General features: G+C 45.5%; 1 protein-coding gene and 1 pseudogene across 1 annotated transcript; one reads left to right on the top strand and one right to left on the bottom strand.

Annotated features, from left to right (window-relative positions):
- The window catches only part of LOC123125378 (BTB/POZ and MATH domain-containing protein 2-like), a 22238-nt pseudogene extending 20291 nt beyond the window's left edge, over positions 1 to 1947 (bottom strand).
- Positions 1948 to 46972: 45025 nt separating this feature from the next.
- Positions 46973 to 52525, top strand: LOC123122526 (serine/arginine repetitive matrix protein 1). The gene is made up of 10 exons (XM_044542727.1): positions 46973 to 47626; positions 48211 to 48247; positions 48477 to 48552; positions 48647 to 48692; positions 48782 to 48880; positions 50529 to 50597; positions 50704 to 51061; positions 51186 to 51340; positions 51472 to 51955; positions 52066 to 52525. Exons 1-10 carry the CDS (start codon positions 46988 to 46990, stop codon positions 52131 to 52133), a joined length of 2031 nt encoding a protein of 676 aa, XP_044398662.1. The 5' UTR covers positions 46973 to 46987; the 3' UTR covers positions 52134 to 52525.
- Positions 52526 to 72089: the final 19564 nt, after the last annotated feature.

Raw genomic sequence — 72089 nt, 5'->3', positions numbered from 1 at the left:
GCTGGCCGGAACCACCAGGCTGGAAGGGGGTAGGTGGGGCTGCACCTGCCGTCGGAGGGTGGCACCGCCTCCGGACCCACGAGCATTGCATCTAGCAAAAGGAGGACGCTTTGAGGCGTACAGGGTATGGTCGACGACGAGGCAGAGACCACCGCGAGGGGAGACGACGGCGACAGGCGACGACGGCATGCTGGGACTGGAGGGACGCAGATCCAAACTTCCGTGGCCGTAGCCGTCAGGACATCGACGAGCCAAGCAAGGTGGAAGGGACGCAGACGCTGGTCGCCGAGGCCGAGGCCGCCCGGCATATAACGCCGGCAAGCCTAGGACACCGGAAAACGCAGGTACAAGGCCGCCAGGGCCGGAGCAGCGCCGGCAAGGACCCGTCACGGGGTGCCCCACGCCTGCCAATACCACTGAAGCCTCGCCACCGCCGCACGAAAGCTATCACCTTGGCTCGAGGGGGAGGAAGTGTCGTCGGGGAGGGGGCCTGCGCGAGGCAGGCCGTACGCATCCCGCAACCCGACACAAGTCCCACGCCCAGCCGCAGCCAACAGCAGCACCAATGGCAGGCCAGGGCGCACCGCCGGTGGGAGGGGGGAGCTGCAGGGATGGCCAGGGTGCGGCGCATCCACCGCCAGACCGGCAGGGGTGGGGGCAGCAACTGGAGGGGGTGGGCGTGGGGGCGCCCGCGACTACCATGGATGGAACCTGGTGACGGGGGGGGAGGCACGGCAAGCTTGAGCCGCACAGGGGTAGGCCGGCGAGTGGAGGCCGGATCCGGCCGCGCAGCACAGCCAGGGCGTACACGCAGCCCCGCCGGACCAGCAGACAGCCGTCGTGGGAGGTCGAGGCACGGAGAGGTGATGGAGGGCGCGGGGTGATGATGGAGTGCGCGGGGAAGCCAGATCCGCCCCGCGGCCACCTTCATGGGGACCGGCACGGCTTTGCCGGCCGGCCCTCCGGCGCGGCGGCGCGAGGAAGGGGGGTGGAGTGCCCGCGAGTGGCGGCGGCTAGGGTTCCCCCCGTGTCGCCAGAGGAGGGCGACGCGGGGGGGCGGGCGACCTCTGGCCCTTTCTTTAGCCTCCTTAACCAAAGGTTGCTATGCCTTGGAGGCTCATCTACCACTTGTTAGATTTAATCTTGATATTTTGTATCTGCATTTTAGTTCGGTTTCATTTATGCATGTAGTATAGATGGTCCAGGACATTGTTGGCAGATGAAACTTCACTCGAGCGTACAAGAGGTGTGATGCCAAGCTGGTCGTGCGACGCGGCCGGAGTGCAAGGCGTGAAGCCATGCAACAGCGACAGTACAGGAGGTGGAGGATAACCTGTGTGAACCAGTCCTGGAGCCGGTTGTTAAGTTAAGTAGCCAAGTAGATCAGGATTAGTAGTTGCTGCATGCACGTTGTGTTGGCCTGGTCATGAGGCCGTTGAGAGGAGGTTGCGCAAGGGCCAAGTATTGTCGTACATGCAGTTAGTGGGTGCATGGGTTAGTGGCCTTAGTTGCCGAGTATGGTGTCCAGGCTGTGTGTGTGCATGTCCTATTTAACTTGTAATCATGTTTGCTTTGCATCAAGAGAAATAGAGAGAAGAAAAGGTTGGGCTGTGACAGTCCGACGCCAAAACACATGTGTCTCCATCGTCTTGTGTGTGTGTTGTGAGAAGCAACCAAAAGAGAAGGTGAGGGGCTGAGAGAGTCAGCTCCAACACTCCTATGATGAAATGACGCGAGTTGATGCTCTGGCCGGTGGGTGTCGCTCTCTTGGTGGCGGTGTAGTCTTGGACCACGAGCAGGTGGTACCCATAGTCCGCGTTGGTGTCGGCCAACAACTCGGCGCAAGGGCACAGCTCGCCGGTGCCGGAGACGACAGACACACCGGTGAAGGACGCCGACATGGCGAGTCTGCGAGTTGAATCCGGCGAGACGCACAAGTAGACCCAACAAAGCGAAACAGGCCGCTGGATGGCCTCGCTGGCAAGCAAACTCACGTTCAATCTGGGCGGGGCTACATGTATATTTATAGATGAGAAACGGTGATTAATTCTAATTATAGTCCTAGCCGGACACTGTTTGAACCTCCCTCGGTAACGGAGAGAAAGAGGCAGAACCAAATTCAAATAGAAAGGGAAAAGACCGACCGTTTCTGTCTTGGACACGGGCACAGATGCACAATAAAAGCATACGTACCGCGTGGCCTGGACGTAGATTCAGCTGGAGATCAACCACATATAAATAGAGCAAGTAGCAATGTCAGACCAGCGGCGCACGCGCGCGAAGACCATGCCGGCGGCGTCCGTGTCCTGGTCGTCGCTGCCCCCCGACCTCGTCAGCTGCGTTGGGGAAATCCTCCTCTCTGCCGGTGACATCGACTCCTACATGACCTTCCGTGCCGCGTGTCGCAGCTGGCGTGCCGCCACGGATGATCCATGCGGCCTAAGCCGCCGCTTCCGTCCCCATAGATGGGTTATGCTCGACGATCTCTCCCGCCACGTCGACTCCCGCCTCTTTCTTAACCTCGACACCGGGCGCTTCCTACGGAAGAACGTGCCCCTCCTCAACGACGGTGCCTACACCTATGTCGGCGCGGCCGACGGTCTTATCCTCCTGAAAGTGGACACTGGGTATGGCTGCGACATATGCATCCTCAACCCCTTCACGGGTTCGACGCTCCGCTTCCCTTCAGGCCTTGCGTCTCGTCGCCAATGCTCCCGCGTCGCTGTGACCGCCGACGCGACGGCGCCACTCGTCTTTCTCTTTCTTGACTGTTTAGGCGGAGTGTGCTATGATCCGAGTAACCCTCTCCCCCGGTGGTTTAGTGCCGAACGCAGTCCGGTCAACATGCTCATTAACGTGTTGTCCTTCCAAGGCCGCGCATATATCGCCGATGCTGGTGGGTCAGTTAAGGTCGTGGGTTGCCCGAAGGGGCCGCATACCAACCTTGAGATCACTACCATCATCAAACACAATAGTGTAACAGAGCGAAGCTTCCTCGTGGATAACGTCGGGGAGCTATTGCTTGTAGGCAAGCTACCATCGATGCCAGGCCACCCACGGTACTCGCCGTTTGTAAGGCGCATGCACGTCTTCAGGCTTGACCTCGAGAGGAAAGCCTTGGAGCCGATCAAGAGCATCGGAAACCGTGCTATATTCCTTGGTCCCGGCCACTGTCTCTCCATCGACACTAACCATCTTCCTGCCATCGAAGCTAACTGCATCTACTACTACAATGTCAAGGAAAAAGACATTCAGATGTATTTGTACCACCTTGAGGACGGCAGCCGGGAGTTGCTCACATCTCCCCCTCTACACGGTCCCTCGAGTCTTGCGCAGATTATCCTAGAATACTGCAGGGGGAGATCATAAATTATGAGTGGCCTTGTCTTAAAAGACACAAAATGGTGACTTAGGTGACTATAAAAGATTAAGTGAGATTATATTTTGCTAGCGGACATGTGCAATGTTTGGACTACCCATCTCATGTCAATGTTCGATTCAGATTTAGTGTTTTACTACCGCTTGGAATAGTGGATAGCTATGTCAAAAGCAATCAACAACTAAAAAAAGATTTAGTGTTTTACCTTCAATTCCTATACAACTTTTTGTTGGCTTCAAACCTAATAGGGCTGAGCATGTACAATGTTTTTTTAAACTGCACCATGTACAATGTTATTATGTATTTTAACTATTGTTATCGGCTGTTATATGCATGGTGCTCTTTTTCTTGCTAGTTGACAAAGATTTTGTCATGCCGAGACTTGTTTCTTTTTTGCGGGAAACTTTTCATCTATTCATCTTTAATCATGAATCATGACAGTACAACGAATACCAAAAATAATAAAAATTACATGCAGATTTGTACACCACCTAGTGATGACTACAAGCACCGAAGCGAGCCGAAAGCGCACCACCACCATCGCCCTTCCCTCGCCGGAGCCGGAATCTTAGATTGAAAGGATCCAACCCTGAAGGCACAGGAACAAATAGGAACAAATACCACATTCGAGAAGATCCATCAAAGACAACCACCAACCGAAACTCGCGAGATCCGCCGAGGACGCACATCCACATGCCCTCCGGCGATTCTAGACGCTTCACCGGGACGGGGCTAGGTGGGAAGAACCTTATTCCATCTTTAAAAAACTGATGTCGTCTCGTCTTTCTGAGCAGGACAGAAACCCTACCAAACCTCGAAGAAGCACCTAAAAACCGAGCCCTCCCACTGACAAAGGCCGGTATCCACCATGCACCCATGGTCCTACGGCCACAGAAGAAGACGTAGTAGATCGTGGCGGCAAAATCCCTAGCCGTCTTTCCTCGGGAGGAGAGACAAAGGAAGGAGAGACGCACGGGGGCTATCAAACACATTCAGCTACGCACAATGAGCGCTCCCTCGGCATGTCCACGTAGGATAGGAAACAACGCATGGTGTACTGTTGCAGGGATTGTACTAGTGAGCTATGAGGCCGTTTGCTTCATGTGATGTACTACTAGCGTTGTACTAGTTGGTGTACTACTGCGCTCTGAAGAGAGAAACACCTGTCCTTCCCTTTCCTCGTCTCCACTTTCAGTCCGCAAGCGCATGCAACGCTTCTCCCTTACTCCTCGTTCTCAGCCATCCCAAATCCAACGGAGACCTCTGCCGAGACTTGTTTCAACGTTAGCAAGTAATTGCACATATATTATGTAGAAATTTCCCTCATCTTTTCGATATGTAACATTGCATAGAACAATACCCATGCTTTGCAACAGATATAAATATTCTACTACGTTAGCTTGTGATCTACCAGTCCATAGTACTGCGATTGTCTAAATAAATGTTCATCAAATTCTGCTCGTGAATTAAAGCGGAATTGCTTCAGAAGGTAAGTAAATTCAGTTGATTGATTATCATACAGAAAAGGTTGGATGAAGGGATGGTGGGAAGAGAGGTGAAATGGGAACCTTATGTTCTTTTTTTTGGTAAATTACCTTTTATGTACCATGACAAAAAAATTGGGAAAATGGAAAACTTCTTTTGTCCTGGACCATGATAAATTCACCTTATGGACCATGGCAAACTTTATTTTTTTTAAGGACCATGGCAAATTAACTTTATGGAAAATGGAAAACTTACATTTTCCAACAAAAATTGCAAAGCATGCTATGTGTCGAGGAAAAATTCCTACAATTTCACATTTTTAAAATTATAAAACTTCTTCACTTTTTTCAATGCACCCATTACAAATCACCAAAAGATGCCATGTTTGTTTTTGGATAACAAAATTACTAAATTATTAATATTTCAAATTTTTTGTAGGTACCTTGACATTTACATTTATTTACCACAATGGCAGTTTTATTAATTAGACCATGGTAGTTTTTTGTATGTATCATGGCACTTTCATTTCTTAGACTATGGAAATTGTATTTAATTACACCATGGGTAACCTAATTGCATATAGCTTGGCAAATTCTATTCATTTTTTATTGGAGATCATAGCAATTTTGTTGTTTGCTCCATGGCAAATTCATTTTATGGAATCGGGCAATTTTTGCTTCATGGACCATGGCAAATATAATTTTGTAGACCATGGCCAAAAAATTATTCAATTATGGAAAATTTATATTTTATACCATGGCAAATTTATTAATTGTACCATGACAAATTTATATTTCTCACTTTTTTAACCAGGGTTCAAAAAATTTGTACTATGGTAGTTATTGTTTGGAACATGGCAATTTTTGTTTGAACAAAACGATGGGAAATTTCCTTTTTTGTACACAATGCCAAATTTATTCTTGATCGTCCCATGGCAATCTATTTTCTTATGATTATTTCATAATTATTGTATTCAATATTTTTTTTCTTCGCCATCTTATTAAACATTGGGAACTTTTAGGTTCAAACATATTTGCTAAGTTATTATTGTTTTTGTTAAGATAAGGCAGATTTAGTTCTTATGCACGGGGTTTGTAAAATTTTATTCATGGCAACTTTATACACCCTCCATTCCTAAATATACGTCCTTTTAGAGATTCCAATACGGGCAAAATGAGTGAATCCACACTCTAAAATATGTATATATACATCCATATGTAGTCCATATTGAAATATCTGGAAAGACTTATATTTAGGAACGGTGGCAGTATTGAAACATACATCCAGCGAGTTGTTTGTTTGTGTTCTTTATTTATTACTAATTTCATTTTCAAGACGGTTTATTAAAAACTTTGAAATATATTTTTATCATAACGACGACATTTTTTTCATTACATGGCAATTTCATTGATTCTAGCATGGCTAATTTTTTAATCATGTGTGTAATTTATATGTTATGATAAAGTAAATATAAATCATGACATATTTATTATAAGATCATGGCAAAATGCCAGCATGTTTTTTAATTGAATATGCAACTTTTCCATGTACATTGAAGTTTAAATGTCTTGGCAAATTTAATTTTTGACCGCTATGGCAATTAATTTTTTGGACATTAGCAAATTTTACATTGAAGTGTAGATGTACAGCTGGGCATTTGCTTCCCTTTTGTAAGAGCATCTTCAATAGCAACCCTATTTTTGGGCACGAAAATATGGTGATGTAAAAAATTTAGGCCACCATTTTTTTTGCACGAACAAGTGTCATTTCCAACAGCAGCCCTATAAAAGGGGAAAACACCTTTTTGGGCATGAAATACGGCAAAAAGGCTCAAATAGCTGCCCTAAAATAGGGCAGGAGCGGCGGCGAGTATATGAGGGTCACCGCTAGGGTCGCAGGAGCAGGCCATGGCGCGCAACGGCCGGCGCGCGGGGGATCCGGGGATTTACGGCTGCGGGCGGGCATCCGGAAGCAGCCTCGCGTTTTTGGGAAGTTCGCTAGATATTCTTCTGGTTCTAAAAAAAGAATTGGATTAGCGTACAAGGCAATGAAATGCACGGGCCCCTCAACTAAAATGAAATGCACCGGCACCGGGCCTTTTTTTTTTTAAGTAGGCTTAATGCTAATTTGATACGGGAGTTTGGATACTAATTGAGTTAGCCGTATGGGAGTCGGCGGTGGGGTCGGAGGAGCAGGCCGTGGCACGCGGGTGGATCCGAGGATTTACGGCCTCAGGCGGCGTCCGAAAGCAGCCTCGCGTTTTTTGGCAGTTCGCTTAATATTTTGGTTCTAAAAAAAGAACTTCATGGGCCCCTCAAAAAAATTTGAAATGCACCGGCACGAGGCCTTTTTTTTTTAGAAGTAGGCCTAATCCTAATTTGATACGGGAGTTTGGATACCAATTGACTTAGCGTATCCGGGCTGATTTGGAGCGTTAACAGCTCTACTTGCCATATCTGTTGGAACAATACCGGTGATAGGGTTTCAGATTCCCCACGGCCGCCGCCTCCTCACCTGAGTTTCATATATACTCCGGCGTAGCAGCGGGCGCGAGATCGACCACCGCTCCAGGCAGCAGCCCAGGTCAAACCACCACGAGCGCACGCGCGCCCCCACCATGGCCGAGCCCAGGCTGGAGGCGGACTGGTCGGCGCTCCCCTCTGACCTCGTCGGCCGCATCGCCGATGTCTTCCTCGCCACCAGCGACATCGACTACTACATAAGCATCCGCGCGGTGTGCCGCAGCTGGCGCGCCGCCACCGACGACCCCCGCGGGAGTGAGAGTCGTTTCCGGCCCCGCGGATGGATCTTCCTAGGCGGGAACAGTGGATCTGGCCACTACCTCTTCCTCAACGTCGACACCGGTCGCTTCCTGTGGATGGACCTTCCCAAGCTGTGCAACTACATTCCCACGACGGATGGCCTCCTCGTCGTGCCGCTGGTGACGTCCAGGTCACGCTCCAATATATGCCTCTTCAACCCCTTCACCGGCCATCGCGTTCTCTATCCCTTGATAGGCATGTGCAGCTTCGACAGAGGCGTGACGGTGGCCGGCTCGTCGCCGGTGCTGCTCTACCTCTGGGGCGGCCGAAGCGCCGCATGCCTAGACCCGACCTGCGGTTTCGAGTGGGTGACGCTCTTTTCGGCCGAGCCCGCCTTCGAGTCCTTGGCCTCCATGGTGGCATACCAGGGCCGACCATACGCGGCCGACCAGAGGGGGTCGATCGCGGTCGTGGAGGACCACTCCGGCCGGGATCCCAGGCTCGCAACCGTGGTCGCCGCCAACTGGGTACAGAGCAGACCCACGTTCCTCGTCGTCTGCGCCGGGGAGCTTCTGCTAGTTCGTGCCCCTATGATCGAGGGTCGCGGCGAAGTACTAGAGGTGTGCTGGGTTGACGTCGAGGGTAAAGAACTTTGGACCCTCAAAGGCATCAGAAACTACGCGATCTTCCTCGGCGATCGATGCATTTCTGTCGACGCCGACAAGTTCCCTGGCGTTGAAGGCAATTGCATCTACTACATTGGTGGTGGCCAACGGCCGCAGGAGCGAGGGATTTGCATGCACCGCCTCGAGGACGGCAGAGACGAGAAACTCTTTGACGATGAAGTTGATCAGCTCGAGGTTCAAGCCCGCCCTTGGACACTTTCACAACTTCTCATGAACTACGCCCACTATCAGGTGCGGTAACACGGGGCGTGGATGTGGCTTGGTACCAGCGATAGGTTTTTTTTTTTTTGGTTTCTCTAATATATTCCCTCCGACCGGAAATAAGTGTCGTGGTTTTAGTTCAAATTTACTTCGGAGCAGAGGGAGTATACATCCATTGTATCCAGCCAACTATCCATCCAGGAGGAACAAGCAGCATGCAATCGCCTTGATTTATTTTTAAAGCATGAGGAGTATCAATGCTTAGCCCTACTCTGTCTGTTTTGTTTTACGAAATCAAAAAGTGCCGAACGTGTTGTGTTTCTGCTCCTTGTCCCGAACGCTTCTTCGGCCATTGATTACAAGTACGCATCTTAAGCACGCCCGGTTGGATTTTTTTCGTTCGGGGAAAGGACCCATCGCCGCGAACGTCTCCCGACGAGCGATGTATATAATTATTAAATAAATCCCTAACTAACAATGGTTGATTTCACATTATCACCATGTTGGAACCGCAATCAGGTTGCACATAATTGAAGCTATGAATCAATTAGCCTCAATTTTGGTTTTGGAGTTTTAATCCTTCTAGGACTTGTAGTCTACCTGAGATTGTTCCTAGTATGATCATGATAAAATCATAGATATATGGTTAATAAGAGGAACATAATACATATTTTTTTCTAGAGAAAACAAACAGAGATACTTTTTATTCCAATTGTTCAAACAATGTTCGGACCAACTGAGAGAACATAGGTGATACAAAATATAATACTCCCGCCGTCCAAAAAAGTATGTTGGGTTGTAGTTCAATTATTTTTGGCAAAACCCCCTCATACATATAATTCTCATACTAATCAGTCTGTCTCCACCTTCCTCCTTCCCTGTCGCCACCACCGAAAGCTTCCCCAAGCGCATCGGCCGTCAGGCCTCAACCTTGCTTGCACGCTACCAGGCCCCAACATGCCGAACCGGCACCACCGCTGAAGAAAATATGCCCTAGAGGCAATAATAAAGTTATTATTTATTTCCTTATATCATGATAAATGTTTATTATTCATGCTAAATTGTATTAACCGGAAACATAATACTTGTGTGAATACATAGACAAACAGAGTGTCACTAGTATGCCTCTACTTGACTAGCTCGTTGATCAAAGATGGCTATGTTTCCTAGCCATAGAAATGAGTTGTCATTTGATTAACGGGATCACATCATTAGGAGAATGATGTGATTGACATGACCCATTCCGTTAGCTTAGCACGTGATCGTTTAGTATTCTGCTATTGCTTTATTCATGACTTATACATGTTCCTATGACTATGAGATTATGCAACTCCCGTTTACCGGAGGAACACTTTGTGTGCTACCAAACGTCACAACGTAACTGGGTGATTATAAAGGTGCTCTACAGGTGTCTCCAAAGGTACTTGTTGGGTTAGCGTATTTCGAGATTAGGATTTGTCACTCCGATTGTCGGAGAGGTATCTCTGGGCCCACTCGGTAATGCACATCACTATAAGCCTTGCAAGCATTGTAACTAATGCGTTAGTTGCGGGATGATGCGTTACAGAACGAGTAAAGAGACTTGCCAGTAATGAGATTGAACTAGGTATTGAGATACCGACGGTCGAATCTCGGGCAAGTAACATACTGATGACAAAGGGAACAACGTATGTTGTTATGCGGTTTGACCGATAAAGATCTTCATAGAATATGTGGGAGCCAATATGAGCATCCAGGTTCCGCTATTGGTTATTGACCGGAGACGTGTCTCGGTCATGTCTACATAGTTCTCGAACCCGTAGGGTCCGCACGCTTAAAGTTCGATGACGATTGTATTACGAGTTTTTGTGTTTTGATGTACCGAAGGTAGTTCGGAGTCCCGGATATGATCACGGACATGACGAGGAGTCTCAAAATGGTCGAGACGTAAAGATCGATATATTGGATGACTATGTTCGGACACCGGAATGGTTTCGGGGAGTTTCGGACATATACCGGAGTACCGGGGGGTTACCGGAACCCCCCGGGGAGTTTAATGGGCCAAGATGGGCCTTAGTGGAGAAGAGGAGGGGCGGCAAGGGCTGGCCGCGCGCCCCCTCCCCCTCTAGTCCAAATTGGACAAGGAGGGGGGGCGGCGCCCCCTTTCCTTCCTCCTCTCTCCTTCCCTTCCTTTCCCCCTCCTACTCCAACTAGGAAAAGAGGGAGTCCTACTCCCGGTGGGAGTAGGACTCCTCCCTGGCGCGCCCTCCTCCTGGCCGGCGGCCTCCTCCCCCTGATCCTTTATATACGGGGGCAGGGGGCACCTCTAGACACACAAGTTGATCTGTTGATCTATTCCAGCCGTGTGCGGTGCCCCCTCCACCATATTCCACCTCGGTCATATCGTAGTGGTTCTTAGGCGAAGCCCTGCGTCGGTAGCAGCATCATCACCTTCACCACGCCGTCGTGCTGACGGAACTCTCCCCTGAAGCTCTGCTGGACCGGAGTTCGCGGGACGTCATCGAGCTGAACGTGTGCTGAACTCGGAGGTGCCGTACGTTCGGTACTTGGATCGGTCGGATCGTGAAGACGTACGACTACATCAACCGCGTTGCGTTAACGCTTCCGCTTTCGGTCTACGAGGGTATGTGGACATACTCTCCCCTCTCGTTGCTATGCATCACCATGATCCTACGTGTGCGTAGGAATTTTTTTGAAATTACTACGTTCCCCAACAGTGGCATCCGAGCCAGGTTTTATGCGTAGATGTTATATGCACGAGTAGAACACAAGTGAGTTGTGGGCGATACAAGTCATACTGCTTACCAGCATGTCATACTTTGGTTCAGCGGTATTTTTGGATGAAGCGGCCCGGACCGACATTACGCGTACGCTTACGCGAGACTGGTTCTACCGACGTGCTTTGCACATAGGTGGCTGGCGGGAGTCAGTTTCTCCAACTTTAGTTGAACCGAGTGTGGCTACGCCCGGTCCTTGAGAAGGTTAAAACAACACTAACTTGACGAACTATCGTTGTGGTTTTGATGAGTAGGTAAGAACGGTTCTTGCTCAGCCCGTAGCAGCCACGTAAAACTTGCAACAACAAAGTAGAAGACGTCTAACTTGTTTTTGCAGGGCATGTTGTGATGTGATATGGTCAAGGCATGATGCTATATTTTATTGTATGAGATGATCATGTTTTGTAACTGAGTTATCGGCACCTGGCAGGAGCCATATGGTTGTCGCTTTATTGTATGCAATGCAATAGCCCTGTAATTGCTTTACTTTATCACTAAGCGGTAGCGCTAGTCGTAGAAGCAATAGTTGGTGAGACGACAACGATGCTACGATGGAGATCACGGTGTCGCGCCGGTGACGATGGTGATCATGACAGTGCTTCGGAGATGGAGATCACAAGCACAAGATGATGATGGCCATATCATATCACTTATATTGATTGCATGTGATGTTTATCTTTTATGCATCTTATTTTGCTTTGTTTGACGGTAGCATTATAAGATGATCTCTCACTAAAATTTCAATATAAAAGTGTTCTCCCTGAGTATGCACCGTTGCCAAAGTTCGTCGTGCCGAGACACCACGTGATGATCGGGTGTGATAAGCTATACGTTGATCTACAATGAGTGCAAGCCAGTTTTTGCACACGCAGAATACTCGAGTTAAACTTGACAAGCCTAGCATATGCAGATATGGCCTCGGAACACTGAGACCGAAAGGTCGAGCTTGAATCATATAGTAGATATGATCAACATAGTGATCACTAGTAGAAAAGGGGGCTTTTGTCCCTGTTAGTAAGGGCCTTTAGTCCCGGTTTTTGAACCAGGACTAAAGGGTCGTTACTAATGCCTCCCCCCTTTAGTCCCGGTTCTTACACGAACCGGGACTAAAGGGCGTCCACGTGGACGCAGCCAAAGGAAATTTTATGATTTTTTTTTGAAAAAAAAATTTGCGAATTTTTTTTAAATTTTTTTTGATTTTCAAATTTCTGAATTATTTTAACCTCTAATCTCTAATCACCACCCCTCATCACTGCTCAATTTATCCTCTAATCTCTAATCACCCCTCATCATTCCAAATAATCTAACTTCCCGGATGGTCACCCATCCTCTCACTACTCGAGCCTGAGCACGCTTAACTTTCGGGTTCTATTCTCCCTCGTTTTCAAAGAATTCAAATTTGAAAACTAATGGCACTAACAGAAAGTTTATAATTTTTGTGACCTAAAAGCAAAAAAGAATTAAAAAATAAAATTTAATAAAATAAATAAAAATAGCAACATTAAGTATTTTGTTGTAAGTAGAAACAAAATAAAATAAATAAAGCAACAAAGAAAAAAAGTGCCATCTACTGGGCCACCACGGCCTGAATACGACTAGAAACCCAACCATGGGCCAGGATTCAGGCCCGCAGGTGGCCCAGTAGGCCCACAGGCACACAGTGTACGGTTAGGCCCGAAAGCCTGCAATTGAGAGGAGCTCGAGAGGGTGGACGCAGCAGCGCTTATAAACCACTCTCGAGCTCTCTCAACTAGCGAGGTGGGACTAAACTTTGGCCGCGACGCGGGCAGCACATGTCCTTTGGTCCCGGTTGGTGGCACCAACCGGGACTAAAGGACTAACCTTTAGTCCCGGTTGGTGCCACCAACCGGTACTAATGGGCATCGCACCCTTTAGTCCCGGTTCGTGGCACCAACCGGGACTAAAGGGCCCAGGTGAACCGGGACTAATGCCATAGCCGCACGAACCGGGACCAATGCTCACATTAGTCCCGGTTCGTGACTGAACCGGGACTAATGTGAATATTTCCCTGTGACGAAAGCCCTGTTTTGTACTAGTGGATGTTCACCATTGAAAACTACTCCATTTCACGTGATGATCGGTTATGGTTTAGTTGATTTGGATCACGTGATCACTTAGATGATTAGAGGGATGTCTATCTAAGTGGGAGTTCTTAAGTAATATGATTAATTGAACCTAAATTTATCATGAACTTAGTACCTGATAGTATCTTGCTTGTCTATGTTGTTGTAGATAGATGGCCCGTGTTGTTGTTCCGTTGAATTTTAATGCGTTCCTTGAGAAAGCAAAGTTGAAAGATGATGGTAGCAATTACACGGACTGGGTCCGTAACTTGAGGATTATCTTCATTGCTGCACAGAAGAATTACATCCTGGAAGCACCGCTAGGTGCCAGACCTGCTGCAGGAGCAACACCAGATGTTATGAACGTCTGGCAGAGCAAAGCTGATGACTACTCGATAGTTCAGTGTGCCATGCTTTACGGCTTAGAACCGGGACTTCAACAACGTTTTGAACGTCATGGAGCATATGAGATGTTCCAGGAGTTGAAGTTAATATTTCAAGCAAATGCCCGGATTGAGAGATATGAAGTCTCCAATAAGTTCTACAGCTGCAAGATGGAGGAGAATAGTTCTGTCAGTGAGCATATACTCAGAATGTCTGGGTATAACAATCACTTGATTCAACTGGGAGTTAATCTTCCGGATAATAGTGTTATTGACAGAATTCTTCAGTCACTGCCACCAAGCTACAAGAGCTTCGTGATGAACTATAATATGCAAGGGATGGATAAGACAATTCTTGAGCTCTTCGCAATGCTAAAGGCTGCGGAGGTAGAAATCAAGAAGGAGCATCAAGTGTTGATGGTCAACAAGACCACCAGTTTCAAGAAAAAGGGCAAAGGGAAAAAGAAGTGGAACTTCAAGAAGAACAGCAAACAAGTTGCTGCTCAAGAGAAGAAACCCAAGTCTGGACCTAAGCCTGAGACTGAGTGCTTCTACTGCAAGCAGACTGGTCACTGGAAGCGGAACTGCCCCAAGTATTTGGCGGATAAGAAGGATGGCAAGGTGAACAAAGGTATATGTGATATACATGTTATTGATGTGTACCTTACTAGAGCTCGCAGTAGCACCTGGGTATTTGATACTGGTTTTGTTGCTAATATTTGCAACTCAAAACAGGGACTACGGATTAAGCGAAGACTGGCTCAGGACGAGGTGACGATGCGCGTGGGAAATGGTTCCAAAGTCGATGTGATCGCCGTTGGCACGCTACCTCTACATCTACCTTCGGAATTAGTTTTAGACCTAAATAATTGTTATTTGGTGCCAGCGTTAAGCATGAACATTATATCTGGATCTTGTTTGATGCGAGACGGTTATTCATTTAAATCTGAGAATAATGGTTGTTCTATTTATATGAGTAATATCTTTTATGGTCATGCACCCTTGAAGAGTGGTCTATTTTTATTGAATCTCGATAGTAGTGATACACATATTCATAATGTTGAAGCCAAAAGATGCAGAGTTGATAATGATAGTGCAACATATTTGTGGCACTGCCGTTTGGGTCATATTGGTGTAAAGCGCATGAAGAAACTCCATACTGATGGACTTGTGGAATCACTTGATTTTGAATCGCTTGGTACTTGCGAACCATGCCTCATGGGCAAGATGACTAAAACGCCATTCTCCGGAACTATGGAGCGAGCAACTGATTTGTTGGAGATCATACATACTGATGTATGTGGTCCAATGAATGTTGAGGCTCGCGGCGGGTATCGTTATTTTCTCACCTTCACAGATGATTTAAGCAGATATGGGTATATCTACTTAATGAAACATAAGTCTGAAACATTTGAAAAGTTCAAAGAATTTCAGAGTGAAGTGGAAAATCATCGTAACAAGAAAATAAAGTTTCTACGATCTGATCGTGGAGGAGAATATTTGAGTTACGAGTTTGGCCTACATTTGAAAAGATGCGGGATAGTTTCACAACTCACGCCACCCGGAACACCACAGCGTAATGGTGTGTCCGAACGTCGTAATCGTACTTTACTAGATATGGTGCGATCTATGATGTCTCTTACAGTTTTAGCGCTATCATTTTGGGGTTATGCTTTAGAGACGACTGCATTCACATTAAATAGGGCACCATCGAAATCCGTTGAGACGACGCCTTATGAACTGTGGTTTGGCAAAAAACCAAAGTTGTCGTTTCTTAAAGTTTGGGGCTGTGATGCTTATGTGAAAAAGCTTCAACCTGATAAGCTCGAGCCCAAATCGGAGAAATGTGTCTTCATAGGATACCCAAAGGAAACTGTTGGGTACACCTTCTATCACAGATCCGAAGGCAAGACATTCGTTGCTAAGAATGGATCCTTTCTAGAGAAGGAGTTTCTCTCGAAAGAAGTGAGTGGGAGGAAAGTAGAACTTGATGAGGTAACTGTACCTTCTCCCTTATTGAAAAATAGTTCATCACAGAAACCGGCTCCTGTGACGCCTACACCAATTAGTGAGGAAGGTAATGATGATGATCATGGAACTTCAAATCAAGTTGTTACTGAACCTCGTAGGTCAACCAGAGTAAGATTCGCCCCAGAGTGGTACGGTAATCCTGTTCTGGAGGTTATGCTACTAGACCATGACGAACCTACGAACTATGAAGAAGCGATGGTGACCCCAGATTCCGCAAAATGGCTTGAGGCCGTGAAATCTGAGATGGGATCCATGTATGAGAACAAAGTGTGGACTTTGGTTGACTTGCCCGATGATCGGCAAGCCATTGAAAATAAATGGATCTTCAAGAAGAAGACTGACGCTGACGGTAATATTACTGTCTATAAAGCTCGACTTGTTGCAAAAGGTTTTTGACAAGTTCAAGGGATTGACTACGATGAGACTTTCTCACCCGTGGCGATGCTTAAGTCTGTCCGAATCATCTTAGCAATTGCTGCAGTTTATGATTATGAAATTTGGCAAATGGATGTCAAAACTGCATTCCTGAATGGATTTCTGGAAGAAGAGTTGTATAGGATGCAACCGGAAGGTTTTGTCGATCCAAAGGGAGCTAACAAAGTGTGCAAGCTCCAGGGATCCATTTATGGACTGGTGCAAGCCTCTCGGAGTTGGAATAAACGTTTTGATAGTGTGATCAAAGCATATGGATTTATACAGACTTTTGGAGAAGCCTGTATTTACAATAAAATGAGTGGGAGCTCAGTAGCATTTCTGATATTATATGTGGATGACATATTGTTGATTGGAAATGATATAAAAATTTTGGATAGCATAAAGGGATATTTGAACAAGAGTTTTTCAATGAAGGACCTCGATGAAGCTGCTTATATATTGGGCATCAAGATCTATAGAGATAGATCAAGACGCTTAACTGGACTTTCACAAAGTACATACCTTGACAAAGTTTTGAAGAAGTTCAAAATGGATCAAGCAAAGAAAGGGTTCTTGCCTGTGTTACAAGGTGTGAAGTTGAGTAAGACTCAATGCCCCACCACTGCAGAAGATATAGAGAAGATGAAAGATGTTCCCTATGAAGGAAATATGTCCTAGAGGCAATAATAAAGTTATTATTTATTTCCTTATATCAAGATAAATGTTTATTATTCATGCTAGAATTGTATTAACCGGAAACATAATACTTGTGTGAATACATAGACAAACAGAGTGTCACTAGTATACCTCTACTTGACTAGCTCGTTGATCAAAGATGGTTATGTTTCCTAGCCATTGACATGAGTTGTCATTTGATTACCGGGATCACATCATTAGGAGAATGATGTGATTGACTTGACCCATTCCGTTAGCTTAGCACTCGATCGTTTAGTATGTTGCTATTGCTTTCTTCATGACTTATACATGTTCCTATGACTATGAGATTATGCAACTCCCGTTTACCGGAGGAACGCTTTGTGTGCGACCAAACGTCACAACGTAACTGGGTGATTATAAAGGTGCTCTACTGGTGTCTCCGAAGGTACTTGTTGGGTTTGTAGGGGAACGTAGCAATAATTCAAAATTTTCTACGCATCACCAAGATCAATCTATGGAGTTTACTAGCAACGAGAGGGAAGGAGTGCATCTACATACCCTTGTAGATCGCGAGCGGAAGCATTCAAGAGAACAGGGTTGATGGAGTCGTACTCGTCGTGATCCAAATCACCGATGATCCTAGCGCCGAACGGACGGCACCTCCGCGTTCAACACACGTACGGAGCAGCGACGTCTCCTCCTCCTTGATCCAGCAAGGGGGGAGGAGAGGTTGATGGAGATCCAGCAGCACGACGGCGTGGTGGTGGAAGTAGTGGGATTCCAACAGGGCTTCGCCAAGCGCTGCGGGAGGAGGGAGATGTGTCACGGGAGGGAGAGGGAGGCGCCAGGGCTTGGGTCGGCTGGCCTCCCTTCCCCCCACTATATATAGGGCCAAGGGAGAGGGGGCGCAGCCTTGACCCTTCCTCCAAGGAAGGGTGCGGCCAGGGAGGAGTCCATCCTCCCCAAGGCACCTAGGAGGTGCCTTCCCCTTTTAGGACTCTCCCTTTACCTTATCTCTTGGCGCATGGGCCTCTTGGGGCTGGTTCCCTTGGCCCATATAGGCCAAGGCGCACACCCCACAGCCCATGTGGCCCCCCCGGGGCCGGTGGACCCCTTGGTGGACCCCCGGACCCCTTTCGGCACTCCCGGTACAATACCGATAATGCGCGAAACTTTTCCGGCGACCAAAACAAGACTTCCCATATATAAATCTTTACCTCCGGACCATTCCGGAACTCCTCGTGACGATCTCATCCGGGACTCCGAACAACTTTTGGGTTACCGCATACTAATATCTCTACAACCCTAGCGTCACCGAACCTTAAGTGTGTAGACCCTACGGGTTCGGGAACCATGCAGACATGACCGAGACGTTCTCCGGCCAATAACCAACAGCGGGATCTGGATACCCATGTTGGCTCCCACATGTTCCACGATGATCTCATCGGATGAACCACGATGTCGAGGATTCAATCAATCCCGTATACAATTCCCTTTGTCTATCGGTATGTTACTTGCCCGAGATTCGATCGTCGGTATCCCGATACCTTGTTCAATCTCGTTACCGGCAAGTCTCTTTACTCATTCCGTAACTCACATCATCCCGTGATCAACTCCTTGGTCACATTGTGCACATTATGATGATGTCCTACCGAGTGGGCCCAGAGATACCTCTCCGTTTACACGGAGTGACAAATCCCAGTCTCGATTCGTGCCAACCCAACAAACACTTTCGGAGATACCTGTAGTGCACCTTTATAGCCACCCAGTTACGTTGTGATTTTTGGTACACCCAAAGAATTCCTACGGTATCGGGGAGTTGCACAATCTCATGGTCTAAGGAAATGATACTTGACATTAGAAAAGCTTTAGCAGACGAACTACACGATCTTGTGCTAGGCTTAGGATTGGGTCTTGTCCATCACATCATTCTCCTAATGATGTGATCCCGTTATCAACGACATCCAATGTCCATGGTCAGGAAACCGTAACCATCTATTGATCAACGAGCTAGTCAACTAGAGGCTTACTAGGGACATGGTGTTGTCTATGTATCCACACATGTATCTGAGTTTCCTATCAATACAATTTTAGCATGGATAATAAACGATTATCATGAACAAGGAAATATAATAATAACCAATTTATTATTGCCTCTAGGGCATATTTCCAACAGTCTCCCACTTGCACTAGAGTCAATAATCTAGTTCACATCACCATGTGATTAACACTCACAGGTCACATCACCATGTGACCAACATCTAAACAGTTTACTAGAGTCAACAATCTAGTTCACATCACTATGTGATTAACACTCAATGAGTTCTGGTTTGATCATGTTATGCTTGTGAGAGAGGTTATTAGTCAACGGTTCTGAACCTTTCAGATCCGTGTGTGCTTTACGAATATATATGTCATCATGTGGATGCTACCACGCGCTACTTGGAGCCATTTCAAATAACTGCTCTACTATACGAATCCGGTTTACTACTCAGAGTCATCCGGATTAGTGTCAAAGTTCGCATCGACGTAACCCTTTACGACGAACTCCTTTTCACCTCCATAATCGAGAAAATTCCATAGTCCACTAGATACTAAGGATAAGTTCGACCGCTGTCATGTGATCCATTCCCGGATCACTATTGTACCCCTTGACCAACTCATGGCAAGGCACACTTCATGTGCGGTACACAGCATAGCATACTGTAGAGCCTACGTCTAAAGCATAGGGGACGACCTTCGTCCTTTCTCTCTCTTCTGCTGTGGTCTGGTCTTGAGTCTTACTCAATACTCACACCTTGTAACACAGCTAAGAACTCCTTCTTTGCTGATCTATTTTGAACTCTTTCAAAATCATGTCAAGGTGTGCGTTCTTTGAAAGTATCATCAGGCGTCTTGATCTATCTCTATAGATCTTGATGCCCAGTATGTAAGCAGCTTTATCCAGGTCTTCCTTTGAAAAACTCCTTTCAAACAACCCTTTATGCTTTCCAGAAATTCTACATCATTTCGGATCAACAATATGTCATTCACACATACTTATCAGAAATGTTGTAGCGCTCCCACTCACTTTATTGTAAATACAAGTTTCTAACAAACTTTGTATAAACCCAAAAACTTTGATCACTCCATCAAAGCGTATATTCTGACTTCGAGATGCTTGCTCTAGTCCATAGAAGGATCGCTGGAGCTAGCATACCTTTTAGCATCCTTAGGATCGACAAAACCTTTCTGATTGTATCACATACAACCTTTCCTTACGAAAACTGGTAAGGAAACTTTTTTTTTGACATCCATCTGGCAGATTTCATAAATGCAGCTAATGCTAACATGATTCCGACGGACTTAAGCATCGCTACGGATGAGAAAATCTCATCGTAGTCAACTCCTTGAACTTGTGAAAATTCTCTTTGCCACAAGTCGAGCTTCATAGACGGTAACATTACCGTCCATGTCCGTCTTCTTCTTAAAGATCCATTTATCTCAATGGCTTGCTGATCATCGGGCAAGTTCACCAAAGTCCATGCTTTGTTCTGATACATGGATCCTTTCTCGGATTTCATGGCTTCTAACCATTTGTCGGAATATGGGCCCACCATCGCTTCTCCATAGCTCGTAGGTTCATTGTTGTCTAGCAACATGACTTCCAAGACAGGATCACGCATTACTCTGAAGTAGTACGCATCCTCATCGTCCTACGAGGTTTGGTAGTGACTTGATCCGAAGTTTCATGATCACTATCATAAGCTTCCACTTCAATTGGTGTAGGTGCCACAGGAACAACTTCTTGTGCCCTGCTACACACTAGTTGAAGTGACGGTTCAATAACCTCATCAAGTCTCTACCATCCTCCCACTCAATTCTTTCGAGAGAAACTTTTCCTCGAGAAAAGACTCGTTTCTAGAAGCAATTACTTTTGCTTCCAGATCTGAAATAGGAGGTATACCCAACTGTTTTGGGTATTCTACGAAGATGCATTTATCCGCTTTGGGTTCGAGCTTATCAGCCTGAAACTTTTCACATAAGCATCGCAGCCCCAAACTTTTAAGAAACGACAACTTAGGTTTCTCTAAACGGTGTCGTCTCAACGGAATTGCGTGGTGCCCCTTTTAAAGTGAATGCGGTTGTCTCTAATGCCTAACCCATAAACGATAGTGGTAATTCGATAAGAGACATCATGGTATGCACCATATCCAATAGGGTGCAGTTATGATGTTCGGACACACCATCACACTGTGGTGTTCCAGGCGGTATTAATTGTGAAACTCTTTCCACAATGTCTTAATTGTGTGCCAAACTCGTAACTCAGATATCTCTATGATCATATCATAGACATTTTATCCTCTTGTCACGACGATCTTCAACTTCACTCTGAAATTACTTGAACCTTTCAATAATTCAGACTTGTGTTTCATCAAGTAAATGTTCTCAGCATCTACTCAAATCATCTGTGAAGTAAGAACATATCGATATCCACTGCGTGCCTCAGCACTCATTGGACTGCACACATCAAATGTATTACTTCCAACAAGTTGCTCTCTTGTTCCATCTTACTAAAAACGAGGCCTTTCAGTCATCTTGCCCATGTGGTATGATTTGCATGTCTCAAGTGATTCAAAATCAAGTGAGTCCAAACGATCCATCTGCATGGAGTTTCTTCATGCATATATACCAATAGACATGGTTCGCATGTCTCAATCTTTTCAAAAACGAGTGAGTCCAAAGATCCATCTACATGGAGCTTCTTCATGTGTTCTATACCAATATGACTCAAATGGCAGTGCCACAAGTATGTGGTACTATCATTACTATCTTATATCTTTTGGCATGAACATGTGTATCTCTACGATCGAGATTCATTTTAGGTGCAAGACCATTGAAGGTATTATTCAAATAAACAGAGTAACCATTATTCTCCTTAAATGAATAACCGTATTGCGATAAACATAATCCAATCTTGTTTATGCTCAACACCAAATAACAATTATTTAGGTTTAACACCAATCTCGATGGTAGAGGGAGCATGCGATGCTTGATCACATCAACCTTGGAAACACTTCCAACACATATCGTCATCTCACCTTTAGCTAGTCTCCGTTTATTCTGCAGCTTTTATTTCGAGTTACTAACACTTAGCAACCGAACCGGTATCTAATACCCTGGTGCTGCTAGGAGTACTAGTAAAGTACACATTCATATAATGTATATCCAATATACTTCTGTCAACCTTGCCTGCCTTCTCATCTACCAAGTATCTAGGGTAGTTATGCTTCAGTGACCGTTCCCCTCATTAAAAAAGCACTTAGTCTCGGGTTTGAGTTCAACCTTGGGATTCTTCACTAGAGCAGCAAATGATTTGCTGTTTCATGAAGTGTCCCTTTTGCCCTTGCCCTTCTAGAAACTAGTGGTTTTACTAACCATCAACAATGATGCTCCTTCTTGATTTCTACTTTCGCGGTGTCAAACATCGCGAGTTGCTCAAGGATCATCATGTCTATCCCTGATATGTTATAGTTCATCATGAAGCTCTAATAGCTTGGTGGCAGTGACTATGGAGAACCATCACTATCTCATCTGGAAGATTAACTCCCACTCGATTCTAGCGATTGTAGTACTCAGACAATCTGAGCACATGCTCAACGATTGAGCTTTTATCCCTTAGTTTGCAGGCTTAAGAAACTTGTCAGAGGTCTCATACCTCTTGACGTGGGCACTAGTCTGAAATCCCAATTTCAGTCTTCGGAACATCTCATATGTTCTGCGACGTTTCAAAACGTCTTTGGTGCCACAATTCTAAACCGTTAGCATTACGCACTGAACTATCACGTAGTCATCAAAACGTGTATGTCAGATGTTTCGCAACATCTACAGACGATGCTGAGGTTCAGCACACCGAGCGGTGCATTAAGGACATAAGCCTTCTGTGCAGCAATGAGGACAATCCTCAGTTTACGGACCCAGTCCGCATAATTGCTACTACCAACTTTCAACTAAATTTTCTCTAGGAACATATCTTAAACAGTAGAACTAAAGCGTAAGCTATGACATAATTTGCAAAGACCTTTTGACTATGTTCATGATAATTAAGTTCATCTGATTATTTAATGAACTCCCACTCAGATAGACATCCCTCTAGTCATCTAAGTGATACATGATCCGAGTCAAACTAGGCCGTGTCCGATCATCACGTGAGACGGACTAGTCATCATCGGTGAACATCTCCATGTTGATCGCATCTACTATATGACTCATGTTCGACCTTTCAATCTCTTGTGTTCTGAGGCCATGTCTGTACATGCTAGGCTCGTCAAGTCAACCTAAGTGTTTCGCATGTGTTCCGAGGCCATGTCTGTACATGCTAGGCTCGTCAACACCCGTTGTATTCGAACGTTAGAATCTATCACACCCGATCATCACGTGGTGCTTCGAAACAACGAACCTTCGCAACGGTGCATAGTTAGGGGGAACACGTCTATTGAAATTTTAGTGAGGGATCATCTTATTTATGCTACCGTCGTTCTAAGCAAATAAGATGTGAACATGATAAACATCACATGCAAATCATAAAGTGACGTGATATGGCCAATATCATCTTGCGCCTTTGATCTCCATCTTCGAGGCGCGGCATGATCACCTTCGTCACCGGCATGACACCATGATCTCCATCATCATGATCTCCATCATCATATCTTCATGAAGGTGTCTCGCCAACTATTACTTCTACTACTATGGCTAACGGTTAGCAATAAAGTAAAGTAATTACATGGGTTTTCATTGACACGCGGGTCATACAATAAATTAAGACAACTCCTATGGCTCCTACCGGTTGTCATACTCATCGACATGCATGTCGTGATTCCTATTACAAGAACATGATCAATCTCATACATCACATATATAATTCATCACATCCTTTTGGCCATATCACATCACATAGCATACCCTGCAAAAACAAGTTAGACGTCCTCTAATTGTTGTTGCATGTTTTACGTGGCTGCTATGGGTTTCTAGCAAGAACGTTTCTTACCTACGCAAAAACCACAACGTGATATGCCAATTTCTATTTACCCTTCATAAGGACCCTTTTCATCGAATCCGATCCGACTAAAGTGGGAGAGACAGACACCCGCTAGCCACCTTATGCAACTAGTGCATGTCAGTCGGTGGAACCTGTCTCACGTAAGCGTACGTGTAAGGTCGGTCCGGGCCGCTTCATCCCACGATGCCGCCGAATCAAGATAAGACTAGTAACGGCAAGTAAATTGACAAAATCGATGCCCACAACTACTTTGTGTTCTACTCGTGCATAGAAACTACGCATAGACCTAGCTCATGATGCCACTGTAGGGGAACGTAGCAATAATTCAAAATTTTCTACGCATCACCAAGATCAATCTATGGAGTTTACTAGCAACAAGAGGGAAGGAGTGCATCTACATACCCTTGTAGATCGCGAGCGGAAGCATTCAAGAGAACAGGGTTGATGGAGTCGTACTCGTCGTGATCCAAATCACCGATGATCCTAGCGCCGAACGGACGGCACCTGCGCGTTCAACACACGTACGGAGCAGCGATGTCTCCTCCTCCTTGATCCAGCAAGGGGGGAGGAGAGGTTGATGGAGATCCAGCAGCACGACGGCGTGGTGGTGGAAGTAGCGGGATTCCAACAGGGCTTCGCCAAGCGCTGCAGGAGGAGGGAGATGTGTCACGGGAGGGAGAGGGAGGCGCCAGGGCTTGGGTCGGCTGGCCTCCCTTCCCCCCACTATATATAGGTCCAAGGGAGAGGGGGGCACAGCCTTGACCCTTCCTCCAAGGAAGGGTGCGGCCAGGGAGGAGTCCATCCTCCCCAAGGCACCTAGGAGGTGCCTTCCCCTTTTAGGACTCTCCCTTTACCTTATCTCTTGGCGCATGGGCCTCTTGGGGCTGGTTCCCTTGGCCCATATAGGCCAAGGCGCACACCCCACAGCCCATGTGCCCCCCCGGGGCAGGTGGACCCCTTGGTGGACCCCCGGACCCCTTTCGGCACTCCCGGTACAATACCGATAATGCGCGAAACTTTTCCGGCGACCAAAACAAGACTTCCCATATATAAATCTTTACCTCCGGACCATTCCAGAACTCCTCGTGACGTCCGGGATCTCTTCCGGGACTCCGAACAACTTTCGGGTTACCGCATACTAATATCTCTACAACCCTAGCGTCACCGAACCTTAAGTGTGTAGACCCTACGGGTTCGGGAACCATGCAGACATGACCGAGACGTTCTCCGGCCAATAACCAACAGCGGGATCTGGATACCCATGTTGGCTCCCACATGTTCCACGATGATCTCATCGGATGAACCACGATGTCGAGGATTCAATCAATCCCGTATACAATTCCCTTTGTCTATCGGTATGTTACTTGCCCGAGATTCGATCGTCGGTATCTCGATACCTTGTTCAATCTCATTACCGGCAAGTCTCTTTACTCGTTCCGTAACTCACATCATCCCGTGATCAACTCCTTGGTCACATTGTGCACATTATGATGATGTCCTACCGAGTGGGCCCAGACATACCTCTCCGTTTACACGGAGTGACAAATCCCAGTCTCGATTCGTGCCAACCCAACAAACACTTTCGGAGATACCTGTAGTGCACCTTTATAGCCACCCAGTTACGTTGTGACGTTTGGTACACCCAAAGCATTCCTACGGTATCCGGGAGTTGCACAATCTCATGGTCTAAGGAAATGATACTTGACATTAGAAAAGCTTTAGCAGACGAACTACACGATCTTGTTCTAGGCTTAGGATTGGGTCTTGTCCATCACATCATTCTCCTAATGATGTGATCCCGTTATCAACGACATCCAATGTCCATGGTCAGGAAACCGTAACCATCTATTGACCAACGAGCTAGTCAACTAGAGGCTTACTAGGGACATGGTGTTGTCTATGTATCCACACATGTATCTGAGTTTCCTATCAATACAATTTTAGCATGGATAATAAACGATTATCATGAACAAGGAAATATAATAATAACCAATTTATTATTGCCTCTAGGTCATATTTCCAACGGGGTTGGCGTATTTCGAGATTAGGATTTGTCACTCCGATTGTCGGAGAGGTATCTCTGGGCCCTCTCGGTAATGCACATCACTTAAGCCTTGCAAGCATTGCAACTAATGAGTTTGTTGCGGGATGATGTATTACGGAAAGAGTAAAGGGACTTGCGGTAACGAGATTGAACTAGGTATTGAGATACCGACGATCGAATCTCGGGCAAGTAACATACCGATGACAAAGGGAACAACGTATGTTGTTATGCGGTCTGACCGATAAAGATCTTCGTAGAATATGTGGGAGCCAATATGAGCATCCAGGTTCCGCTATTGGTTATTGACTGGAGACGTGTCTCGGTCATGTCTACATAATTCTCGAACCCGTAGGGTTCGCACGCTTAAAGTTTCGATGACGGTTATATTATGAGTTTATATGTTTTGATGTACCGAAGGTTGTTCGGAGTCCCGGATGTGATCACAGACATGACGAGGAGTCTCGAGATGGTCGAGACATGAAGATTGATATATTGGAAGCCTATATTTGGATATCGGAAGTGTTCCGGGTGAAATCGGAATTTTACCGGAGTACTGGAAGGTTACCGGAACCCCCCGGGGGCTTAATGGGCCATAGTGGGCCTTAGTGGAAGAGAGGAGAGGCGGCGAGGGCAGGGCCGTGTGCCCCTCCCCCCTAGTCCGAATAGGACAAGGAGAGGGGGCAGCGCCCCCCTTTTCCTTCCTCTCTCCCTCCTCTTTCCCCCTCCACTCCTAATCCAACAAGGAAAAGGGAGGGAGTCCTACTCCCGGTGGGAGTAGGACTCCTCCTGGCGCGCCCCCTCCTGGCCGGCCACACCTCTCCCCTTGCTCCTTTATATACGGGGGCAGGGGGCACCCTAGAGACACAACAATTGATCGTTTGATCTTTTAGCCGTGTGCGGTGCCCCCCTCCACCATAGTCCACCTCGATAATAGTGTAGCGGTGCTTATGCGAAGCCCTGCGTCGGTAGAACATCATCATCGTCACCACGCCGTCGTGCTGACAAAACTCTCCCTCAACACTCGGCTGGATCGGAGGTCGAGGGACGTCATCGGGCTGAACGTGTGCTGAACTCGGAGGTGCCGTGCGTTCGGTACTTGATCAGTCGGATCGTGAAGACGTACGACTACATCAACCGCGTTGTGCTAACGCTTCCGCTTTCAGTCTATGAGGGTACGTGGACAACACTCTCCCCTCTCGTTGCTATGCATCACCATGATCTTGCGTGTGCGTAGGAAATTTTTGAAATTACTACGTTCCTCAACAGTGGCATCTGAGCCTGGTTTTATGCATAGATGTCATATGCACGAGTAGAACACAAGTGAGTTGTGGGCGATATAAGTCATACTGCTTACCAGCATGTCATACTTTGGTTCGGCGGTATTGTTGGATGAAGCGGCCCGGACCGACATTACGCGTACGCTTACGCGAGACTGGTTCTACCGACGTGCTTTGCACACAGGTGGCTGGCGGGTGTCAGTTTCTCCAACTTTAGTTGAACCGAGTGTGGCTACGCCCGGTCCTTGCGATGGTTAAAACAGCACCAACTTGACAAACTATCGTTGTGGTTTTGATGCGTAGGTAAGAACGGTTCTTGCTAAGCCCAGTAGCAGCCACGTAAAACTTGCAACAACAAAGTAGAGGACGTCTAACTTGTTTTTGCAGGGCATGTTGGGATGTGATATGGTCAAGACATGATGCTAAATTTTATTGTATGAGATGATCATGTTTTGTAACCGAGTTATCGGCAACTGGCAGGAGCCATATGGTTGTCGCTTTATTGTATGCAATGCAATCGCCCTGTAATGCTTTACTTTATCACTAAGCGGTAGCGATAGTCGAAGAAGCATAAGATTGGTGAGACGACAACGATGCTACGATGGAGATCAAGGTGTCGCGCCAGTGACGATGGTGATCATGACGGTGCTTCAGAGATGGAGATCACAAGCACAAGATGATGACGGCCATATCATATCACTTATATTGATTGCATGTGATGTTTATCTTTTATGCATCTTATCTTGCTTTGATTGACGGTAGCATTATAAGATGATCTCTCACTAAATTTCAATATAAAAGTGTTCTCCCTGAGTATGCACCATTGCCAAAGTTCGTCGTGCCCAGACACCACGTGATGATCGGGTGTGATAAGCTCTATGTCCATCTACAACGGGTGCAAGCCAGTTTTGCACACGCAGAATACTCAGGTTAAACTTGACGAGCCTAGCATATACAGATATGGCCTCGGAACACTGAGACCGAAAGGTCGAGCATGAATCATATAGTAGATATGATCAACATAGTGATGTTCACCATTGAAAACTACTCCATTTCACGTGATGATCGGTTATGGTTTAGGTGATTTGGATCACGTGATCACTTAGATGATTAGAGGGATGTCTATCTAAGTGGGAGTTCTTAAGTAATATGATTAATTGAACTTCAATTTATCATGAACTTAGTACCTGATAGTATCTTGCTTGTCTATGTTGATTGTAGATAGATGGCCCGTGTTGTTGTTCCATTGAATTTTATTGCGTTCCTTGAGAAAGCAAAGTTGAAAGATGATGGTAGCAATTACACGGACTGGATCCGTAACTTGAGGATTATCCTCATTGCTGCATAGAAGAATTACGTCTTGGAAGCACCCTGGGTGCCAGGCCTGCTGCAGATGCAACTGGCGACGTTAAGAACATCTGGCAAAGCAAAGCTGATGACTACTCGATAGTTTAGTGTGCCATGCTTTACGGCTTAGAACCTGGACTTCAACGACGTTTTGAACGTCATGGAGCATATGAGATGTTCCAGGAGTTGAAGTTAATATTTCAAGCAAATGCCCGGATTGAGAGATATGAAGTCTCCAATAAGTTCTACAGCTGTAAGATGGAGGAGAATAGTTCTGTCAGTGAGCATATACTCAAAATGTCTGGGTATAACAATCACTTGATTCAACTGGGAGTTAATCTTCCGGATGATAGCGTCATTGACAAAATTCTTCAATCACTACCACCAAGCTACAAAAGCTTCGTGATGAACTATAACATGCAAGGGATGGATAAGACGATTCCCGAGCTCTTCGCAATGCTAAAGGCTGCGGAGGTAGAAATCAAGAAGGAGCATCAAGTGTTGATGGTCAATAAGACCACCAGTTTCAAGAAAAAGGGCAAAGGGAAGAAGAAGGGGAACTTCAAAAAGAACAGCAAACAAATTGCTGCTCAAGAGAAGAAACCCAAGTCTGGACCTAAGCCTGAGACTGAGTGCTTCTACTGCAAGCAGACTGGTCACTGGAAGCGGAACTGCCCCAAGTATTTGGCGGATAAGAAGGATGGCAAGGTGAACAAAGGTATATGTGATATACATGTTATTGATGTGTACCTTACTAGAGCTCGCAGTAGCACCTGGGTATTTGATACTGGTTCTGTTGCTAATATTTGCAACTCGAAACAGGGACTACGGATTAAGCGAAGACTGGCTCAGGACGAGGTGACGATGCGCGTGGGAAATGGTTCCAAAGTCGATGTGATCGCCGTTGGCACGCTACCTCTACATCTACCTTCGGAATTAGTTTTAGACCTAAATAATTGTTATTTGGTGCCAGCGTTGAGCATGAACATTATATCTGGATCTTGTTTGATGCGAGACGGTTAATCACTTAAATCAGAGAATAATGGTTGTTCTATTTATATGAGTAATATCTTTTATGGTCATGCACCCTTGAAGAGTGGTCTATTTTTGATGAATCTCGATAGTAGTGATACACATATTCATAGTGTTGAAGCCAAAAGATGCAGAGTTGATAATGATAGTGCAACTTATTTGTGGCACTGCCGTTTAGGTCATATCGGTGTAAAGCGCATGAAGAAACTCCATACTGATGGACTTTTGGAATCACTTGATTATGAATCACTTGGTACTTGCGAACCGTGCCTCATGGGCAAGATGACTAAAACGCCGTTCTCCGGAACTATGGAGAGAGCAACAGATTTGTTGGAAATCATACATACAGATGTATGTGGTCCAATGAATATTGAGGCTCGTGGCGGATATCGTTATTTTCTCACCTTCACAGATGATTTGAGCAGATATGGGTATATCTACTTAATGAAACATAAGTCTGAAACATTTGAAAAGTTCAAAGAATTTCAGAGTGAAGTTGAAAATCATCGTAACAAGAAAATAAAGTTTCTACGATCAGATCGTGGAGGAGAATATTTGAGTTACGGGTTTGGTCTACATTTGAAACAATGCGGAATAGTTTCGCAACTCACGCCACCCGGAACACCACAACGTAATGGTGTGTCCGAACGTCGTAATCGTACTTTACTAGATATGGTGCGATCTATGATGTCTCTTACTGATTTACCGCTATCGTTTTGGGGTTATGCTTTAGAGACGGCTGCATTCACGTTAAATAGGGCACCATCGAAATTCGTTGAGACGACGCCTTATGAACTGTGGTTTGGCAAGAAACCAAAGTTGTCGTTTCTTAAAGTTTGGGGCTGCGATGCTTATGTGAAAAAGCTTCAAACTGATAAGCTCGAACCCAAATCGGAGAAATGTGTCTTCATAGGATACCCAAAGGAGACTGTTGGGTACACCTTCTATCACAGATCCGAAGGCAAGACATTCGTTGCTAAGAATGGATCCTTTCTAGAGAAGGAGTTTCTCTCGAAAGAAGTGAGTGGGAGGAAAGTAGAACTTGATGAGGTAACTGTACCTGCTCCCTTATTGAAAAATAGTTCATCACAGAAACCGGTTCCTGTGACGCCTACACCAATTAGTGAGGAAGTTAATGATGATGATCATGGAACTTCAGATCAAGTTGTTACTGAACCTCGTAGGTCAACCAGAGTAAGATTCGCACCAGAGTGGTACGGTAATCCTGTTCTGGAGGTCATGTTACTATACCATGACGAACCTACGAACTATGAAGAAGCGATGGTGACCCCAGATTCCGCAAAATGGCTTGAGGCGATGAAATCTGAGATGGGATCCATGTATGAGAACAAAGTGTGGACTTTGGTTGACTTGCCCGATGATCGGCAAGCCATTGAAAATAAATGGATCTTCAAGAAGACTGACGCTGACGGTAATGTTACTGTATATAAAGCTCGACTTGTTGCGAAAGGTTTTCGACAAGTTCAAGGGATTGACTGCGATGAGACCTTCTCACCCGTAGCGATGCTTAAGTCTGTCCGAATCATGTTAGCAATTGCTGCATTTTATGATTATGAAATTTGGCAAATGGATGTCAAAACTGCATTCCTGAATGGATTTCTGGAAGAAGAGTTGTATATGATGCAACCGGAAGGTTTTGTCGATCCAAAGGGAGCTAACAAAGTGTGCAAGCTCCAGGGATCCATTTATGGACTGGTGCAAGCCTCTCGGAGTTGGAATAAACGTTTTGATAGTGTGATCAAAGCATATGGATTTATACAGACTTTTGGAGAAGCCTGTATTTACAATAAAATGAGTGGGAGCTCAGTAGCATTTCTGATATTATATGTGGATGACATATTGTTGATTGGAAATGATATAAAAATTTTGGATAGCATAAAGGGATATTTGAACAAGAGTTTTTCAATGAAGGACCTCGATGAAGCTGCTTATATATTGGGCATCAAGATCTATAGAGATAGATCAAGACGCTTAACTGGACTTTCACAAAGTACATACCTTGACAAAGTTTTGAAGAAGTTCAAAATGGATCAAGCAAAGAAAGGGTTCTTGCCTGTGTTACAAGGTGTGAAGTTGAGTAAGACTCAATGCCCCACCACTGCAGAAGATAGAGAGAAGATGAAAGATGTTCCCTATGAAGGAAATATGCCCTAGAGGCAATAATAAAGTTATTATTTATTTCCTTATATCATGATAAATGTTTATTATTCATGCTAGAATTGTATTAACCGGAAACATAATGCTTGTGTGAATACATAGACAAACAGAGTGTCACTAGTATGCCTCTACTTGACTAGCTCGTTGATCAAAGATGGTTATGTTTCCTAGCCATTGACATGAGTTGTCATTTGATAAACGGGATCACATCATTAGGAGAATGATGTGAATGACTTGACCCATTCCGTTAGCTTAGCACTCGATCGTTTAGTATGTTGCTATTTCTTTCTTCATGACTTATACATGTTCCTATGACTATGAGATTATGCAACTCCCGTTTACCGGAGGAACGCTTTGTGTGCGACCAAACGTCACAACGTAACTGGGTGATTATAAAGGTGCTCTACAGGTGTCTCCGAAGGTACTTGTTGGGTTGGCGTATTTCGAGATTAGGATTTGTCACTCCAATTGTCGGAGAGGTATCTCTGGGCCCTCTCGGTAATGCACATCACTTAAGCCTTGCAAGCATTGCAACTAATGAGTTTGTTGCGGGATGATGTATTACGGAACGAGTAAAGAGACCTGCCAGTAACAAGATTGAACTAGGTATTGAGATACCGACGATCGAATCTCGGGCAAGTAACATACCGATGACAAAGGGAACAACGTATGTTGTTATGCGGTCTGACCGATAAAGATCTTCGTAGAATATGTGGGAGCCAATATGAGCATCCAGGTTTCGCTATTGGTTATTGACCGGAGACGTGTCTCGGTCATTTCTACATAGTTCTCGAGCCCGTAGGGTCCGCACGCTTAAAGTTTCGATGACGGTTATATTATGAGTTTATATGTTTTGATGTACCGAAGGTTGTTCGGAGTCCCGGATGTGATCACGGACATGACGAGGAGTCTCGAGATGGTCGAGACATGAAGATTGATATATTGGAAGCCTATATTTGGATATCGGAAGTGTTCCGGGTGAAATCGAAATTTTACCGGAGTACCGGGAGGTTACCGGAACCCCCCGGGGGCTTAATGGGCCATAGTGGGCCTTAGTGGAAGAGAGGAGAGGCGGCCAGGGCAGGGCCGCGCGCCCCTCCCCCCTAGTCTGAATAGGACAAGGAGAGGGGGGCGGCGCCCCCCTTTTCCTTCCTCTCTCCCTCCTCTTTCCCCCTCCACTCCTAATCCAACAAGGAAAAGGGGGGAGTCCTACTCCCGGTGGGAGTAGGACTCCTCCTGGCGCGCCCCCTCCTGGCCGGCCACACCTCCCCCCTTGCTCCTTTATATACGGGGGCAGGGGGCACCCTAGAGACACAACAATTGATCGTTTGATCTTTTAGCCGTGTGCGGTGCCCCCTCCACCATAGTCCACCTCGATAATACTATAGCGGTGCTTATGCGAAGCCCTGCGTCGGTAGAACATCATCATCGTCACCACGCCGTCGTGCTAACGAAACTCTCCCTCAACACTCGGCTGGATCGGAGTTCGAGGGACGTCATTGGGCTGAACGTGTGCTGAACTCGGAGGTGCCGTGCGTTCGGTACTTGATCAATCGGATCGTGAAGACGTACGACTACATCAACCGCGTTGTGCTAACGCTTCCGCTTTCGGTCTACGAGGGTACGTGGACAACACTCTCCCCTCTCGTTGCTATGCATCACCATGATCTTGCGTGTGCGTAGGAAATTTTTGAAATTACTACTTTCCCCAACACCCTATGCTACAGCCATAGGCTCTATCATGTATGCAATGCTGTGTACCAGACCTGATGTGTGCCTTGCTATAAGTTTAGCAGGGAGGTACCAAAGTAATCCAGGAGTGGATCACTGGACAGCGGTCAAGAACATCCTGAAATACCTGAAAAGGACTAAGGATATGTTTCTCGTTTATGGAGGTGACAAAGAGCTAGTCGTAAATGGTTACGTTGATGCAAGCTTTGACACTGATCCGGACGATTCTAAATCGCAAACCGGATACGTGTTTACATTGAACGATGGAGCTGCCAGTTGGTGCAATTCTAAACAAAGCGTTGTGGCGGGATCTACGTGTGAAGCGGAGTACATAGCTGCTTCGGAAGCAGGGAATGAAGGAGTCTGGATGAAGGAGTTCATATCCGATCTAGGTGTCATACCTAGTGCATCGGGTCCAATGAAAATCTTTTGTGACAACGCTGGTGCAATTGCCTTGGCAAAGGAATCCAGATTTCACAAGAGAACCAAGCACATCAAGAGACGCTTCAACTTCATCCGGGATCAAGTCCAGGTGGGAGACATAGAAATTTGCAAGATACACACGGATCTGAATGTTGCAGACCCGTTGACTAAGCCTCTTCCACGAGCAAAACATGATCAGCACCAAGGCTCCATGGGTGTTAGAATCATTACCGTGTAATCTAGATTATTGACTCTAGTGCAAGTGGGAGACTGAAGGAAATATGCCCTAGAGGCAATAATAAAGTTATTATTTATTTCCTTATATCATGATAAATGTTTATTGTTCATGCTAGAATTGTATTAACCGGAAACATAATACTTGTGTGAATACATAGACAAACAGAGTGTCACTAGTATGCCTCTACTTGACTAGCTCGTTGATCAAAGATGGCTATGTTTCCTAGCCATAGACATGAGTTGTCATTTGATTAACGGGATCACATCATTAGGAGAATGATGTGATTGACTTGACCCATTCCGTTAGCTTAGCACTTGATCGTTTAGTATTCTGCTATTGCTTTCTTCATGACTTATACATGTTCCTATGACTATGAGATTATGCAACTCCCGTTTACCGGAGGAACACTTTGTGTGCTACCAAACGTCACAACGTAACTGGGTGATTATAAAGGTGCTCTACAGGTGTCTCCAAAGGTACTTGTTGGGTTGGCGTATTTCGAGATTAGGATTTGTCACTCCGATTGTCGGAGAGGTATCTCTGGGCCCACTCGGTAATGCACATCACTATAAGCCTTGCAAGCATTGTAACTAATGAGTTAGTTGCGGGATGATGTGTTACAGAACGAGTAAAGAGACTTGCCGGTAACGAGATTGAACTAGGTATTGAGATACCGACGATCGAATCTCGGGCAAGTAACATACTGATGACAAAGGGAACAACGTATGTTGTTATGCGGTTTGACCGATAAAGATCTTCGTAGAATATGTGGGAGCCAATATGAGCATCCAGGTTCCGCTATTGGTTATTGACCGGAGACGTGTCTCGGTCATGTCTACATAGTTCTCGAACCCATAGGGTCCGCACGCTTAAAGTTCGATGACGATTGTATTATGAGTTTATATGTTTTGATGTACCGAAGGTAGTTCGGAGTCCCGGATGTGATCACGGACATGACGAGGAGTCTCGAAATGGTCGAGACGTAAAGATCGATATATTTGATGACTATGTTCGGACACCGGAATGGTTTCGGGGAGTTTCGGACATATACCGGAGTACCGGGGGGTTACCGGAACCCCCCGGGGAGTTTAATGGGCCAAGATGGGCCTTAGTGGAGAAGAGGAGGGGCGGCTAGGGCTGGCCGCACGCCCCTCCCCCTCTAGTCCGAATTGGAGAAGGAGGGGGGCGGCGCCCCCTTTCCTTCCTCCTCTCTCCTTCCCTTCCTTTCCCCCTCCTACTCCAACTAGGAAAAGAGGGAGTCCTACCTGGCGCGCCCTCCTCCTAGTCGGCGGCCTCCTCCCCCTGATCCTTTATATACGGGGGCAGGGGGCACCTCTAAACACACAAGTTGATCTGTTGATCTATTCCAGCCGTGTGCGGTGCCCCCTCCACCATATTCCACCTCGGTCATATCGTAGCGGTGCTAAGGCGAAGCCATGCGTCTGTAGCAACATCATCACCGTCACCACGCCGTCGTGCTGACGGAACTCTCCCGTGAAGCTCTGCTGGATCGGAGTTCGCGGGACGTCATCGAGCTGAACGTGTGCTGAACTCGGAGGTGCCGTACGTTCGGTACTTGGATCGGTCGGATCGTGAAGACGTATGACTACATCAACCGCGTTGTGTTAACGCTTCCGCTTTCGGTCTACGAGGGTACGTGGACATACTCTCCCCTCTCGTTGCTATGCATCACCATGATCCTGCGTGTGCGTAGGAATTTTTTTTGAAATTACTACGTTCCCAACAACCGCTGCATCCCTGCCTCACGCGTATGGCCTCCGCCCCCCTTGCCAGAGCCCCCACAGTCGGCCTCCATCACCTATACCAGTGCCGCCCCCTTTCTCTCCTCTGTGCGGCAAAGATGGTGCAGCACGTTGAAGAGAGGGCGTAAATGAGTCGCGCACCGAGCTCCCCGCTAGTGCTCTTCCTCAGTGGGAAGCTTCAGGTCATCCTTAGTGTTGCCACTCTCAGTTAGAAGGCTGGGTTAAGGAGAACCTGAACTTGAAGCCACGGTGAAATGGTTCACCTGAAAGTAACTTTTCTTTAGCTAAGATATTTTTCTTCAACATACTGCACTATACCTTCAAAGACAACACCTGCTTCTTCAGCTTCTCATTTGCCTTAACCACCTTCTGGTACTTCTCCTAAGAAATCAAATGTAAATGAAATTTGTGCACCAAAATAAGGACATGAATGTCTTAGATACAAAATTTACACTGTAGTATAGCACAGCTCTCTCTGTTAATTATCATCTTTGATCCAGATTCTCTTCTTGATGAGGTTAATTGAAATGCAAAAAAACTTTGCTGGAAATTCATAGTGCTTACATTGTTAATTGACAAGATTTACACTATTAGTATACACTAAATCTTGGTCAAATTGAATGTTTCTGAAACTGAACTTTCACAACAACTAATATAGACGAGATTGTCAAAACTAGATTTTTAAGGAATCACCTCATCAGACAAGATTTTCTCAAAACTCACTGAATCAAGCTCCTCAGTACTCACTCGTTCCTGATGTCGTGGGGGTAGAAATGGTGGAAGAAGACGATTCCTGTCGTGGTTGTCATCTGGGGCCTACGACAGCAACAACAACAACATCAAAAGATTGCAGATTTCGTCAAGGGCACACACAGAACCGAGCAAACGCAACTCACGCCCACGAATTCGTGAAACGTAGGGCACAGATCGGGAAAACCCAAGCGCAATTCGCTCGCGGGTTGGATGAAATGGAGGGGATAAACAGGATGCTTACAGCCTAAGACTATGGCCCACGTCGCAGATTAAGTTGCAGTAGGTGCTCCGGAGGTGGGCCTCTTTAGCTGCGGTTGGTGACTCTTATTGAGGTACCATGACCAGCCCCACTCGCCCCCTCCGCCATGGATGGCCGCCCACCGCCCGATCAGAGCACCTCAAGCCACGGAGGCCCACCTCCGGAGCATCTACTGCAGCTACATCCGCGACGTCGGCCACAGGCTCAGACTGTAAGCATCCCCTTTATCCCCTCTGTTTCATCAAACCGGCGAGCGAATTGTGCTCGGGATTGCCCGGTCTGTGCCCTAGGTTTCACAAATTTCACGAGTGTGGGTTGTGTTTGCTCGGTTCCGCGTGTGCCCCTGACGGAATCTGCATTCTTTTGATGATGTTGTTGTTGCAGCTGCAGGCCCAGATCACAAGCGCGACGGGAATTGTGCTCTGCCACCATTTGTACCTTCGCTATGTAAGGAATGAGTGAATACCGACGAGCTACATTCAGTCAGTTTTGAGAAAATCTAGTCTAATGAGCTTGATTTCTCAAAAATCTTGTTTTGACAATCTCATCTGTATTAATTGCTCTATAAGTTTAGTTTGAGCAAGATTCAATGTAAATCTTGTAAACTAACAGTGTAATTTTCAACTAACAATAAGCACTACGAATTTCCAGCAAAGTTCCATTGCATTTCAGTTAACTCTATCAGAAGAGAATCTAGTTCAGAGATGAAAATTAACAGAGAGAGTTATGGTATACTGCTATGTAAATTTTGTATCTAAGCCACTCCTTTGCTTGTTTTAGTGCACTAATTTCATTTACATTTGATTTCTCAAGAGAAGTACCAGAAGATGGTTAAGGCAAATTAGAATCTAGAGAAGCAGGTGTTCTCTTTCAAGGTATACTACAGTATGTTGAAGAAAAATATGTTAGCTGAACTGCTGAAGAAAAAAATTAGTTTCAGGTGAACCTTTCTCTGTGGCTTTAGGTTCAGGTTCTCCTTAAGTCAGCCTTCTAACTGAGATTGGAAACACTGAGGATGACCTGAAGCTTCCCACTTATGATGTCCTGCTTGGCTAGGTTTGTGCTCTAGCTGTCAAAAATGTGCTCTGGCATATCTTGTAACACTTTAAACTTTAGTGTTGTCCCTGAACATCTAATTTTTTAACACACTTCAGCACAATCAACACTATCATAGCAACAACACACTTTTACTCCTAATTAATTTGAACTTGACACAATATCAAGGACTTGGAGTACATTATTAATGTGGATTCAGTTTACCGAAAATTAGGTTAAATTCAGCACTAAAGTTCTGTTGCTTTGCTGCTTTGTTTCCTCTACAACACTACAGTATAGGTTTAGCTTGCTCATAACACTAGCTTACATAGCTCTACGACTGTCGAAAATGTGTTCCTATGCCTCTAGTTTTGCTCTGCTTCCATTTCATCTCATCTCATTTAGTTCCTTGTTTCTGGATTTTTTTTTTCTACTATGAATATGAATGTGCAGATTTAACACTTCAACTAAAGAGACCAAAGGCACAAGTTGCTGATCCACTACTGACCCACACTATTAAAAGCCACTTAAACTAATTAAAGAACTGAATGATCCACAGCAAAAAAATCTGTCTATGTTGCAGATTTAACACTAGGACGACGCAGATTTAACTTGCAGATTGCACAACCAGTCCAATTTAATTACTGGAATTTGTATGGCTACCTGATCCACTAGGAGTTATTGAATTTCACTATTGGATTAATAATGCTGGAGTAATTGAATTTCACTTCTGAATTTGTACAGGAGTACCAGCAGAGGCAGCACAGGAGGCGGGAGGAAGTTGAGGTCGATCGATCGAAAGCAAACGCAACAACGGAGGTGGGAGGCAGCGCTGGTCCTGTGAGCTACGCAGGTGAGCGGCCAGAGGAAGCACACCGACGGGGAGGTCGGGGCGCGACTCATGTACGTTGTATTTTCAACGTGTGGCACCATCTGTGCCACACGGGGGATACATGGGGGCAGCGCTGGCATAGGAGATGGAGGCCGGTGGCAGGGGCTCCGGTGAGGAGGTGGAGGCCGTGCGCGTGATGCAGGGATTCGGCGGCGGCATAGGTCGGCGGCGACGCCGCTGGTCTTGTGAGCTAAGCCTAGTAGCGCGCGCATGGTTGGGGTCCAACGGCGGATGCGCTTCGGGAGGCTACCGGTGGTGGCGACGGATGAAGGAGGGAGGTGGAGATGTGCTGATTAGTACGAGAATTATATTTATAGGAAGGTTTTTGAAAAATAAACAAATTAAACTACGACCCGACATTCTTTTTGGACGTAGGGAGTAATAAAATTAGATTCATGACAAATATGAATCCAGATGAACGGAATGTGTTCGTTCTTGCAGCACATGGTTATAAGATGTGCCCGCAACCTCGAGAGAATGGTATGCGGAGAGGGGGATTAATAAGGTTGTTTCCCGAGGTGTGCAAGAATGATCACGTGAAGGAATCCTGGTGAACAACAATTTATAAATCACCTAGATAAACTTGACATTAGCAAATATTCTAGTAATATAAATCTACACCAGAGTGGAATCCCCATACCATCTAATTTTTTAATCTTTAAAGAAAATCTATTTCAACAAATGCATCTCACTGAACCTCTAGGTAAGAATATCCCAACATTTTTTAGAGATCATATACCATGCCATGCCCAATTTTAACTGTCATTGCCACTATTTCCATGTATGAAACACTTTTGCTTATTTATTAATTATTTCAATCTAAGATAATATACTCACAAACAAAACCTAAGACTGGCAATTCAGCTCCAAAAGAAGATGCAAATATCATATACTAATGAAACTTACATCTAAGACAGACCTCCGTTGGTCCATGTCATGTCTATTCACTTCAGTGGCACCATTTTAAGCACGAAGGGCACTTCTGTCTCCTCGGTTGCGCGACAAGTGGACATGCACCAGCTGTGCTCACACTAAATGGATGACTCCAATCCCTGGTGTACTAAGCCGCAAAAAAGGATCAATAGAGAGAGGAAGGGAGGGAGAGGGACCTGCTGATTGAGCAAGTGTTGTCGGGGTAGGTCCAGTCGTGTCATCGGGGCCGGAGTCGGTGCATGTGGAGCCTTTTCTCTTCTACCTGATCAAGTTCAGAACCAACATCATCTCCTAGAAGCAAAAAATGAGCCTAAGAGGTTGTTATATGTACATAATGTTTTTGCAAGATAAAAGTTCTAGGCCTTAATATGCATATCTCATTCCTTGATATTTCCGGAAATCCGCATCTTACATTGATAAAATATTATAGTACATGGAAAAAGTTCACATCTAACAAAATTTGACACAAGGCAACCTTATGAGCATCACTAACCTGGTAACGGTGGCATCAGAGATCAAAAGAGTACATTATCTTAGCCGAATTGATTCCATTTGTAAGCATCCAATAGACAATGTTGTCAACCACCCCAGTCCAGTGCAAAGGAATGGAGAGATAAGCATATTCATGTTAAATAAAAGAAGAACTGGCTATCGTAGTATATATAGGAACCCTATTACAGCAAATAAACTCAATATCTTAACTCCACATTTAACAACTGAAATTGCACAAACACACTGGCTTTAGTTATGCATCTTATTAGGTTATAACAGTCTTAAGAAACCCTCCTACATCTTTTGGAGATTAAAAGAAAATACGACTATATTAAATATGGACATAGTGGCATAATTAGTTCAAGTCTCAACTATCCAAAGCATTATTGTATTATGAGAGAGACCAACAAACATGGGGACTGGTAATCCAACAGTTGTTGGAATCACAGTAATTTGTTGTCAAGAAATAAAATCAGCATTAAAGGACAAAACAGAGGAAGGCATAAAGCATCTTATATTAGTTATCTGTCCTTCTGCTTCAAATGGAAGATATTTTCGAAGCCACGAAGACCATTGTTTCTTCCCTTAATTACCTCATACCTTCACCCAAGCCGTATCTTCCCTTGATACATGACCAGTGAACTCGTGAAGCTAGAAGACAATGACTAAGAATGACAAAATGACTGAAAAAAATATGATGAGCGTACATCACAACACATCAAGCCTCCAAGTGGTGCATCGTGTGTGCTCTCATGGCTATGTCTGTACAACATTTGACAAACAAAACAGGTAACCAGAATGCATGAAAGAACAATTATATAAATAGACTCGTAAATAAGAAAGAGAGAATCAACTGTCTCCATAGCGCACATAACATCATGTATAATGCATTCAGATGCATCCAAGAACAAACAACACAAAATCATTCTTAGTCATTGATTAATGTATACCTGAATATAACAATAGCCAATCACATCTCTACAATCGTGTGTAAATAGCATTGTCAATACAATGTATCGGAGCCGCTGCTTATATGCACTAACATTGTAAGGTTGTGTAGCAAAACACATAGAAAAAAGAAGTGAAGAAAGAAGAGGCAAAGACGACTTTCGGTTACCTTCACTAGGAAAGGCATAATGTTGGCATTTATCATTATCATCTTCATCAGGATCAATGGCATGGAACTCTCTGATTATCCTCAACTTTCTCTGGACCAGCAAAACAATTGTGACGCCCGGATAATTATACTACAGCAAACCTACGCTAGTGATGACACGTCATCTCTGTTAGTGTTGATAATCTCGCGTTAGTTCAAAACCGGATCAAAATTCAAAGTTCAAAATCAAGCAAACAATAAAAGTTTTCAAATACTAAAACTAAGATGTTCAATAAATAGTAGATAAATCAGAGGCTATGATAAAATAGTAAAGAACATTATTGAAATTTGATAGGTGACTTAAACATCCTCAAACAGTGGCTGAAAATATAATTAATAACCTTTTTATTAATACAAAATAAATATGAAATGATATTTACCCCAAACTAGTTTTTAGTGGTAAGGTATATTGTGCTGTGATTTGTGGGCCAGCTATCATATTTTACAAAACTCACTTGGTGCCAAGACAATTAGCCAAAACAGAAAAGGAAAAATAAGACAAAGTAAAACAAAAGGAAAAGAAAATGACCCCCCTGGACCAGACGACCCAGCTCGCAGCCAGGCCGGCCCACCTGGCCCATCCGCCGAACCGGCCCGTTCCCCCCGGTCGCTCTCTCCCCTTCCCTGTTCCCCCGACCAGGGTCGGAACAGGCGCGCGTCCCCGCCGGACCCCCCTCGCCGGCGTCGAGGAGGGGATAAGATCGCCAGCGCCCCCGCCTCCACTGACCCCTCCCCTCGACGCCTCGGCCTCCTCCCCACCTACCTCCACCAACTCCCCTCTCCATCTCGGCCGCTCTCTCTCTCTCTCTGGCCCTCCCCTCGCCCGAGCGAGATCGCCGCCGAAGCCTCGTAGGCGTGGCCCCGACCACCGTTCGTCGAGCCGCCGATGTCCCCGAGCTCCCTCTACGTCGTCCTCGTTGACCCCGCGCTTTAGGACGAGCTGGGGTGCCCTGCAGCGGCCGGGTCAAGTTTTTCCCCAACCTCGGTCGCCGCCGCCCGCCGCGATTCATCCCGCCTCCCCTCTGCGCTCCCGTTCACTCGAGGCCTCCGTGTGCCGCGCCGTAAGCCTCCACCCCCTCCTCCTTCCTCTGGTTCCTCCTCATACACCGTAGAAGGCTCGCGGTGCCGCCGTCGCCATTGCCGCAGGCGGCCTCGTCCGCGAGCTCGTTGCGCTCACCCCGTCCATCTCCGAACCAAGCGGTGGCCTCCGTCGAGTTGCCGGAGGTCCGTAGAGCCCGCTAGCGTCGTTTGTTAGCTAGAACGCAGCCCGTGGCGTGGTTTCGGAGATGCCCATAGTCCGGCGCCGCCCGCGGTCATCGTTGAGCTCCACTCCGGCCACCCCCGCTCCTGGGATCACTCTAGATCGACGCGGGACGATCTACTCGATCGAACGCCTCCGAAAACGCGCGGAATGGTGCCCTGTGCTGGAAATCCGAGCAACTCCGGCGAACTTCCGCCGCTGGAATGGTCGCCGGCGTGATTCCGGCGACGTCACCGACGTGGCACCCGCGTGGCACCGTCTGGGCCACTGACTGGTGGACCCAGGTCCCCCCCTTGACTTGTTGACCGCGGTCAACGAGCTGACTGGTCGGCCCCCAGCCACTGACATGCGGGCCCCCCCTTCTGTTAATTAGTCTAACAATTGTTTTATAAATAAAAATAATTAGATTAACTAATCACTCACTGACATATGGGGCCCACCCCTCTAATTAGACTGTTAGTTTAGTTTAAATTACTGTTAGACTAACAGAGGCTGACATGTGGGTCCCACTGGACCCACCTGTCTGGTTTGACTGGTCAGCGGACCTGTTGACCTGCTGACGTCAGCATTACCTCATGCTGACGTCATAATTCATTTTTGCTAAATTCAAATAATTCCAGAAATTCAAATAATCTTCGAAAATTCATATCTTTTAAACCGTAACTCGGATGAAAATGTTTTCTACATGAAAGTTGCTCAGAACGACGAGACGAATCCGAATACGCAGTCCGTTTGTTCACCACACCTCCTTAACCTATCGAACTAGCAACTTTCCCCCTCCGGTCCGTCTGTCCGAAAACGCAAAACATCGGGAATACCTCCCGGATGTTTCCCCCCTTCGCCGGTACCACCTACTGTCGCGTTAGGACACACCTAGCACTGCTCATTGTCATGTCACGCATCGTCATGCTTATATTTGCATTGTATTTACTGTTTCTTCCCCCTCTTCTCTCCGGTAGACTACGAGACCGACACTGCTGCTGCCCAGTTCGACTACGGAGTTGACGACCCCTCCTACTGCCAGAGCAACCAGGCAAGCCCCCCCCCCTTGATCACCAGATATCGCCTATTCTTCTCTATACTGCTTGCATTAGAGTAGTGTAGCATGTTACTGCTTTCCGTTAATCCTATCCTGATGCATAGCCTGTCATTGTTACTACAGTTGTTACCCTTACCTGCTATCCTACTGCTTAGTATAGGATCTTAGTGTTCCATCAGTGGCCCTACACTCTTGTCCGTCTGCCATGCTATACTACTGGGCCGTGATCACTTCGGGAGGTGATCATGGGTATATATTATATACCTTATATACATGACACGTGTGGTGACTAAAGTCGGGTCGGCTCGTTGAGTACCCGCAAGTGATTCTGATGAGGGGGCTGAAAGGACAGGTGGCTCCACCCCGGTAGAGGTGGGCCTGGGTTCCTGACAGCCCCCGACTGTTACTTTATGGCGGAGCGACAGGGCAGGTTGAGACCGCCTAGGTGAGAGGTGGGCCTGGCCCTGGTCGGCGTTCGCGGATAAACAACACGCTTAACGAGTTCTGGGTATTTGATCTGAGTCTGGCCATTTGGTCTATACGCACTAACCATCTACGTGGGAGTAGTTATGGGTATCCCGACGTCGTGGTATCAGCCGAAGCCTTCTTGACGTCAGCGACTGAGTGGCGCGCGCCGGATTGGACTGGAACGCCACTAGGCTAGGTCTGCTTCCGGCCGCGTACGCAACGTGCAGGTGTGCATAGGGCGATGGGCCTAGACCCCTGCGCGCATAGGGTTAGACCGGCGTGCTGACCTCTCTGTTGTGCTTAGGTGGGGCTGCGACGTGTTGATCTTACGAGGCCGGGCATGACCCAGAAAAGTGTGTCCGGCCAGATGGGATCGAGCGTGTTGGGTTATGTGGTGCACCCCTGCAGGGAAGTTTATCTATTCGAATAGCCGTGTCCCTCGGTAAAAGGATGACCCGGAGTTGTATCTTGACCTTATGACAACTAGAACTGGATACTTAATAAAACACACCCTTCCAAGTGCCAGATATAACCCGGTGATCGCTCTCTAACAGGGTGACGAGGAGGGGATCGCCGGGTAGGATTATGCTATGCGATGCTACTTGGAGGACTTCAATCTACTCTCTTCTACATGCTGCAAGATGGAGATGGCCAGAAGTGTAGTCTTCGACAGGACTAGCTATCCCCCCTTTATTCTGGCATTCTGCAGTTCAGTCCACTGATATGGCCCTTTACACATATACCCATGCATATGTAGTGTAGCTCCTTGCTTGCGAGTACTTTGGATGAGTACTCACGGTTGCTTTTCTCCCTCTTTTTCCCTTTCTATACCGGATTGTCGCAACCAGATGCTGGAGTCCAGGAGCTAGAGATCCCGAGGATGATTCTACATGGAGTTCGGCTTCGAGGAGTAGTTAGGAGGTCCCAGGCAGGAGGCCTTGCCTTTTCGATCGTTGCTACTTTTGTGCTAGCCTTCTTAAGGCAATCTTGTTTAACTTATGTCTGTACTCAGATATTATTGCTTCCGCTGACTCGTCTATGATCGAGCACTTGTATTCGAGCCCTCGAGGCCCCTGGCTTGTATTATGATGCTTGTATGACTTATTTATGTTTTAGAGTTGTGTTGTGATATCTTCCCGTGAGTCCCTGGTCTTGATCGTACACATTTGCGTGCATGATTAGTGTACGGTCAAATCGGGGGCGTAACAACAATAAAGTAAATAAAAATATAGAATCATACTCCATATTAATTTGCAGTATCTAAATCAGGCACACATATGAAAGTTTAAGAAAAAACAAGGCAATAGGATTAACCCGTGTCATCCCCATTCAACATTCATTTATACTGTTAGGAATGCCATAGACCACTTCTAGCAATATTAGCAATGCGAGAATAGAAAGACTGCACGAGAACAGATTCATAATCTAATTGTTGTTGAATGCATAGTTAGGTAAGAGGTGAATAGATGGTTCTCATGGATGAGCCTATGGCACACCATTTTCCTTTGCAAAAGAAATAAGCACTATTTTAGGCATTTTGTTTTACCATGCAATTATATTTTAGTCAATCTAGTCAGGTACGAAATCAAACTCAACTATTTTAGCCTAAAAAGGAAAATGGGTTATGAGAGGCTATTAATATCTATATCTCGTCTACCAAAACATACACATGACCACTATTAGCAAATTGGAGAGAGATAGAGAGAGGGTAGAGAAAGGGAGAGGGAGAGAGAGGGGGAGAGAGAGATCTTCTGAGAGGAAACAACATGTCAAGTTGGAGCTATCGGAATCAACATACATAGCTGGGTGAGGACGCCGGAGAAAGACTAACGCCGTCTCGTGCGATGCGCTGGCACCTAGTCGTGCTCTTGCTCCTCACCAACATCTAATGGAAGTTGGTGTTAGGATTAAAAACCCTAGCGCAACGGGCACGCCGAGCACGACGGATCAGGGGACTTGGTTGTGGAAGAGCGGCCGAGTGAGCGAAGGAGAAGCGGGAGGCGCGAGATTTGGCAACCATAGCGGTTTGGGATGACGCATCGGCAGAGGCGTAAAGGCGGGGAACTTGGCTGCTCTTCTTCGCCTTAATCTGCCGACAGAAGCGATGGGGGGAACGGGAGCTCAGGGCAACAAATAGGAAGAAGATGGAGCGGTGGCGGCGCGACGGGAAGGAGGGAATAGAGCAATGTCACAAAGAAAGGGGAGGAAGATAGTGCGTTTGGGAAGGGGAGAGAGCGAGCAAGAGGGGACGCGTGGGTGGGGCGACGACTAGGGTTTAGCACGGGGAGCTGCTGCCTTTTTTATATCTCAAAAATGACAAAACTACCCCGGTGGGGGCATGGAATTTACGAAAGGGTGCAACTGAAATTTTATCACACGACTAAGAACGACCTGGTAAATATCCGACGGCTCACACGAGATCAGCCCGAGATGGGCCGGCCCACGTCGCGCTGTGATTTCAATCAAACGACCCAAAATTGGTGGCGGCTAGGGTTTAGCACGGGGAGCTGCTGTCCTTTTTATGTCTCAAAAATGACAAAACTACCCCAGTGGGGGCATGGAATTTACGAAAGGGTGCAACTGAAATTTTATCACACGACTAAGAACGACCTGGTAAATATCCGACGGCTCACACGAGATCAGCCCGAGATGGGCCGGCCCACGTCGCGCTGCGATTTCAATCGAACGACCCAGAATTGGTGGCGGCTAGGGTTTAGCACGGGGAGCTCCTGCCTTCTTTATGTCTCAAAAATGACGAAACTACCCCGATGGGACATGGAATTTATGAAAGGGTACAACTGAAATTTTATCGGACGACTGAGAACGATCTGGTAAATATCCGACGGCTGACACGAGATCGGCCCGAGATGGGCCGGCCCGCATCGCGCTGCCATTTCGATCGAACGACCCCAACCCAACCCAAACCAAACCACCCAAAAAAGAAAAAGAAAAAGAAAAAGAAAAAAAAGGGAGCAAAACCGCAGCGCACCAAAAAGTCTACCCACCCCGAGCACGCCCCCCGGCACACGCGATACCCACCCGCAACGCCCCTGCCGCGAAAAGAGCCGAGGAAGGAAAAAAACAGAGCGCAGACGCCCCGCCCCGCCCCGCCGCGCCGCGCAATGGGCAAGCAGCAGCCGCCGCCGCGGCCGGCGGCGATGTCGGCGCCTCCCCCGGCCCGGCGGAAGCGGAAGAAGAAGGGCCGGCCCTCCCTCCTCGACCTCCAGAAGCGCAGCCTCCGCCTGCAGAAGCTCCAGGAGGCGCCCCCGCCGCCGCCGCCGCCGCCCCAGCAGCGCCGCCCCTCCACGCGCCGCAACCCCGCCCCGGAGGACGACTCGGGCGACGACGACCCCCGCCGCGAGAAGAAGCTCCGCCTCGTCGTCGGCCTCCACGACGGATCGGCCAAGGTTTGCGCCCCGCCCCGATCTGCGCCCTCCCCGCCCGAATCCGCGCGGAATTCGCCCAATTCGCCACGGCCGGCGCGCGGATCTGCGCCGCCGCGCGCCGCCCGAGGCGCCCTGCCTGCTACCCCAGGCGCGGAAAGGGGCCTCCCTCCTCTGCCCGCGCCCCCCTATTTATTTTACTGCCCGCCCCACCCCTCCCTCTGCCGCCGCGACAGTGGTCAACGCCGCCCGCCTCACCCTCAGCCCTCGCTCCGCCAATCATTCGCCGGACAAACCAAAACCCTGGCTCGCTCACTCCCTCGCTCGCATCCCCCGGCAATAATTGGCGCCATTTCTTTTATGCATCGGAGCTTTTAAAGGCGTGCCTTTTTTTGGCCTGGTTTCCCCCTGCCTTTCGCGCCAAATATTTTCCCCGGCGAGTCACGGCAGGATACAAGTATAGGATCTCTCTCAGTGCTCGCTCGGTAACCGCCACTTTTTCTGGCGCCTTTTTCCGCCCCGGGTCTCGCGATTTCCCCCCAAGGATTTCTGTGTGGATATTTTAAAATGTGTCTACTATCTTCTTTATTTATCTTTTGCTGCTGCAGGGAGAAAAGAGGAGGACAGCGACGGATGGGCGTGAAGGTCGGTTCTCGAGCCCCCCTGCCTGCTCTCCTCCGATGCATTTATTCTTCTTCAGGTTTCCGGAAGCAAAATAATACTACAGTAATACTGGACGACGAATGTGCACGAACAAAGATGCCATTTTTAATTCCTGTAGTACCGGTGGATGCATTCCAGTTTGTTTCCTGTTCAATTAATTAATGCTGATTGTTGCTCCTCTGCTCGTGGCTGGATTTGTTCATTTGCACAGAGCCGTCAGATTCCGGCCCCACGACGCCCCTGCCTGACAAAAAGTTATTGGTCTTCATCCTCGATAGGCTGCAGAAGTGAGTTGCTATGCCCTCTCTGCTTCTTCTTCTTCTTCTGCTGTTCCAGTTTCTGTAGCATCTTATCTGAGGTTGGTTTCCTGTTTCTGCGCAGGAAGGACACATACGGCGTATTCTCAGAGCCGGTTGATGATGAAGAGGTTTGTGTTACAGGACTGGATGTTTGTTTTCATGGTTTTGTGTTCCCGCAAGCTGACTGATTTGCTTGTGATTGCCAATGTACTGTCAGCTGCCCGACTACAGAGATATTGTCAAGCACCCCATGGATTTTTCGACAGTTAGGAAGAAGCTTGATAAGGGGGCATATGCCAACTTGGAGCAATTTGAGGTCAGCGTGGAATCTTTTTTATTTTTGGGGTCATGCTGTTTGACCTTTTCTGCTTTAATCAGCTGTTACCGCAATTTGGTTGACTTAGTTGCTAGGTCAGCTAGATTAGTCATCACCTCTGTGAGGCTAATGTGCTTTTCCATGCTGATGTTCTTCTTTCTAACACAAGGCCTCGCATTTATGTTCGAGATTCTTATAGATCAGTAGTCAGTTACTAAAACTGTGGCGTCTTCTTGTTTGCTTGAAAATATATTTTGTAATGTTGCCTTTGGAGTCTTGTATCATGTTTTGCTCCGCCTTTTTAGGAACAGATATTCATTCTCTTGGATCCTCTGCAAAGGACTCGAAACTAGCGCAAATGCATAAATGGAAACCTAAGAGTTTTGCTTCTAAATAGTGTTTCTGACAATGTTCCATGTGATCAATATCTTCTGAACTCAAGCACTCTCAAGGGAAGATATAGAACTATATAAAGCACAACACTTTTCAAGACCAGTACAGTAAATACAGTTTAATTTGTAAATACAGTTAACAAGTTTCTTTCAATGGAAAACTGAAATCTATATGAAGGTATCTGTTATAGTAAGTGAAGGGAAGCACTTATGCTCGTAGGTGTTACTGTTATTGATTCCATTACTGGATTATGAATAGGGCTGTGTAAGTGTTTATATTCAATGAATATATGCTGCCGTTGTCTTTCTGTATCTGCATATCCACTTATGTCAAAGGTTGTTTAAGTAATTTGGGTGCTAAGAAGTCATGTAAGGTATGTAATATTGTATATACTTCCATAAGGATAAGTAGCAACACAGGTAGAAAGAAAAGTACATTTAAATAAACTATGAACTATTCTCAATAAGTGCTTGTTAGACAGGCAAACCTGTAAATATGTAATTTTTCTAATGGAAAGAATGCTCTCATAATTGTATATGAAATAAAAGTGTTTTCATACATTTGAGTCAAGATGAAATGACGCTTTGTTTAGAAAAAAACACCAGTGCATGGATGCTTGTGCAATATTCACTACCAAGTTCCATTTTCTACTGCATGTATAAAGATCTTGTACAGGCACTGCTTATGTTACTTACGGTCAAAGATGTAGAATAAGATAAATCACAAGTACTTCAAAAAATGGAATGCTTGTACCTGTGACCTGTTATGAAGTTTGTTGTAGCAGTACTCAGCAACAAGGTGTATTGAACTTTAGATTGAAGTTATCAGTTGTTTGTTATGTATGAGAATGATCATTTTTACTTCTAGAGCTGGTATATTAAGCTCTCTGTGCCACCATTTCTACTTGATGTAATTACTTGTCTGCAGCCACCTCTCTAATCACTTGAAAAATATTGGATCTATGTATACTATAAGCCTGTAACCAGCATCACATATCTGCATTTTCACTGAACATTCGATTTAGTCTTACCTCAGATCACTAACATCATTTCCTTTACCTTGTTTTATGACTTACTTTCTTTTAAACCATGGCCTTGGTCATGCAAGTCACACCCCAAGAACAAGTAGCACTTTGACTCGCTGTTGAATCCTGGGTGTGCTAATACTTAATTTGTAATCAATGGTTAACTAAGCTCATAATATTATTTGTATTCTACTAAGTTCATTCAAAATGACATAGATTTCCTATTTACAGGACGATGTGTTTTTGATAACCTCGAATGCCATGTCCTACAATTCACCAGACACAGTATACTATCGACAGGTCAAATCTTGAACCTACTTGTTTGATGATTAATTTTATGATGTATTTTTTCTGTAAACCCATGGGATGCAGTGCATATGTAACATTCACATGTGATGCATTATAGGCACGATCTATTCAAGAGGTTGCTAAGAAGGACTTTGAGAATCTTAGGCAAGATAGTGATGCCAGTGAACCAGAACCAGAACCATTACCAGAACCGGAACCAAAACCACAGCGTCGAAGGGGCAGGCCTCCAAAGAACGCTGTCAAGCAGCAAGTTGAGCAGCCACCAGCAGAACGTGCTACCGCAAACTTTTCTGCGGCAGCACTTGCTATGGCTGGAAATAGTGGACTTTATGCGCACTCAGGGTTTGATATACAGCGGAGAATTGCAGATGTACTGAAAGCTTCTTTTGCCAATAGAAGCAATGAACACAATTGGTCCAGTGAGCGCAAATTGGAAAGCATTGAAGATTATTCAGGTTTCTTTTATCATTTTGAGAACTCAGTTTTCTTAGAGGGATATTGCCCAAGAATGTCTTCCATCCAGATTTGGCTAATCTGTTAACCCCTTTAACATCATTTGGTACCTTCCCTTTGTCCCAGGGTCTGGGAGTAAATGGTCAGGAAAAATGGGGAAGAAGCCACTTCCGGTAGAAGAGAGTCGCCGGACTACATATTATCAGAATCAACCATCCAGTTCAATGTATGAGCTGCCAGTGGCAACCTCATACAACGGGACAAGGAAGGTTCTTGTACCAGTTGAGTTTCCAATACAAGTCACCTCCCCTAATGATTTATGATATGCCAATATAGTTTTAGGTTTCTGCTGACTTTGCTGAACAGCAAGATGATATCACTCTCAGTTTAACACAATGATTTTTTTTATCAGATTGGTGCTCAGTTGCCGCAGGCCTATTCCCGCAGTCTGGCACGTTTTGCTGCACAGCTTGGTCCTGTTGGTTGGGAAGTTGCATCGAAGCGAATTGAACAGGTCATTCCCCCTGGAACAGCATTTGGTCGCGGGTGGGTAGGAGATAGCGAATCACCAAACTCATTTCAGCCACCTGTACCAACTTCATCTCCGATACCAACACCACCACCAAGCAGCACAGCGGCATCGAGTGAGCAGAAAACTGTAGATGATCCTGCAAGCGCAGGCCATTCAACAGGGCCTCATGCAGATGCTGTGTCACATGCGTCTGCCAATAACGCTCAGAGGATCGATTCTCAGGCAGTACCAAGCCCGCAATGTGGATCGTTGACGCAGGTTCCAGTAGACCGAGGTGAACATTCCGTTGAGCTGAAGAGCAGCCATAATGTTGAAGAACGGCCCACCATGCACCAAACTGTGAATGGTTTTAATGCTGTGCCAGGTGCTAACCTTGACTATTGGTTTCTATTGGTTTGCCTCTTTTCTACATCCCCTGTTCCTTGCACTTCAAAAGATTAGTAACTCACTCTTATCACTGTTTGGTCTTTGCAGGGTCAATCATGTTTGCACCTACCGCGCAGCTGGTCGCGAACCGGATGCAGACGCATATGGCCGACTGATAGAGACCCAAGCTCGACATGGATAATTTGACATTTGGACGCATGATTCTGGCCACGGTTTCGCGGGCACCAAGCAAGGACTTTGCTGAATCATATTGTGCTCGTTGATTTTTTTTTCGAGTCGCTGTTGCTGTGCCGCACCGTGGCCTTGTCTCTCCATTGTTTGTTTTTCTTTCGAGAATGGGTATCTCCATTGTTCGTTGTCTGTGGTGTAATTGCTTAGTTACTTAGGAGTTAGAATAGCATGCAGATTGCAGAGATATGTGTGTAGAGGGTATTAAATTAAGTCGAGTTCAGAGATTCAAAAAAGTTCTGATGTTGTAGAAACCACAGGGGAATCAATCTGTATATGTTATATTGAGTGTTGTGGTATTGTTGCCACAGTTGGTCAATCGTCTGTCTAAAGAAAAGAAAACTTTTAATTTGCTAACAAACTCTCAGGTTGGTGATATTTTGCACTTTCAATCTGAAATAGGGTCACACATGCAGAGATTGGTATGATCTTCCAGGCTAAAATCGGTCACACATGCAGAGATTGATATGATACGCTTTCAGCCTGAAATTGGTCACACGTGGAGAGTCATGGCTTGTTTGGGCACAGACACTGTTTTAGAATGTTCTAGCAGCATGTTCAACCTGTCATATGCAAATACTTTTTTTTCATGATAATATGTGCCTTATTCATATGATAGGTCAAGATACAAGTCAGGTAGGCACCGACAAAAATAAAAAGATAACTGATCACTAACCTTGCACAAAGGACCGCCAGTTAAGAAGAAAAATTACAATCAAAACCGAAAAATCTCTGAAGGTTGACACTTGTCACACTTGTAGCTTTCAATTGGTTCACCGCACTTTTAGCAAAAATTCTAAACTTATGGAAGGTTTGCTTTGCAGACAAACCTATAGGCGTCGATGTCACATTCCTGCTTCTTCTTTTTATACAGAATAGGCGCCCAAAGAGATCTCAATTTTTTTTTAACATGGTACAATCGAAGTCGCTCACATACACGAGTATACACACCCCTATAAATGCACGCACACACATCGTACTCCTATAAGCACCTCCGAGAGGCTGAACCGGCTTACAAAGTCACCACAGGCGCCTTGCAGTCGACAGGAACGTCTCCTCCCACTGAATGAACATCGCCGGAAACCTGAAATAAATTCAGAAATAATCCAAGCACCAATGTGAAGTCTAAGACGTGAACCCTGGTGGGCTGGGGATATCATTGTCCTTCTAACCATCCGATCACAGGTTTGTTTGGAAGGGTATCTCAAATCTGATAAGTAAAAAAGCCAGTGCAATGGACAGCTAAACGCAGAACAACCATATAAAAACTAAAACTAAATTCGAAATATAATAGCTTTATTTGTCCTCCAATTGTACATTGTCCACTGGTTGTTAAAAAAATGCGCTGAACCAACAATAAAGAAAAGGGACACCTGCAAACACCCTCACATAGTAGGTTGGATTATAGCCCCACACAATACAGGTTTGCAATTGATCACCACTGGTCCAGAGAGTTGAAGAAACCAAACCATGCCACATAACAACAAGGAAGACGATGCCAAAGTCATTGCACCAATAGTCAACCACATGCCCTCCTTGATGGACACACAAACTGCTAAGATCTAAGAGAGCAAACAGATCTAGCGATAAGAACTTTGTGTTGGATATATTAGCATTTTTGTAATTAATTTTATGCATAAACAAATCATGATCATAGCAAAAGCAGTGTTAATATCATATTGATATTTACACATATGAGCACATACGAAGTACTACCTCTGTTCCAGAATATAAGGTGTATCAATTTTTGTGCAAGTCAAACATCTGTATCTTTGACCAAGATTATAGAATGAAATATCAACATCTGCAATACCTAATAGAGAAACTATGAAAACATTTTTCATGATTGATCAAATGACATAAATTTGTATTGTAGATATTGATGTTTTTAGAAACTTGGTCAAACTTTCACATGTTTGACTTTTGAAAAACTAATACACCTCATATTTTAGAACGGGGAATATAGAACAGGAACAAAACAACAAGTATGCCTAAAACATGATAAATAAAAGATAAACATATCATACTCACCAGTTGGCCAGAACAAAGCCGCCGCGGCGACCACAACATTTTCCTCATCCTCTTCATCATGGTTTTGGCGTTGGTGGGTAGGTTGAGTAAGTAGTTGAAGTAGTGAGAGGTTGGGTTAGGTCCACGACCGAGTCAATAGCACCCAACGGTCTGACGGTTCAGATATGGCTGTTACATAACGATTCCGTTAATGAATCATAATCAGCTACCAATTAAATCTGTAATCGGAAAAAATACAACACACATTACACAGGTTTGAGCATGACACGTATCATTCACGAAACATGACGCGCACAAAGGCGTGGCAGGCAGCGAAGGAGGACGCGCGTGTACCACCGTTCTTCTCATGCTCTAATAGCATGTCGAAGAGAATCTCTTATATGTGGGCATGAACTCTCCTTCAAATCCGGGGTGATACTAAACATACCCCCTTGTCATGAAACCCCGCATGAGCCTTTGACATTTTTCATGAATTATGTATATATATCTACTAGTAGAGCATGGTGCGTTACTCCGATTTTTTAGTCCATCCAACCTAACATTTCATCCATTCTAATATTACGTGAGGTGCTACTAATAATTCACAGTCCAAAAAATAAATGAAAACGGTTCACCAAAGCCATCCTGGCTACTCGGTTGGGCCTTGCCCATGGTCCGTAGCGGCCCAACAAAGTCGGCCCAGTAGTACAGTCGAGAGGGTTCGTATATATTTAGTCCCATCTTGCCCAATTTATATACACTAGCAAACATGACCATGTGTTGCAACGGGAGAAAAAAAATCTCCCCCCTACACACACTGGACGATATCAGCAAATTCCTTGAAATCTCCACAAAACAAACAACATGATAAGTGTCGTGCAAAAACGTAATGGTTGAATATCATATCTACTCAAGTTAAATGGGGTAGAAAACATATATAATAGGATTTTTCAAAATACTCCATATAGAGAAGGTATTAATTAAGGTGGCACCATAAACACAATTCTATAAATAGTTAATATGCAAGACAATTGCAATCTGAAATATACACATTTTTCTGAGGAATTTCCATATATAACATGTTAGATTTGGAGTCAGGATTTGAAAGATAATGAATATTTTAAAACGCAATTGAATTTGCACCAAAAAGAGAAGCGAAAAAGAAAAAGGGGCGTGGCTATGGTCAAACCCAGGTCACTTGGGTAGTCGAGTGAGGCGTTAGCCACTGGCTTAGCTGTGTGGATGTGAAAAATTAGGGTTCACACTGTATATAACCTAAAGAAAACGGTCTATCCAGTGTAAAGAATCGTTTTTTTTTTCACTTACTGGTGGCATAGTGGGTAATTATTGGCAATTTTAGGGGCACTTTCCATGACATACCGACAGAAACAATAGCCCCTTTATTATTAGGTATAGATAGCAAAACGGCGCTTCGTTGCAACAGGAGAAAAAAATCATAATCTTCAATGGCCATGACCACATTTTGCTGCATCACCGAGATACACTATCACTCTCATTTTCATGAAATCCTGAACAATTTTTGAAAATAATGAACATTTTTTAAACTCGTGAGCATATCTGAAATCGTGAACATTTTTCAAATTCGTGAATAGTTTTACAAATTTCGAATTTATTCTAATATCGTGAATATTTCTTGAATTCATAAACATTTTATATTATTTACAAACATTTTTTTACTTTTCATTTTTAAAACATTTTTCTTGAATAGGAGAACATTTCTAGAATCGACGAACATTTTTTTGGAAATTGTTTGGTGGAACAACTTTTGAAATTCAAGAACATTTTTTGAAATGCATGATCATTTGTTGAACCAACTAAAATTTGATGAATCAATAAAGTGTTTTTCAAGTCACGAATAGTTTTTGAATTTTTAGGTTATTTTTCAATTCATGAACATTTTTGAATTGGCGAAATTTTTGTTCAATTTCATAATATTTTTAATACACGGACTTTTCTAAATGAACATTTTTTGATTTTCCGAATATTCCTTTTCAAAATTACAAACATTTTTTTGAATATGCGAACATTTTTTGAATGCACAAAAATTTATGAATTAAGAAATATTATATTCCAAAATTCTCAATTTTTTAATTTTTCGAACTTTTTTGAAATCCGAAATTATTTATTTATTAAAAATACAAAGATGGAAAAGGAAAACAGAAAATAAGAACCAAAATTGAAACAGGCTGCTCGGTCATGGGTCGGCCGAAACAGGCGCGCTGGTTCTTCTCCCAGCGTGCGAAACGCAATAGAGAAGATTCCTACTACATGGGCCGGCATATGCGGGGATTCACCTGCGCGAAACTTTTTTTATCATTTGTATGTGGCATCAATTACTAAAAATAACTTATAGGTGGGATTGGTGGGTAATAGTTTACAATTTTGGAGGCAATTTCGGTGAGGTACCGCCGGAAGCAATAGCACTTTATTATTAGGTATAGATATAGATATATGAGTTGAAATCAGCAAGCCACCTCAAGAATTAATAAGATACGTCTGCGAGAACGAACAAACTACGCATGTGATGGCGAGAGAGGCCCTTCATCTTTCTCCTAGTTTTACCATTTATGATGTAATCCCTGGTTTTCTGATTGAATGTGTTCAGTCAGATATGAACTCGCCTAAGAATGAATAAAAAGCCACGAGGGCGTTTTCTCAAGAAAAAATAGCAGTCCAAAAAACTAAATGAAAACGGTTCACCAAAGCCATCCGTCCTACTCGGTTGGGCCTTCCCATGATCTGTAGCGGCCCAACGAAGCCGGCCCATCAGCACAGTCGAGAGGGTTAGCATATATTTAGTCCCATCTCGCCCAATTTATATACACTAGCACATATGCCCGTGCGTGTTAACGGGAGAGATATTTTTTTTGCAAGCAACAAAGATAATTGACGTGTCATCCAAAAAAGGGTCTCCACAATGGTAGGCGACAGAGTAAGGAGTTATGGTCCTCTCGCTGGACATGTTTGACATGGGAAATCTTGATAGTGGTGGGGTTGGTCGGCGTGGTGGTGAGCACCCAACTCATGCCTTTTTCCCTCCGGGTCTGTTTTCATCTTCGGGTTGTGCATGCCTCCTCATTTGGTGGCTGCACGGCAACCTTCGGGATACGGTTGCTTCGACCACTCTATCATATGACAGCATAACCAGGTCGATTATTAATTGCAATGCATAAATCATGTTTCATTAGCATAATCAGGCATGAATGTCCTTACTTTTTGATTGTTTATTCTCTTTGATTATTTGAGTGCTCAAGTGCCTATAATTTTGCTCTAATTAAAGCCAAACAACATATTATCTTTTATTAGCATATGCCCATAATTTTTTTCATTTATAGTCAACCAACATAGAACGACCACGCACCACTAACCTATGGCCAGCGCGGATATTTAAGAAAATGCGAACAATTGTTTTTTGAAAATTTCAATATTTTTGGAAAAACACGAACAAAATTAGAAACATTAATAGATTTTGAAATTAACAAACAATATTTTGAAAACATGAAAATTTTGTAAAACACAAATATTTTCGAATTTTTGATTTTTCAAAAGGGGAGCATTGAAAACAATTTTAGAAAATGTTTTCCTAGACGAAAATATTATGTTGGATTTGTGAACATTTCACTAAAACAGGAATATTTTAAAATATGGAACATTTTATAAAATGTAATTTTTATTAAAAATCTGAAAGAATTTTTTAAAAACACAAACATTTTTTAATAAACGTGAAAATTTCGAAACAGGATTTTTTTTAAAAGTTTCATATATTTTTCAAATCAGGAACAAATTTTTTGAATTATTACAATTTTTTGAATATTTAAACCAAAATTGAAATTCTGAATATTTGTAAATTTGTACTTGACAACAAAAAATAAAAATGAAGATAGAAAAAAGGAAAAGGAAATATAAAAGAGAAAGAGAAAGGAACAGAAAAAGAAAAGTAGAAATAGAACATCGAAAAAGGGGAAACGGGCCGACCCAGTCTTAGGCGCCCTATGGGTAGCTTCATCTATTTATTGTTCGACGCGACAAATACGGTCTTCCCAACTGCTTGAGCAATCATAAATGGGTTGGTTTCGTTGGGCCGGAGCGCGCGTGGCCCAATTACAGAATTCTGTACAAACCTTTTTTTCTTTTCTAGCGTATAGACGCATAAAAGGTTAGTACCACCTCGAATAGAAAAAATAATCTTTTCGACGGTGAATCGATGAAAGAGAAACGCACCTTGCTTTATTAGTAGGTATAGATTTGCGAGTTGAAATCAGTAAGCCACCTCAAGAATCAAAGATACGTCTGCGAGAACGAACAGACTGCTAAGAAACAAGGATTAATGGAGAGGAGAGACCCGTGACTCGTGATTCATGTGCATGATGGAATGAGACTGCTCAAAAAGAAGGAAGGTGACAAACAGACTCCTAAAAAAGAAGGAATTAATGGATTCTTTTTTTTTGCGATCAATTCAGAGAGCTTTATTCCATGAAAGTATTTCTCGGACAATCAGCCAAAAAGATGGTTACCAGGAAAGGTGGTGTTTTGTCGAGCCAACTCTCGGTCACATTCAGAGTGCAAGCACGCTTTGCACAAAGATGTGCCGGTAAGTTAGCCGACCGATTTACATGCTGAATTTTAAAAACAGAAAAATCATAAACTAGCTCTCCTATTTCTTCTAAGATAGAAGCCATAATTGAACGGGAATTGTGGCGAAGTGTCACCAACTCCAGGCAGCCCACCTCCATGATCACATGCGAGTAACCTCGAAGTGTCGCAAAACGAGCTCCTTCTCGTAGTGACAAAGCTTCGACGATCAGTGGGTCTGAGATACCCACGTATGGCTTGCTCCAGGCTCCCAAAAGTGCCGACGAGGAGCGTGTTACGCCGCCCGCACCGTCTCTTCCATCAGCAAAATTTAGAGCCCCATCAGTAGTGATCTTGATGACTCCTGGTTCCGGTGGCCTCCAGCCATGCTCCGGCAGAACCGTAGGGAGGTTCCGTGGGAGTTCAAGGAGCGCGAGAGCCTCCTTGGTAGTTCTGAGAGACGTAGTCGGGTCTCTTCCTTCCTCTCCATGCTTGATACGATTGCGAGAGTGCCATATCATCCACATAATGGTGATTATTTTTGCTCGATCGTCCTCTGCAAAACGTGTATCACATAGAATATCCCGAGAGCAAGAGTCCGGGTGTAAACGAGGTAGTCTGATGCTGAACCGAGCAGAAGCTTCCTCCCAGAAGCGTTGTGCGTGAGAGCACAAAATAAGAGCGTGCATGAGGTCTTCCTCCTTTGCTAAGCAAACGTTGCATCGGTCCACAACTTCAATATGACGGTGTGTGAGAGTGCACTCATCTGGAAGGATCCTTCTTAGTACTCTCCACCAGAACACGCGAACTTTTGGGATAACTTTGAGTTTTCACAAAGCATTCCACATCTGTTTTTCACCTCCTGAGGTGCCGATAGCCGTCCCTTCTTCTAGAGCTTGACGCTCGTTCTGAGTCACTAGAGCACGATACGCCGATGTAACAGTGTAGTTGCCTGATCTTTCAAAGGCCCAAGGATATGAATCATCACCCCCCACGCCTAATAGGTATATTAAGAAACGCCTCGGCGTCTGGTGTGATGAATGTTGATCGCACAAGCTCTTGCCGCCACGACCAATTGTCCACATCAATCAGGTCTGAAACCAATTGAACATTGGTGTTCAACGTCTTCAACATAGGGGAGATAGAAATAGTTCCGGGAATCCATTTATCTGACCAGGCATCGATGGAAGTCCCGTCTCCAACTCTTTTTATTAAACCTGCATTCAAAGCTTCCCTGGACGCAATGATCGCTCTCCAAGTTGCAGAAGCAGATTTGGGAACGGCTGCATGCATGAAATCCGTTTCAGGGAAGTAACATCCCTTTAATACTCTTGCACATAGAGAATCCGCGTTAGTTAAGAACCTCCATCCGTGCTTCCCTATAGTGCAAGATTGAATTGATGGGGTTCATGGAAACCCATGCCTCCCTTGCACTTGGGTGTCGCAAGATTTTCCACGAAACCCAGTGCGTAGCATTCTTGTAAAGAGAACTTTTCCAGAAATACATTGCCATGGGAGAAGTCAGACTCTTACAGACTTTCTTGGTGAGTAGAAAAGTACTCATCGTGTACGTGGGGATTGCCTGAACCACTGACTTCAGTGGTGTTTCACGTCCTGCACATGCCAGCAGCTTCTCAGACCATCCCTGCATTTTACCACGGGCCCTCTCCCCGATGTGATCAAAAGTCCCACTTGAAATAAGTCCAACAGCGCAGGGGAGGCCCAAGTAGCGCTCGCTGAACGCCTCCACTGCAATGTTCAGGATGGCTTTCAGCTGTTGCCTCAACTGAGCTGGTGTGTTCGAACTGAAGTAAATTGAACTCTTTTCATGGTTAACACACTGCCCCGAAGCTTCTCCGTAATTTCGAAGAATCTCATTCAGTCTTACAACACTTTGGTTGGTTGCACTGATGAAGGTCAAGCTATATATCATCTGCAAATAAAAGATGTGTGACCCAAGGTGACCTGTAACTGACTCTAATACCTCTGTCAATATGTCCACCATTATGGTACTTGAGGAGAGAGGAGAAACCTTCAGCACATATTAAGAATAAATATGGCGAAACCGGATCACCTTGTCTGAATCCACGGGAGGGAGTAAAACAGGGTAGCAGTTCTCCGTTGACACAAATAGAAAACCATACTGAAGATACACATTTCATGATTAGTCGGACAAAGACCATGTTGAAACCTAGCCGAATTAAAATGGCCTCAAGAAAATGCCATTCAACTCTGTCATGGGCCTTCAACATGTCTAGCTTGACAGCAAAAGCATATTTTTTCCCTTTCTTCCGCCTTTTCATTGTATGCACACTTTGGTATGCCACTAAGACATTGTCAGTTATCAAGCGACCGGAAACAAGTGCACTTTGCTCTTCACTGATAATCATACCTATTGATCTCATCCGATTGGTAGTGCATTCGGTAGCAATTTTATACAAAACCCGATAGAGAGCTATCGGTCTATATTGGGTGTCGTACCTTCAGGATCAAAGTGATGGAGGTATCGTTTAGGCCTGATGGTAGCTCACCTCCATTCAAAAAGTCTAGCACTGCCCGGGTAACATCATTACCAACTAGACTGCAATGTCGTTGATGGAAACCGACAGTAAAACCATCTACTCCTGGCGCTTTAGAGGGAGCTATTTGAAAGAGTGTCGAGCGCACTTCTGCCGCAGCATATGGCTTTGTAAGATGAGCATTCATATCCAAAGATACCTTGGCTGGCACATGGTTAAGAAGTTCGGTTGCATCCGAAAATCCCTGGGATTCATATAGGTTTTGATAGAATTGTTGAACCTCACTCTTATGCTCGGCTTCACTAGCACAAACAGTACCATCTTGCCGACGCAGCCCTTGGATTCTGTTCATTCGCTTCCGTTGCGCTGCTTGTGCTTGGAAATAAGATGTGTTGCGGTCACCTTCATGTAGCCATGGCACTCGCGAACGTTGTCGCAACCAAATCTCCTCCAGGTGAAGGGCTTCCCGTAGTTGACAGACAATAGCTCGTTCTTCCTCCGTCGGTCCCCGGCCAACCGAGCGGCATATGAGCTTGTCTAGCTTCTTCTGCAGCTGTCTAACCTTGCGGGTGAGGCAGCCAAATTCCCGAGAGCCCCATGGTTCTAGTGTTCTCTTCAAAAGATCAAGAGAATCAGAGATGCCTTGTAGACCAGGGTGGCGCCTAGCTTGCTACCACGTTCCCGTGACAAGCTGTTCATAATCTACATGTGATGCCCACACATTCTCGTATCTAAACAGTTTCTTGGCTCTCGAAGTGTTGGGAATATTCTCTTTTATTTCCGCTACAACATAGCAATGATCAGACTCTATCCAAGGTAGATGTCTAATTCTGATATGCTGAAAATGTTGCCGGAAGTCCTCATTGGCAAAGGCTCTGTCTAGCCTTGCCTTAACGTTCGCTGCACCTGACTGACAATTGTCCCTAGTATAAGTTGTACCAGACCATCCCAAATCTTGAAAGGCCACCTCGTCGGTAACTTCTCTGAAGCTCTCATTCGGCTCTCAGGCTGCGCTGATCGGCTGAAGTGTTCACATGCATAGAAAATCTCATTAAAGTCACCCACACAAATCCAAGCCAAATGCGGCAAGGCGTGCAAAGTACGCAAAAAAGATAGCTATGATGTCTATCCTCGACTCTGGGCACTCCGTAAAAACCAGTGAACCTCCACTCAAAAGAGTCTTGGTCCTTATATTTCACCATCACATCTGTGTGTCCAGAACTAAAGTTCTTTAATTCGACAATTACATCTCTAGTCCAAAAGAGGCCTAGGCCACCACTTCACTACTAGGAAAAGGCCTATAGCTAATATGGACACTAATGGCGCACCACACATGTGGTGCGCCACTACTATATACTAATGGCACACCATGTGTTGGTACGTCATTAGTGTCCAAATACTAATGGCGCACCACATCCATTACTAACAATTTTTTTTCAAAACTAGTAATGGCGCACGAGGGGATAGTGCGCCATTACTAGTTTAACTAGTAACTAGTAATGGCGCACCACACCCTCGGTGCGCCACTACTAACAATTTTTTTTATTTTTTTTTCAAAACTAGTAATGGCGCACCAGGGGACATTGCGCCATTACTAGTTTTAACTAGTAATGGCGCACCACACGCTCGGTGTGCCACTACTAACAATTTTTTTATTTTTTTTAAAGTTAGTAATGGCGCACCGTGGGTGTGGTGCGCATTACTAGTTTTAACTAGTAATGGCGCACCACACCCACGGTGCGCCATTACTAACTTTGCCCAAAAATTCCACCGAATGCACCCCCATGGACCTCCTTTTCAGTTTTAGAAAAAATAAAAGAAAATGATGGAAATGTCAAAAAAATAAAATAAAATAAGTTTCCCATGTGATATGTGGTCTAATTGTTGGGAAAATTTACAATTATGAATTTCGACTTTATTTGCAAAATCCCTCTGGAATTTGTAAAATGGACATAACTTTTGCATACGAACTCGGATTAAAAAGTTTTTTATATGAAAAATCATCTACTCGAAAAGTTACATACGATTTGGACCAGGGGAACCCTGTTCAACATCTTCGAAATCCCCAAAAACCTAACAGAACGAAAGATATGGGGCTTTTAAGATCTAGAGGGGAAAAAATGAAAAAAAATTCAAAGTTACTAGTAACAGAAAAAAATAGGATTGATACGTAAATGATGCGCCACTAGTAACAGAAAAAAATGGTGCGCCACTAGTAACAGAAAAAAAATTTGGTTTCAAAAAAACTTTTCTTTTTGGATTTTTTTACAAAATATGATACGTAATATGACCAGGAAGTTTGAAATATTTTTCCAAAATTTCATCACACTCATGAACATGAACAAAGTCCTAGACATCAACAAGGTTTAATAGGATTGATATGATAGATATATCGACAAGTGCCTGTGAAGTGAGCTGGTGCTGGGGTTGGATAGAACTGCGAAGTTAAGCGTGCTCGGGCTGGAGTAGTATGAGGATGAGTGACCTTTTGGGAAGTTTGACTATGGAGTGCGATTTGACTTGAGATTAAGCCATAGTGACCAGAGATTAAGAAAAAAAGAAAAAAAAATTGAAAAAAAATATTTCTGAATTTTTTTTGAAAAAATGTTAGTAATGGCGCACTTCTATGTGGTGCGCCATTACTAAGTCAGATAGTAATGGCGCACCATGTGATGTACTAATGGCGCACTACCTGGTGCGCCATTAGTATACCAGATTCTAATGGCGCACCACAGGTGCGCCATTAGTAAAAAATTCTAATGGTGTGATGCTAGTGACGCACCTGTAGTGCGCCATTAGTAGGCAAAACAGGTGCCCCACTAGCAGGCCTTTTCCTAGTAGTGCTTAGGCCAATGCTATCAACAGCAAAACATCCACCAAAACCTAGCTGATTCTGCAAAGCTTCAACTCTCTTCCCTTTAATTTTTGTTTCCATGACAAACAGGAGAGTGGGGCCTTCCAGCTTCACAAATCTGCGAAGCTCTCGAACTGCCTCGGGGTTCCCAAGCCCCCGGCAGTTCCAACTAATACAACTCATTGGGCTGGGCAGGACCGATCGCCGGTCTCTGCCAAATTTTCTGGTGTAGGCTTCTTCTTCTTGGGCTCTTTAACGAACTCGTTGCCATCCTCCTGGCCAGTTGTGTTTGTAGCCGAGTCCTCTTGAGCATCGGTGCTCGTAGTAGCCGTAAGCAGTAATTGCTTTGGCTTGTATACAGCTGTCAGGGCATCCTTTCTCTTGTTGCGTGTCCTCTCCTTGTTTTTCACACGCGAGACTACCTCGTCCCCACCATCAGGTTTGGTCTTGGTGCTCGAATTCCTTATTCCCTGTTTGCTAGGGTCCGAGCTTTGTCCCCTGGATGAATTATCACTAGCCGCTTGTTTCTTGTATTCCTCAGGGGCTCTCAACATCGGGTCAAAAGGCAGTTCACCCTTCTCATCCCTGGTACCTGGATTGTGGCAAAACAGATCAGAGTGGCCAAGGCGTCCACATGAGAAGCAGAAGTAAGGTATCTGCTCATATTGGATATCATAAGAATCTACCTTCTTCCTCCTCGCTGAATCAATAAGGATCCATCTTCAGAGAGGCTTGTCAACCTCGATAGTAACTCTGGTGCGAAGATAGCCTCCGTTATGATTTGCGCTTTCAGCTCCCTTATCAATCATCTGAGTGATCGGTAAGGACCATGTATCGTCTCTCAAATTGTAGGGCAGATTTAAAACCCTAGCCCACACCTGGAGCTTGTCAAACTTGACTTCATCTGGCCGCATGCAGTCGTTGAACTCGGCCAAGATTACCACGTGTTTATTCAGGTGCCACGGCGATCTGGCCCAAATCCTATCTCGATCCCTCTGGGTCTCAAACTCCGCAACGAACATGTTTGTCCCCATCAAGCGGAATTGCATTCCTCTCGGATTTCCCCAAGCCGGCCGAAGAGCATTGCCAATGGTCTGGATATGGTACTAATTGCGACGTAGGATCTTGCCAGCCAGAAGCCACTTCACCGAACCTCCGTCGACGCGATCATCGATCACGAGCGGAGTTACTTCTTCTTCGGAGATGTCCAGCTTCCCCAAGGCTTCCACAAGCTGTGGATTCGTGAGACATCTTGTGCAAAGAAGGAAGGAATTAATACCTAGGATTAGGAATTAATGGATTGTAAAGAAGAAAAGAATTAACATCCGGGATGGAATGAAGGAATTAACTTAGAGCCTGATTATATCGGCGCGCGCTCATGCGGATGCTGCCATGCACTTGGCAAATTAAACGGGATTTGTGATTCGTGATCTTTGATTAAATCGGTGGCTTGGACGTGAGAACAAACAATTATTTAATTATCCTCCAAGATGCGTATGTATCGAGTGAGATGGTTGGGTGTACAGTGGTATCTCAGTACACCAGGGTTTAAGTCCCGATGCTCGCATTTATTCTGGATTTATTCAGGATTTTCGGCGATACACTTTCAGTAGGAGGAGACGTTCCCGTCGACTACAAGGCACCTATGGTGACTTCATAAAATCTCAAGATGATATGCCGACTCAGTCTCTCGGAGGTGCTCATAGGGATAGGGTGTATGCGTATGCGTTCATAAGGGTGAGTGTATGCGTGTTTATATGAGCGCTTGCGTTTATACTGTTTAAAAAAAAGCTGAATCATGGGAGCAATCCCGCTACTTTGGTGCTTATTTTTGTCATGGTCCTTCTGCTTTGGTGCTTTTTTTGTCATGGTGCGGAGTTGGAGAGTACGATCAGCCCTTTGAGCCGCCGGACAGACCTGTCCTGCTGCCGCTTGAGCTTCGTAGCCGAGCCGCCTCCGCCGCCTTGGGCTCCGACTGCTCAATACCAAGACGGAGAGCCTTGGCGTTCTTCCGACGGAGCCGCCGAGCGTACTCCGCCGTCGTAAGCGACCGGCGGTAGACCCAAGCAAGGAGCCACTCGTCCTCGTCGGGCTCCGGCGGCAACCCGCGGCGATGGCGCACGGACTACTCCACGACGTTCGTCTCCCTTGCCGCTGCCTCTCGCGGCATGCGACGTACACCTCTGATTCCGACGTGCACGTCCGGGCCGGCGGCGTGGGCACTAGCACCCACTGCTTCCCGTGTGGAGCAGCGGCCGACAGGGGCGGGGGCCGGCGTGGGGGTGGTGCGGAGTTGCGCGTGGGCTGGGAGGAGCCAGCTCCGGTGTCCTCACTGCACCGGCAGGGGAGAGGCGAGGCGGCAGATCCGGAACTGCCCCCGTGTCCACGTTGGAGCTCTCGAGGGCAATGCGGAGGGCCAGCTCCTCGTCGACATGGTCGCCGGAATCGTCAGAGCGGATCGAAATCGGAGAAATCGGAGTAGGGGGAGAAGAAGAGACGGAGCGAGAGCGGAGTGAACTGAGCTAGGGTTTCTGGATCTTGTTACTTGTGGGCACAGAGTGGGGTCGGGGTGGGTCGGGCTGACGTGACGGACGCGCCCGGGCCACCGCATATCCGCCTACATTTGGGCTGGATATGAGGGATGCCGTGTAGGGGAACGCGACAGAAAATGAAAATTTTCGGTATAGCGAGCACACCCAGGACCACTATGGAGACTGCATACAAGGTTTGATCTGATCCGTACCGACTCGATGCGCAGCGGAAGAAGAGTCGGTGTAGATCGTCGGTGCAGATCCCCGCAGCTAGGATTTACAACCTCCCAACCGCGAGGATGTACTCCCTCTCCGGACAGCCCTTCGGGAGGCGACCGGACAGTCCCCCGGACAATGTCGCGGACAGCCCTTCGGGAGGACCCTCGAAACTCGGACGGAGACTCGGACAGCCCTTCGGGCAAAAGATCGAAACTACAATCTCTCTACAGGGTTGCACACATACGGTGTTAGCTATCCGGCAGGGCTTCGCCGTCCAGAACTAGTTCCTGCCGGAACCCAGACAGCCTTACGGCTCTACGAAACTCTTTTCGTGGGAGGGAGAGAAGAAGCCAGATAATGCATGGCATGTGTATGAGAGCAAGGGATGAGGATTGGGCTGCCCACTCCTCCTCTATTTATAGGAAAGCCAAGGGGTAGGGATGGCTCACAAAAACCCAAAATGCCCATGCAAATGTCACACATGAAGGGCATAATGGGGAGTGAAGTGGAGCTCCATGGAGCCCCACACATGTGGCCGGCCAACCCCCTTGGGGGACCCCCATGAGGAGCATGCTTGGCCCCCAAGCCCTTCTAGAAGCCTTTTGGAAATATCCCAAAAGGTGACTCACCATAAAATATCCCAAAAAGCACTTTCACTATTCACGACGACATTTTTCAGCGTCTGTTCGAACTGAAAATATTTATGTGGGCTTAGAACATTTCCAGTACCCACCAAAATTATTTTCAACGCGTTCCGAAACAATTCCGGTTTAGTGATTTTCATCTGCGAAAAGCATCTGAAGTGGCTCCGGCAGCTCCGGAACATTTCCGGTTTTTATCTCAGAAAATTCCAAAAAGCTTCCAGAATGATTCTGGCACCCTCCAAGAATTATCAGGCATGTGCCGAAACCAATTTGACTTAATGGTGTATCCCGAAACAACTTTTCGGTATCATCGAAACTTATCCGATGACCTCTCTCTGCGGTACGATTCGCTGTCCGAACTTTCGGTGTCCGAAACTTTTTCGGTGATTTTCTCTCATACTCCCTGTCTAGTATTCAGCAGATAGATGACCCTTAAGCGTGTGACCCTATAGGTTCGGTGAAGTATAGACATGACCCGGAACCCCTTCCGATCAATGATCAACATCGGAGCCGTGGACACCCATATTGACCCCTATACCCACACGAATGAATATTCGAGTGAACCTCCAGTTGTAGTGAGCTATTCCTATTGCTTCACGATATGTCACAAACACCCGAGGTGAGATTTATTGTATCCCCGTGGACGAACAATTTGTCCACCATGCAAGTTACCTCGTTACCGGTTCTGTTCTCTTTTCTCGTTTCCGTGTTCCGGCATCCCAGTGATCAAATCACAAGGTGTCTGGCCAGACGATTATGGATACCGTAACAACGAGAGGGCCCGAGAATATCTCTCCATCGTCGGAGGAGCAAATCCCAATCTTGAGCTATCTCGTTACTTGCCATACTTTTCCGTGAACCCGTAAGCCGCCGTAATAGCCACCCAGTTACGGATGACGTTTAACAAACCCCAAAGTTCACAAAGCAAGTACGAAGGAACTCGATACTCTCATGGTCTAAGGAATTATGCAAACATTAACTATCTCTGTGTTATTAACCATAAACTTGTGACGAAAAGAATCTCATAGCATAACATCAATTTGGGTCGATTCAACACAAGTGTTCTACCAACATCGCGCCCTCAGAATTGCCAGCATAGACATGCCCATGATCAGGAAAACAGGATCATCATGCAATACATGAGCCAGTCTTAGAGGCAAGACTAGGAATACATTTTACCGTTTAGTATACCACACGTGCACATGAGTTTCCCTCCGAGCCTCGTGGATATTGCAGACTCGGGAATCATTGCAGTTATAGCATGGAAGCTAAACATTCATTACAAACTTTGGAGATACAAAATAACTGTTATTACTGCCTCTAGGGCATATCTCCTACAGACTCCCACTTGCACTAGAGTCATAATCCAGTTACATGGCTTCCCTAACACCAATGGCTATCCGGTGCTGCTCATGCTTTGCTCGGGGTAGAGGCTTTGTCATCGGGTCTGACACGTTCAGATCCGTGTGAACTTTGCGTACTTTCACTAAACCCTCTTCGACATGATGTCGAATGAGTTTATATTTGCGTTGAATATGTCTTGTCTTATGGTGCGAACTTGGCTCCCTTGCCTGAGCCACGGCGCCACTATTATCACAATAGATTTCCACCGGGTCCAGAGCACTTGGAACCACACCAAGGTCTTCAAGAAATTGCTTGATCCATACCGCCTCCTTGGAGGCTTCTGAAGCGGCAACATACTCCGCCTCCGTCGTAGAATCCGCCACAGTCTTTTGTTTGGAACTTTTCCAATCAACTGCGCCGCCGTTCAATATGAAAACATAGCCTGATTGAGATTTGAAGTCATCTGGGTCAGTCATGAAGCCTGCATCAGTGTAACCACTTACAATGAGCTCTTCATCACCTCCGTACACAAGGAGTAAATCCTTGGTCCTTCTGAGGTACTTAAGAATACCCTTGACTGCGGCCCAGTGTTCCAACCCTGGATCACTTTGGTACCGGCTGCTAACACTTAGCGCATAGGAAACATCTGGTCTTGTACATAGCATGGCATACATAATAGAACCAACTGCCGAGGCATATGGAACATCATTCATTTGTACTCGCTCATCCAGAGTCCGAGGACTCTGATTTTTGCAAAGCACTGTGCCAGGTGACATGGGGAGTAGGCCTTTCTTGGAGTTCTCCATGTTGAACCTTTTCAACACCTTGTCAATGTACGTGCTTTGGCTAAGCGCTATCAGGCGTTTTGATCTATCTCTATAGATTCTGATGCCCAATACATATGCCGCTTCGCCTAAGTCTTTCATTGAAAAACTTTTCTTCAATGAGTCTTTTATTTCGCTAAGAAAATTCACGTCATTTCCAATCAATAATATGTCATCCACATACAAGATTAGAAATGCTTTTGCGCTCCCACTAAACTTCTTGTAAACACAAGATTCTTCGTCATTCCTGATGAAGCCAAATTCTTTGACCACTTCATCAAAACGAATGTTCCAGCTCCTTGACGCTTGCTTCAGACCATAAATGGCTTTCTGAAGTTTGCATACCTTTCCAGCATCCTTATGAACGACAAAACCTTCTGGCTGTATCATGTATACATCCTCTTTGAGGTTTCCATTTAGGAAAGCCGTTTTGACATCCATCTGCCATATTTCATAATCGAAATAAGCAGCAATTGCTAGTAATATCCGAACAGACCTAAGCATAGCTACCGGCGAGAAAGTCTCGTCGTAGTCCACTCCTGGAACTTGTGTGAACCCTTTCGCGACAAGTCTAGCTTTGTGGATAGTAATGTTACCATCCGCGTCTGTCTTCCTTTTGAAAATCCATTTACAACCAATCGGCTTTACGCCTTCAGGAAGTTCTTCCAAGTTCCAAACTTGGTTTTCGTACATGGATTCCATTTCGGATTTCATGGCCTTGTGCCATTCCTTTGAGCTGGGCCCCGCCATCGCTTCCTTGTAGTGCGCAGGTTCATCGTCTTCAAGAATGAAGATTTCATTATGAAACCATTCAGGTGGCTGGATAGCCCTACCTGATCTGCGCGGTTCAGTTACAACATTGTCTGAAGTCTCCGCATCATATGCGACAACTTCCGGCTCAGTTGCAGGGATAATGAGCGGAATTTCTTCCGGTTCCTTAGCCATATCAACAGTTGCCGAAGATTCACTAATCTCATCAAGTTGTACTGTCCTCCCACTTAATTCTTTGGCGAGAAATTCTTTCTCAAGAAAGACTCCGCTTTTAGCTACAAACACTTTGTGCTCGGAGGGTAGGTAGAAGGAATACCCAATTGTTTCTTTTGGATAACCTACAAAGTTACACTTGTCTGATCTGGGATCGAGTTTGGTAGGTTGTAAACGTTTTACATGTACCTCACATCCCCAAATTTTAAGATGCGACAAACTGGGTTTCTTCCCATTCCACATCTCATGTGGTGTCGTCTTAACAGACTTAGACGGTGCTCTGTTTAGTGTGTGAGCGGCAGTTTCTAGTGCATGACCCCAAAAAGATATCGGTAGATCTGTAAGAGACATCATCGACCTTACCATGTCCAACAGGGTTCGGTTACGTCTTTCCGATACTCCATTTCTCTGTGGAGTTCCGGGAGGCGTAAGCTGTGAAACGATTCCACGGTCACTCAGATGTTGGCCAAACTCATGACTAAGATATTCGCCTCCGCGATCAGACCGCAGAAACTTAATCTTTTTGTTACGATGATTTTCTACCTCATTCTGAAATTCTTTGAACTTTTCAAAGGTTTCCGACTTATGCTTCATTAAGTAGATATAGCCATACCGACTTAAATCATCAGTAAAAGTCACGAAGTAGAAATACCCACCCCGTGCGGCTGTGCTCATTGGACCACATACATCACTATGTATTATTTCCAATAATTCACCCGCCCGTTCAGGATGACCCGTGAACGGCGTCTTGGTCATTTTCCCCATCAGACAAGCTTCGCATGTGTCAAATGATTCAAAATCAAAGGACGGTAAAACTCCATCTCTCTGGAGTCTTTGCATACGTTTCTTTCCGATGTGGCCAAGCCGACAGTGCCACAAGTAAGTGGTGGTGGTATCAGCCTTCTTAAGGCGTTTGGCATTCACGTTAAAGACATCATTTTCACATTCAAGATTTAGTATGAAAAGGCCCCCAACAATGGGTGCAAATCCATAAAACATATCCTTACAATAAAGTGAACAACCATTGTTCTCAGACTTGTACGAATACCCATCGTGTACTAAACATGATCCGGAGATAATGTTTCTACACAACAGTGGAACAAAATAACAGTTACTTAGTTCTAAGATAAATCCTGAAGGGAGACGTAGAGGCATAATGCCGACGGCTTGAGCGGCGATCCCAGTGCCGTTCCCGACGCGCATTACGACTTCATTCTTTGCCAGCTTGCGCACCTTCTGAAGCCCCTGTATCGAGTTGCAAATGTGAGCAACCGATCCGGTATCAAATACCCAAGACTTAGAATTTTCGCTAGCAAGCAAAACGTCAATGACATTAACCTGTATAACAATTATACCTTTTC

The sequence above is a fragment of the Triticum aestivum genome, chromosome 5D (genome assembly GCF_018294505.1).
Source record: "Triticum aestivum cultivar Chinese Spring chromosome 5D, IWGSC CS RefSeq v2.1, whole genome shotgun sequence".
NCBI classification, from domain to species: Eukaryota; Viridiplantae; Streptophyta; class Magnoliopsida; order Poales; family Poaceae; genus Triticum; species Triticum aestivum.
Note: the sequence above shows the minus strand (reverse complement) of the source record. Positions and strands in the feature narration are given on the sequence as shown.

Coding starts and splice junctions, on each gene's coding strand:
- LOC123122526 (XM_044542727.1), top strand. CDS start 46,988: ATGGGACATGGAATTTATGAAAGGGTACAACTGAAATTTTATCGGACG. Junction 48,553..48,646: donor ATCCTCGATAGGCTGCAGAA/GTGAGTTGCTAT, acceptor GTTTCTGCGCAG/GAAGGACACATACGGCGTAT. Junction 48,693..48,781: donor AGCCGGTTGATGATGAAGAG/GTTTGTGTTACA, acceptor ATGTACTGTCAG/CTGCCCGACTACAGAGATAT.